At 51.9% G+C, this 72,089-nt stretch overlaps 3 protein-coding genes across 3 annotated transcripts; 2 read left to right on the forward strand and 1 right to left on the reverse strand.

Annotated features, from left to right (window-relative positions):
• Positions 1-7,566: 7,566 nt before the first annotated feature.
• Positions 7,567-45,395, reverse strand: LOC142916600 (TPR and ankyrin repeat-containing protein 1-like). The gene is made up of 21 exons (XM_076061735.1): positions 45,160-45,395; positions 39,828-39,976; positions 37,434-37,548; positions 36,163-36,319; positions 35,233-35,357; positions 34,661-34,762; positions 31,832-31,967; positions 28,536-31,168; positions 26,299-26,542; positions 25,404-25,603; positions 24,046-24,183; positions 23,619-23,780; positions 20,739-20,901; positions 19,361-19,449; positions 18,514-18,617; positions 17,268-17,397; positions 16,317-16,384; positions 13,370-15,218; positions 10,820-11,963; positions 8,520-8,609; positions 7,567-8,093 (listed from the first exon to the last, which is right to left on the reverse strand). Exons 1-21 carry the CDS (start codon positions 45,202-45,204, stop codon positions 7,960-7,962), a joined length of 7,977 nt encoding a protein of 2,658 aa, XP_075917850.1. The 5' UTR covers positions 45,205-45,395; the 3' UTR covers positions 7,567-7,959.
• A 773-nt stretch (positions 45,396-46,168) lies between these two features.
• On the forward strand, positions 46,169-57,516 carry LOC142916560 (3'-5' RNA helicase YTHDC2-like). The gene is made up of 8 exons (XM_076061681.1): positions 46,169-46,257; positions 51,628-51,778; positions 52,501-52,703; positions 52,911-53,077; positions 54,953-55,058; positions 56,027-56,183; positions 56,699-57,042; positions 57,460-57,516. The coding sequence occupies exons 2-8, from the start codon at positions 51,643-51,645 to the stop codon at positions 57,514-57,516; spliced, it is 1,170 nt and encodes a 389-aa protein (XP_075917796.1). The 5' UTR covers positions 46,169-46,257; positions 51,628-51,642.
• A 2,060-nt stretch (positions 57,517-59,576) lies between these two features.
• LOC142916561 (uncharacterized) lies at positions 59,577-66,835 on the forward strand. Its single transcript, XM_076061682.1, has 6 exons — positions 59,577-59,619; positions 62,380-63,336; positions 64,018-64,162; positions 64,437-64,662; positions 64,774-64,891; positions 66,794-66,835. Exons 2-6 carry the CDS (start codon positions 62,401-62,403, stop codon positions 66,833-66,835), a joined length of 1,467 nt encoding a protein of 488 aa, XP_075917797.1. The 5' UTR covers positions 59,577-59,619; positions 62,380-62,400.
• Positions 66,836-72,089: the final 5,254 nt, after the last annotated feature.

Raw genomic sequence — 72,089 nt, forward strand, 5'->3', positions numbered from 1 at the left:
TATATCGTCGTAGGAAGGAGATATCACTTGATTAAAAACATTGCTCACGTATGTCTGGTAAGAACGCTGACGATGTACGGTGGCAGTTCAGTACTATGTTCTTGTATATATGGCTTCTGGTTCATGTATATATGGCTTCTGGTTCATGTATATATGACACTTTTGTGAGGAGCAATGTGGATGAGGTTGGTCTAGTTAATTGTGTGAACGTAGCTCCTTGAATTTAAACGTGCCCCATTTGTTGCAAAGTGTAAATCTATACAATTAATTGTGCAACCGCCAAAGGTTTTTACAGTGGGGAAAATTACCGGTAAAAACGATGTTGCAGAGTTTCACCCTTACCAAACCCCAACTCCCTGGAATTTTGACAATGCAATAATCTATGTCGCATTTGCATTGTCTGCATTGAATTACATTTTGCCCAAGTACGCAAAATGTATCGGCGTAACATTTGCGCGCATTTCAATTCCCACTGGCGCAATTCTACGCGTGCATTTTACACGTTAGAACTGGTTACAGTAATAATAATAATAATTGCGTTACTTGCTCTCAGTATTGAAAATACAGCGACACGTTCGCCGGCGTTGTTGGCGCTTTCAGCACCAGCTCCACGCCGTGGTTCTCACGGTGAAGTCGCACGGTGGGTAGAAACACAATAATAGATCACGTGACGTTTCCATCGCAACACGAGCAAGCGTCTTGTTCTTACCTGCTGTGCGACGACGTTGCCGAAAGAACCAGACGGCATGGATTCCTGCAGTCACGAAAGCTTAAAATCAAGAGTCATTACACGCTCGTTATGGAGACGCGTGCAATGATACTATTTTGTTCAATGTTTACTTTTCTAAGGCCGCCTTTCAGAACAAATTAACTATATGGATGCCTCTAAATTAAGGGAATATATTTACGTGATCAATAACTTCCCCCCACCCCCCATAAAAAAACGGCGGCCCAAACGGATCCATAGAATGTGGCCAAATTCCCTTTCCAGTTTACTAGACGAACAAATCTTTAATTTTTCCCGGTAATGCCGACCGAGCTAAATGACCGCTTTTTCAGAAGTTGACCGGGCGATCACAAGCGACAGTCTCAGTTCTCATCCTCCTGCTTTACGGCGACTACATCCACCAGGAGGTCGCCACCTGGAGTCGAACCCTGACCTTCACGCTCCACCGTTATCTCCTCTTCACACTCCACCATCACTCCGGGCCACGTAGCGAAGTTGTTATTTTCTTCCGGTTCTTGTTTCATGAGAGATGGGCTCATGGCAGCGGCGCTGTGGCAATCGCTTTTTGTGTGTCAATGAGTGCCGTTCCGTCCACAGGACACCGACTGTTGGGGTACCTCGACACCAAATCGGGCCGCATCTACCGCTTGCCTGTAAATTCCCCGCTTATCTTTAACTAGAATTGTTTAAAAAGACCAGTGGATACCTTCTGCGAGCACAGGCAAAGGTTTGTTAGGTATTGTATTTACATGATGGATGTATTTGCAATGTTATAATGTGCGCCAGGTGTAAAAGTAATGCATGTTGGGCAATTATTTTTAAAAGTGCATAATTCCGGTGGCTTATCGGAAGTCAGAGCGTTCCAGACGGCCGCAAGGGCCCGCCAGAAGCCGCTGATGTGAGGATGACCACCGGAGTTTGCGTGACGGTGGTTTTTTGCTCTTTGACGAGACCAGCGAGGTTACTGCGGCTAATTCGTGGCAAAGCGCTTTGCGTGTTAAATGAGTGCCGTTCCGTCCACGGGATACCGACTGTCGGGGTAACTCGACACCAAATCGGGTAGCAACTACAGCCCGCGAAACACGGAGGGGATGCCACGGAACCCCCACGCGGAGAGGCGCGCCGGCCGAGCGCTTGGTCCGGGGCCGTGCGAGCGTGGCGTGGCTGGAATCTGGGGTGACCGCTTTGTACCCACGGATAACGCTACGGGTCTTCTCGGTTGACGCTCGCATTCCAACATCTATTTAACTCTTTACGCGCAATCTCTGTAAACTTATTATATATGCAGGGCTTGGTTTCTTTAGAGCGTATATGCTGTCAGTTTCCTGCCAAGTCAACTGCATTTTCATAAGTTTAGAACGGCCAGGTATAATTGTATTGGTATTAGTTTTTTTACAGGATCTGATTGGTTGTTTGTATGCACGTGGTGGATTGTAGAGAAACCTTTCCTAAACCCACTTGCTCACCCTGTGCTTGGTTGACATCTAAATTTACACCAATAAAATATACATGCAGTAAAACCTTGGATTGCGAGCATAATTCGTTCCGGAAACGTGTTTGTAATCCATCAATAAAATATACATATACTCGTATATCAAAGCACTCGTATATCAGTTGTGATCACGTGACGCTCCGCAGACAAAGCGTGTACTGTACGTACTGCTCGTATTGCAAGACCTCGCTCGTTTATCAAATTATTTACTTAAAATTTTTGCTCGTCTTGCAGACCAAGTTACTCGCAATCCAAGGTTTTACTCTGCTGTATGCAAAGGGGAGATAAAGGAGACAGTTTCTCCAACGTCAATCAGTGAAATGAACACGTGTTGCAGAGACAGCAATTCATTTGGTGGCAGATCTGGAGCAACTCTAAAGCAGTGTCTGTTGTGTCAATCAGTGGCCCCTCGCAGATAGAAAAAAAAACGAAATCCAGGCCCTCCATCGTTTCTCCAGGAATTGATCAGAGATCCCTCCAATCACAACTCAAAGCTTTTCATCACATAATAAACAAGGATCTATTTATATTCTTGGTTCTTTCGGTAAAGTCACGTATAAGGGAAACTTCTACGAGACTTTACCAAAAGACCAAGAATATGAATCCCTTCAGTCACGAAAGCTTTAAATCAAAATTTAAAGGCTCTATTTGACAATGTAAATCAAGTAGACGCCTTGTAGGTGCAATGGCCGAAGGGCTTTGTGAACCGATGTTTTTTCAGCAGCAAACTTTGGACCAATTTAGATTTTCGGATTCTCAACTGCAGGACGTGGCCCGTAAAAAAGGTCGCTGGGCTAATCAATGTTATGGGGTCAGCGGCATTCTCGAGCGAACCCCGCGGATGATCGCGGTCAGTGCTCGCTGCATGTCCTCGTGAAATGTTCTCAGGCACAAATCGCCTTGCTGCTCAATCCATCAGCGAGGCGGCGGCAGTAACAGGAGCACTTCACCCCCTACACTAACAAAGGCGGAACAAAGAAGTGGCGAGTAAACTTTGTTTAAATCAAGCCGACGCTTTATTTCTATCTCACCATCGTCGTCATCATCATCAAACAGCAGCAGCGGCCAACGCAAAGATCGTGATCGCAATCATCGCGATCATTTATCAGTCGCCGTATTTCACGTGCGACTGCGGCCTCTTCTGTCAACCCGTCTGTACCGATTTGAGCAACGCGATTTTTTTTGTTGCTCCGAAGTTTTCTGATGATTAAAAAAATGTCCCTGGCACCCCCACCCCCACCTGACAGCGTGAACCACCACCACCACGACAAGACTGCACGGGAGCAACTCCTCAGTGCCCAGGGGCACCGTAGCACTGCGCCCTTTCACCCCGGCCGCTGTGGGCCACCCTCAGTCTGCGGGAGTGAGTAGAGACACTGGAGTGTTCTAGATTTAAAGCTTTCGTGACTGCAAGGACCCACACTCTTTGGTTCTATTGGGTAAAGTCACGTAGGTAACAAAAATAAAATAACAAAAATCACGACGTTTCGGCCACAACACAAGCAGTCTCGTCCCTTCACCTGATGAAGGCCGCTTGTGTTGTGGCCGAAACGTCGTGATTTTTGTTATTTTATTTTTTACCTACGTGACTTTACCCAATAGAACCAAAGAGTTTAGAGACAGAGTGGTTCGATGTTCAATTGCAAATGCGGCCGTCATTCCTGTACAAAGTGGTGGAATGTTGACCACAATCGAAAATGAATTGGACCTTTTAATCGTCTGATTATCTTTTTAATGTAAAACAATTACAATTTTGGCATGACATCATTCACGTGTCTACATTGCTATTGTAAATAAAAGGCTACTCATCTTGTTTCAGAACAATACAGACAAGATGCAAAAAAGTGTTACCAAAACGGAATGCCGAATTTATATTCGTCGCGTTGACAGCTAACAAAATCCATTTAAGATGTTAGAGAAGTAAATTAACGTGTACAGCGGAAGAAATCTGGGATGCGAATCCCATGCGTGAAGATGAATTTCTAAATGATCTACCGTGTTCTTTCGTTGCTGTCATTCTGTCAATCGCAGGAAGCGCCTGCTACGTAAAATGAACGCGTTCGGTGGTTACACAAAACTAGTTAAACCCCACGTAAACTATTACAAACAAACTACATTCACGTCCATCACGCCGACTTTTGGTCAATGATGACCTGGACACAGGCCCAGGCACGGTCCACAAAACTACGATTCAGTTTAGCGGCAAGAGAAGCACGTGCGGGACGCGGCCTGCTCGGCATTCTGGGTAGCTGCGTGAAAAAACGAAGTTGTGCATGTCGCGCGGCGGTCTCTCCGGCACTGCGAGCTCGGCTCGTGATGGTGTCACTGTAGAGAGTGGAGCGTGATGGTGTCGCCGTGGAGGAGAGTGGAGCGTGATGGTGTCGCTGTAGAGAGTGGAGCGTGAGGGTGTCACTGTAGAGAGTGGAGCGTGATGGTGTCACTGTAGAGAGTGGAGCGTGATGGTGTCACTGTAGAGAGTGGAGCGTGAGGGTGTCACTGTAGAGAGTGGAGCGTGATGGTGTCACTGTAGAGAGTGGAGCGTGATGGTGTCACTGTAGAGAGTGGAGCGTGATGGTGTCGCTGTAGAGAGTGGAGCGTGATGGTGTCGCTGTAGGGAGTGGAGCGTGATGGTGTCACTGTAGAGAGTGGAGAGTGATGGTGTCACTGTAGAGAGTGGAGCGTGATGGTGTCGCTGTAGAGAGTGGAGCGTGAGGGTGTCGCTGTAGAGAGTGGAGCGTGATGGTGTCACTGTAGAGAGTGGAGCGTGATGGTGTCGCTGTAGAGAGTGGAGCGTGATGGTGTCACTGTAGAGAGTGGAGCGTGAGGGTGTCACTGTAGAGAGTGGAGCGTGATGGTGTCGCCGTGGAGGAGAGTGGAGCGTGATGGTGTCGCTGTAGAGAGTGGAGCGTGAGGGTGTCACTGTAGAGAGTGGAGCGTGATGGTGTCACTGTAGAGAGTGGAGCGTGATGGTGTCACTGTAGAGAGTGGAGCGTGAGGGTGTCACTGTAGAGAGTGGAGCGTGATGGTGTCACTGTAGAGAGTGGAGTGTGATGGTGTCACTGTAGAGAGTGGAGCGTGATGGTGTCGCTGTAGAGAGTGGAGCGTGATGGTGTCGCTGTAGGGAGTGGAGCGTGATGGTGTCACTGTAGAGAGTGGAGAGTGATGGTGTCACTGTAGAGAGTGGAGCGTGATGGTGTCGCTGTAGAGAGTGGAGCGTGAGGGTGTCGCTGTAGAGAGTGGAGCGTGATGGTGTCACTGTAGAGAGTGGAGCGTGATGGTGTCGCTGTAGAGAGTGGAGCGTGATGGTGTCACTGTAGAGAGTGGAGCGTGATGGTGTCGCTGTAGAGAGTGGAGCGTGATGGTGTCGCTGTAGAGAGTGGAGCGTGATGGTGTCGCTGTAGAGAGTGGAGCGTGGTGGTGTCGCTGTAGAGAGTGGAGCGTGAGGGTGTCACTGTAGAGAGTGGAGCGTGATGGTGTCACTGTAGAGAGTGGAGCGTGATGGTGTCGCCATGGAGGAGAGTGGAGCGTGATGGTGTCGCTGTAGAGAGTGGAGCGTGAGGGTGTCACTGTAGAGAGTGGAGCGTGATGGTGTCGCCGTGGAGGAGAGTGGAGCGCTCGTTGATCACTGCACCGCGACACGAAGGAGATGCACCGTGCACGTTTTTCTCCGTTAGCCTGAATAACAAAAGCCAAACGCATTGGTCCGTACCAACCGTGGCCTTGAAATGCAAAATGTTATAAAGAACAGCTTTAAATTGGCATAGGAACTAGTTGCCTGTTGGTAAATATTAAGGTAACAGACAAACCCTTCAAAACGTACTAACACAAACTAATTTGTATTCAAATGTGAAATGTTGCAGGCACGTGGAATCCACGCACATTGCCTGGTCCGGAAGATGGTGTGTGTGTGTGTTGCGCTGGGGATGGTGTGTGTGTGTAGCTGGGGATAGTGAATGTGTGTAGATCTGGGGATGGTGTGTGTGTGTAGCTGGGGTTAGTGAATGTGTGTAGATCTGGGGATGGTGTGTGTGTGTGTGTAGCTGGGGATAGTGAATGTGTGTAGATCTGGGGATGGTGTGTGTGTGTAGCAGGGGATAGTGAATGTGTGTAGATCTGGGGATTGTGTGTGTGTGTAGCTGGGGTTAGTGAATGTGTGTAGATCTGGGGATGGTGTGTGTGTGTGTGTGTAGCTGGGGATAGTGAATGTGTGTAGATCTGGGGATGGTGTGTGTGTGTGTGTAGCTGGGGATAGTGAATGTGTGTAGATCTGGGGATGGTGTTTGTGTGTGTGTAGCTGGGGCTAGTGAATGTGTGTAGATCTGGGGATGGTGTGTGTGTGTGTAGCTGGGGTTAGTGAATGTGTGTAGATCTGGGGATGGTGTGTGTGTGTAGCTGGGATTAGTGAATGTGTGTAGATCTGGGGATGGTGTGTGTGTAGCTGGGGTTAGTGAATGTGTGTAGATCTGGGGATGGTGTGTGTGTGTAGCAGGGGTTAGTGAATGTGTGTAGATCTGGGGATGGTGTGTGTGTGTGTGTAGCTGGGGTTAGTGAATGTGTGTAGATCTGGGGATGGTGTGTGTGTGTGTGTAGCTGGGGCTAGTGAATGTGTGTAGATCTGTGGGTGGTGTGTGTGTGTGTGTAGCTGGGGTTAGTGAATGTGTGTAGATCTGGGGATGGTGTGTGTGTGTGTAGCTGGGGATAGTGAATGTGTGTAGATCTGGGGATGGTGTGTGTGTGTGTGTGTAGCTGGGGTTAGTGAATGTGTGTAGATCTGGGGATGGTGTGTGTGTGTGTGTGTAGCAGGAGTTAGTGAATGTGTGTAGATCTGGGGATGGTGTGTGTGTGTGTGTGTAGCAGGGGTTAGTGAATGTGTGTAGATCTGGGGATGGTGTGTGTGTGTGTAGCTGGGGTTAGTGAATGTGTGTAGATCTGGGGATGGTGTGTGTGTGTAGCTGGGGCTAGTGAATGTGTGTAGATCTGGGGGTGGTGTGTGTGTGTGTGTAGCTGGGGTTAGTGAATGTGTGTAGATCTGGTGGTGTGTGTGTGTGTGTAGCAGGGGCGGAGTCCCCGTTCAAAGCCTGAGTGCCGGAGCTTGGGGATAGTGAATGTGTGTAGATCTGGGGATGGTGTGTGTGTAGCTGGGGTTAGTGAATGTGTGTAGATCTGGGAATGGTGTGTGTGTGTGTAGCTGGGGTTAGTGAATGTGTGTAGATCTGGGGATGTTGTGTGTGTGTAGCAGGGGTTAGTGAATGTGTGTAGATCTGGTGGTGTGTGTGTGTGTAGCTGGGGTTAGTGAATGTGTGTAGATCTGGGGATGGTGTGTGTGTAGCAGGGGTTAGTGAATGTGTGTAGATCTGGTGGTGTGTGTGTGTGTGTAGCTGGGGTTAGTGAATGTGTGTAGATCTGGTGGTGTGTGTGTGTGTAGCTGGGGTTAGTGAATGTGTGTAGATCTGGGGATGGTGTGTGTGTGTGTGTAGCAGGGGTTAGTGAATGTGTGTAGATCTGGTGGTGTGTGTGTAGCAGGGGTTAGTGAATGTGTGTAGATCTGGTGGTGTGTGTGTGTGTGTAGCTGGGGCTAGTGAATGTGTGTAGATCTGGTGGTGTGTGTGTGTGTGTAGCTGGGGCTAGTGAATGTGTGTAGATCTGGTGGTGTGTGTGTGTGTGTGTATAGCTGGGGTTAGTGAATGTGTGTAGATCTGGTGGTGTGTGTGTGTGTGTGTAGCAGGGGCGGAGTCCCCGTTCAAAGCCCGAGTGCCGGAGCCGGGACTCCTCGGCGTCGCCGCGGCCCCGGCCTGCGCTCCGTCTTGTGCAGCGGGTCGAGCTCCTTGAAGGTCGCCGCCCCCTCTGGCTCTCCTTCATCCTCATGCACCTCGTCTGATGAACACCACCAGGGCCCGGTCAACCGCCCGCAACGGGCAAAACCACAGAGCGCGTCCCGCCAACAACGCAGGGCCCGCCGATCGACGCGCCGCCGAGCACGGGGGGCCCCGCTCCTCCACCGGCCGCCTCCGCCGCGCACTCAAAATCCGACGCGGACGCCCCCGCGGGGCGGCCGAACACGAGACGGCGGAGCGAGGAATGTGGACTCAATGGGTCGTACACGGTCGCGCGTTGGCCATCTTTGTCCACGAGGGGTACGGGTGAAAGGAGAAACCCCCCCCCGTACGGCAAAACTGGTTCACGCGAGCTCACTTGGCCGACTCCAGCAGCAGACAGAGAGAGAGAGAGTTGACCGCCGTGAGCTCGTCACTCCGACCGGATGATTAAAAAACGACCTCGGGGTAAAATCGAGCGACAAACCTGCGTCGGCCGCTCCGCGGGCCACGATCGACTCCAGCTCCGTGGTGCACCTGTCCAAATGCTCCACCGCCGATCGCAGCTTCTCGCCGACTGCATGGTGAAATTCCCGACACGCACGCCAACACGCAAACACGCCCAGGCGGGGGATCATCAGGGATGCTCGTGGAATCGTCCTCCGCGGAGCCTGGAAGCCCGGAACGCCGTTTTCCCATCGCGACAAACCACCAATGCACCGGAACGAGACGAATTATTTGGCGATGCTGCGCAGAGCACAGCCTAACAAAGAAAAACCTCGCGTTAGTCACGGCCTCAAAACGTATCTACGTAACGCGACGTTTCAGGCAACGGCCCTCCTTCACAGCGCTGAGAAAGCGCCGGTAGAGGTCGCGTTAACAATTGCACGTCACCCTGCTGCGCACCGTGGCAAACCGGCCGTGTGGCTCAGTGTTGGAGAGAGGGGGGGGAGGCTCGCGATGGCTGCGAGTTCAAATCCTGGTTGGCGCTTCCTCTCCTCTCCCCGCGTGAACCGCCACCTCAAGGTGCTTGCGCCGACCTCTAAGGCCTCATCATTGCAAGCCTCCTCCGCGGAGGCAGAGCCGCGCGCGATGGCCCGCTCGGTCAATCCGAGGCCTCTAAGGTTGCGTTCGCATAAGCGGAGGGGATTGCCGAGAGGCGTCAGGGTCGGGATGTAACCCGCGACCTCCTGTATGCCGGGCGAGGTAGTTCACATCTCAAAGCCACCGAGGCGCCCCATCACGAGGCACCGCGACCGGGTCTGAGTGGCATCGCGGGTTTGGTGTTGCCCTGATGCGGTACTGGAGACCCGGCACCAAGGAGTCCGTGATCCGATGTGAAGATGCGGTGCTCTCACCATCTTCGGATTGACGACCACACGGATTAATTTGCTCTGTAAGGTTCCATCTGCCACAAGATGGGACCGCAAATCGCATTTATGTTAAGGGAGTTAATCAAGTAAACGGTGTTCAAAGTAATCTCTTTAAAAAGGAGTTAGGAGCCTTCACTCTGACAGGATACAGTTTTGATTACAAAGCGACGCTTCTCCAAGATCCATCATCAGCGGATGCGATTAATTAATAAACCGCATCCGCACAGAGCGGGGGCAGAAGCAGATACCTGATGCAGAAATGGAATATTAAAAACTCTCCTGGATGCGACTGTGGACACGTAACGACGCAATTCCCGATCATCCAACAAATACGCAGAAGACATCGTTACAGCGATACACCCGGTGTTCCTGACGCGATTGTCCGGCTTGACCCCCCATGCACGTCAAATTGTGCACGTTGCTCTGCATCCATATCGGCAGCCGTACGAATGGAAAATAAAAGATCGCCGTGATCAATCCACCGCCGAGTGAAGGCCTCCCGGGGCCACTGCCACCGCCCGCGCAATCCCGCGGTGCAACAATCTCGATCTCGTCGCTCCGGTGGACGCGACCTCTCTCTCTCTCTCTCGGACGCAATGTCCCTTCGCCGCTTGCTCCGTTATCGGCGTCGACCATCGGGTAACCGTCGTTCCTCCCGGTCCGTTGACGACGCGTCCTGCCCAAGCCCCCCAAGCTCGCTTCTCCTAGCAGCAGCACTTTGGATGTCTTTTGCTGGTGTTTTTTTAATACTTTGCCCAAGCTTTGATAAATACGAATACAAATCATCACTTTTGATTTAAAGCTTTCGTGATTGCAGGAATTCATATTCTTGGTTCTTTCGGTAAAGTCACCACGTAGAAGGGAAACAATAAAATAATAAAAATATAAAAAAAATATTCTCACGACGTTTCAACTGCAACACAAGCAATCATCGTCAGGTGTGAAAACCACAGCAAGAACATTTGAAAAAAAAAATTATTGCTGTGGTTTTCACACCTGATGATGATTGCTTCTTGTGTTGCAGTCGAAACGTCGGGAGAATTTTTAAAAAAAATATTTTTATTGTTTCCCTTCTATGTGGTGACTTTACCGAAAGAACCAATAATACAAATGATCACTTATTTATATTTAGTGAATTGCTTAACCATCTTCTCAGTGTTGCACTCCTATCGGTTTTTATTGCATTGATTGCTGTTGTAACTGGCTGACCCAGCCCCCCCCCCCCCCATTCTGGACATCCGCGGGAAAGAGCTTCACAGCTCACCGGATTCCTCCTTGCAGTCTAAATGAAGATTCCGATCGGACGCGGCGAGCAGGAAACCGAGGAGGACATCTTGGTAAAACAAATCAAGGCGAGCGGATATTTAAACCCCCGATAGCCGTGCACGCGACGAGGAGGAGCAGCGACCCTTACCATCCCAAAGCACGCCGGTGCGCTGCTCGCGCTCCAGCAGCTCCACGCGCTTCATCGCCTCCCTCAGCTCCTCCCGACGCATCTCCAACCGCGCGCCGGCGCGCCCCCGGCGGCGCGGCCCTTCCGACCGCCGGAGCCCCGCCGCCGCCTTCCGCGTCGCCGGATCTACCAGGCGACGGAACTCGACGACGTAGGCGTGATACCGCTCCGTCCCGGACGCGTGGCCCCGGGACCCGTAGTGGCCGCTCGCCGAGACGCCGGACGCGCCGGCGGCGGCGGCGGCGGCGGCGTCGGCGTCGGCGTCCCGCTCCTCGGCGAAGCTCACGCCGCACACGCCGCAGCGCCCCTGGGTCAGCCGCGCGGGTCTGAGGACCGTCTGTCCCGTGGCTTCCTCCCTCAGCCCGGCGCTCAGGGCCACGGCAAACTGCAGGGCCCGCCGTGCCGCTCTCCACCTGCGCCGAGCCTTCAGCCGCGTCCGCTCCTCCGTTTCCCGCCGCGCGGCCAGATGACGCAGCAAGAGCAGCTCGCTCCGCTCCTCGTCCTCGTCCTCCTCCTCCCCCCTCTCCTCGCCGCCGTCGCCGTTCGGGAACCGCCCCGGGCTCGAAGCGGAAATCCCCGGCTCCCCCGGGTCGCGCTCAAATCGCTCGGGGAATCGGGAGGCCGACGACCCGCGGCGGAGGAAGAAGCCGCGCCTCCGCGAGCTCCACACGCAGTCGTAGAGACGATCGCCATCCCTCTGCCGCAGAAGCGCGTCCAGGACAGCCGCCACGTCGCCGGGTCCTTTGGCCGCGTCGGCCGCTTCCAGGCAGCGCAGGAGACGCGGCGGCAGCCTGTCCCGCCTCTCGGGCGGGAGGCCCTCGCCGGCGTTCCTGACGGCCGCGCGGATGCGGGACTGGAGCTTCGCCCTCCTCAGGATGTGGACGTTAACGAGCATGACCAGGCACAGCACGACCAGGCGCTCCGCTGCCCCCGACTCCACGCAGGGGTCATCGCCGCAGGCGTCGAGCAGGAACTCGTTGCGCTCGCCGCACACCATGAGGGCCAAGTGGTCGACGTGCCTCAGCACTCTGTCGTGGCCGGAAGGTTGCTGCTGGCCTCTGCCGAACTCATTAATAGCCTCGAAGACGTCACGGTGATGTTTCGCCTGAAGGGGGGAACGATGAAACAATCTTGATTTTAAGCTTTCGTGGCTGCAGGAATCCACACTCCTTGATTCTTTCGGTAAAAGCCCACGTGGTAGGTAGAAAATAAGATGAAATAAAACGAATCGCGACAACAGGTGGGACAACCACAGCAAGAAAGAATTGCTGAAGTGGGCGAGAGGTCTGCCGTGACAAGAGGTCATATAGGTAAGAGAGGGGGGAGGAGAGAGAAGCGCTAGGGGAAGAGAGGACCTGAGACCGGGGGGGAAGTGGGCAGGGCTGGGAGTGGGAGGCTGGGGAAGCTGGAGATGCGGATATGAAGGCAACAACCATGAAGCAGTTAAGTTTTTTACCTGGTTAATAACATCCTTCCAATGATTGCTCAATTTGTATCCAAACCTTAACTGCTTTATGGTTGTTGCCTTCATATCCGCATCTCCAGCTTCGCCAGCCTCCCACTCCCAACTCCGCCCACTCACCCCCCCCCTCTCTCTCCCCCCTTGCTCCTCCCCCCTCTCTTACCTATATAACCTCTTGTCACGGCAGGCCTCTCGCCCACTTCAGCAATTATTTCTTGCTGTGGTTGTCCCACCTGCTGACGGACGCCTGTTGTTGTTGTTGCGCACGAAACGTCGTGATTTAATTTATTTTATTTTCTAACCACCACGTGGACTTTACCGAAAGAGCCACAGAGTGACAATTAAACGGCGTGAGAGAGCGAGCGTCCGGAGCATCGCGCTCACGTGCTCCGTCAGCGTGGGTCACGTTGCGAGAGCCGTACGATGATACAATCGCACCAAAACGCGTCGCCAACTCTGCGCCTGAGTTGCCGTGGCCAATCTCCTCGTTGAGTTTTGGGCTCGGAGGCGGTTGCTGAATTTGGTTGTTGCGGATTGTCCGTCAGCTTACCGGTGAGCCGCAACTTTAAAAGTTTGCGTGCCGCGCCCGACGTTCAATTTGTTTGGCCGTGTGCGGCGGGTGCGGTGTTTCTAATGACACGCAGTTGGCCAGATCAACAATCGATTACGATTCAATACACACCAAGACTCCGTCCACACACACACACATACACACACACACATACACACACACACACGTACACACATACACATACACACACATGCGCCTATCTGCTTGGTGCCGGCTGTTATAGCCACATCGTGGGCGCTTAAACTTTTCGATCAACGGGGACGGTTTTCTCACGATCAAATTCCGTTCGTGTCGGATCATTCTCAGCAGGAGAGAGCCACCGCAACCCCCGTGTTACAGAGAGACGGACGGACGGACGGCCGGACAGAGTTGACGCACGACTAACTTTCACCCTCCGTTGGAAAAGCCTCACGGAAAAACGTCCGGGAGGTAAATATCCGCGAGGCGCCACCCCCCGGTCCGCGCGTGGCGCACCCACCCGCGGGTTGGGCGGATGCATCCAGCTCCACAGGTTCAGCGTGGCGAGGTAGCCCTGCGGCAGGCAGACCGTGTTCACGTCGGGGCGCGCGCTCGCGTGGACCGCGCAGACCAGCACCAACTGCAGCTCCGCCATCGCCGCCGCGTTGGCCACGCTGGGCACGAGGCCGCCGCCGCCGCGACGCTGCCGCCGCGTCCCGATCAGCTTGCGGAAGCGGCAGAAGGCGTGGATCGAGCCCAGCACGTCTCCCCGCGCGAACGCCCTCTCCGCCGATTCCACGAAGAGGTTGAAAAAGCTGGCGAGGCGTCCGTTGGGCAGGTCGAGCACGCCGGCGGCGCCGCCCGGCCCCGGCCTCTTCCGCTCGACGCGCCGGCGAAACGCTTCTTCTTCTTCGGCGCGCAGGAGCCTGCCGGGCTCCGTCGGAGAATTGACGGCGCGCGCCGCGCGGTACGCCTCGAGCCAAAGGTCGGTCGATTCCCTCCGGCTCTCCTCGCCGCGGGAGGCGACTTCCCGCGCCACGAGCTCGCGCATCGCGGAGCCGACGTGAGGGTTGCTCCGTATCGGCGCCAGGATGTCCCCGCAGGACGCCGGGCTCTCCGACAGCCCTCGCGGGTGGAAACGGCTGGGGAACAGCAGGGCGAGGAGGTCCTCGCAATCAGCCAGCTCTGGCTTGGGAAGGAGCGCCTCCACAAATTTTGCCGCTTCGGGGCTCCGGGACTCCAGTTGCGGGATCGCTTCCAGGAGAATTCCGGACAGCGTCACCAGGTGAACTTTGCTCGCCACCAACTTTTTCAATTCCGCCCCGCCGGCCGCGCCGCCGTGCGCGCCGCGGCAATCTCGGAGCGGGCACGCCCCTCCCGTCGGGTGGCGCCCGCAGACCCCCGGCGTCTGGCGCGCGCGGGACTCCGCCGCCCGGGCGAGGCGCTCGCAGCGACCCAGCAGGTGCCGCGCGAGGACGCGGTCCGCCTCGGGCGTGGGCACGCGCGGCGGCTCGCCGTCGCCGTGCCTCGGGCCGCCGGGGACGTCGAGGAACCTGGAGCCCTCCTGCGTCAACACCCTGCAGGTCCCCTCGCTCCGGCTCAAGCCGTAAAACTCGTAGCTCTGCGCCAGCCACTGCTCCCGATGAGCCGCGGCCTCCCCCGATCTCGCGCCGCCGCCGCCGAGGAAGCTCGCCACGAGCCGCAGCAGGGGCTGCAGCACCTCGAGTGTGATGGGGACGACGTGCGGCGACCCCCCGCCCTCGACGTCCAGCAAAGCCGCGGTCGCTTCGGCAGCGCCCACGACCACGTCGGCCTCGAGGAAGAGCGTGATTGCTTCACGCAGGAGGTCTTCGTCGCTTTCCAACTTCCCAAGCATGTAGCAGGCTTCGGCCTTCCCGCTCACAAAGTTGTTATTCTCGCACGTTTCCCTCACGCTCTGGAGTTCTGCTTTTATTTCGCGCAAAGCTTCCTCCTCCTCCGCCTCGTCTCGTCGGCTGGCGCGTGCCCGCAACGCCCGCAACGCCCGCAACGCGGCACGGGCCTTCGCCAGGAGGCACTCGCCAGCGAATTGGCTCCCGGGCCTGGCGAGCCGCAACACGTCGGTAATCATCCCGTGTTCTCGAAGCATCTTCCCGGCTTCTTCGACCCTGCCCCTCTGCTCGAGGAGGGCGACGGCCTGGGCCAAAAAGTCGTTCATCCTGAGGAAGGCGAGCTGCTCCTCGAAGGCGACGCGGGACAGCGAGCTCATCATCGCGCCCTCGTCGCCCCGCTCCACGTGACGCCTGGCGGCCACGAAGCGGAGCTCGCGCCACTTCCACGGGAAGTCCACGGGGGCGAGGCCTCCGTCGGGGCTCTGCTCGGCCTCACACCTGGGCGCACCGCACCGTGGCACGGGGGGGGGGGGTCCAGAGTGACGGTGGCACCACGCCGTTCAACACTTTTAAACGTATGGCCGATCACGTTTTGATTCCATACAGCCCCTTCGCTAAGGTGCCCAATGGAGAATTGGCAATGATACATACAAGTGTTTTTTTGGGTTAGGTCGCTTAATTATAAACGTGTCCACGTTAAGCCGGCCACCACCTGACACAGCCAATTGGTAATGTTTGGCACGTGAACGGAACGTGGCAATTGGTTACTAGTACAGCACACCGGTGTGTTGGGAGAGTAAATCCAAAACAACATTCATTTACAATCTGACTACGATGTTTCGCCAGCAATTACAACTAGCATCATCAGGCGACAGCCAGATTTATGGAAAAATCCTGCTGTTTCGCCTGATGATGCTAGTTGTAATTAATGGCGAAACGTAATTTGGATTGTAAATGTGGATTTACTCTCCAACACACCACCGGTGTGCTGTACTAGTAACGAATTGGCGTGTTCTGTTTAACGACACATTTATATTTACGCGATTTAACCCCAAAAAACCCCTGTATTATGAACGATATTGGTCGTGAAAGCCTACGTGTTGGAAATCGAACGGTGCGATGAGTAGCCCGTGAATATGATGAGTGCAATAAACGATGATGAAAGTGACAATCAGTAGTTGATGATGAATGAGTGTGATGAATGGGTAGGGAAGTTGGGAAGAGAGATCGTGTAAAAGATGGGGAATGGATGGGGAAGGGGAGTTGAGGGTAAGCAAGGGGCCATTCGTGAGTTTTTAGAGAAGAGTGAAAAATAACGACGCTGATTGTTTGGCGATAATGCGCAAACCGTGGTTTCTCAATCATCCAGCTGTAAAAACACGCCAAACAATCTCTCAGAAACTTCACGAACTGTCTAACCGTTACAACAACTGATGCAGCGCCAAAATCGAAGCGTACCAGATCGCGCAGCGACACACGAGGACGACGACGACGGTGGGTTGTCGTACGACTTTAACATGCGAAGAGGGCAACCTGGTTGAGCGGATGAAAGTCGCGCGATTGAAATGCAACCCGGGGCACGGGCGGAGTACAAACCGTTCAATGAGCCTCGCGGCCTCGTCGTAGCACGAGCTCTTCATGTACCACCCGACTGCCTCTCGCACCTACTCGCACACCACGTGCAGCACGCAAGGTCAACACGAGATCAACACGAGGTCAACGCCGGGTCAACACGAGGCAGTCCGACAGCGCTGCTGCTGCTGCTGCTGTCCTCGCATCGCGACGTCATCGTTCGGTCACTGGGCGACCCATCGGCTCGCTAACACTTGAGAACCCGCATTATTCACAGGTGGCTGCAGCCCGGATTCGAATCCGGTTCTTCTCAGGGGTGGCCATCGCAGCGTTTGGGAACTCTTTGAGCCACCCGGCCACTTGGCCCCTAGCCCTGTATCATTAACGAGGCTCCAGCTCGTGCCAGGCAGCTCGGGATAGGCAACACTCGGTGAGCACGTGACACAAAGCCACGCCGTCCTTCAGGACGTGCCTCCTGCGTCGCTTGGCAATTGTCGCGATATCAATAATGGGGCAGGATCCAATGTCGTGGCTTATAATAACGGGCGACGTACTTAAGATGATGAATAACTTTTGATTTAAAGCTTTCATGACTGCAGGGATTCATATTCTTGGTTCTTTCGGTAAAGTCACCACGTAGAAGGGAAAAAATAAAATAGTAAAAATATAAAACAATAAAATTCTCACGACGTTTCGACTGCAACACAAGCAATCATCATCAGGTGTGAAAACCACAGCAATAATTTTTTTCCAAATTTTCTTGCTGTGGTTTTCACACCTGATGACGATTGCTTGCGTTGCAGTCGAAACGTCGTGAGAATTTTATTGTTTTATATTTTTATCATTTATTGTTTCCCTTCTACGTGGTGACTTTACCAAAAGAACCAAGAATATGATGAATAACGTTTACAGGCGTGGGATGAAAGATGGTAAGGGGGGGGGGGGGTGGTGGTGGTGATGATGCCGGAGGCTCACCTTGCCGAGACGCTCGCACAGCCTGCCGCAGAGGGGGTAGCTCTTTGCGTTCTGCAGGCACTTGAGCGCCATGTGGGGCAGGCCACACTCGAGGTACGTTTTGGCCAGGGCAAGGTAGTCCTGGGCCTTGCTGCTCGCAACACGCGGGCAGCAGCAACAGCAGCAGAGGGGGAGCGTCGTTGCATACCGAGAAGCGGCGACGTTCTGTGGTGCTCAAGCCTGGCTCGGTATCCTTTAAAGCAGACGTGGGAAAAGTACGGCCCCCGGGCCCTATACGGCCCGTTGGGCTTTTTAATCCGGCCCGCCGAACTTGTCCAAATATTATTATTAAATTAAATTTTACCTTTCTCCTGTAATGCCCCCAGTTTCCCCATTAGATGGCGCACTTTGACCGGGAGTGTGGTGTATAGGCCCTATGTTCGTGCAATTTGTTAAACTGCCTTGCAAATAAATGCTTTGCTACCTGTTAAAGGCCAAATCATTTCACGTAATGATTTTTAACACGTAATTTTTATTCAGTTCACACAAACACTCCATCCATCTGTTCCTGGCCCGGCCCCTCTGTCAAATTTTAGAAACCATCGTGGCCCGCGAGTCAAAAAATTTGCCCACGCCCTGCTTTAAAGTCATGGGCAGTGACAAAGGCTCGCGAGTTAGAGTTACAGTGTTAATGTGCATCCCATTGTTTAAACAAAACTAAATATCATCGCCGGCTGTGTTCTATCAACCGTTAAATGAAGGCCTCCCCGAGCCGCCGCCATTCCTCATTGTCTAACAATTCAGCAATTAAATCAGCTTCTAGCACAAAAAGCCGGTAATCGTGGCTCCGTCTCCCACGGCGGTCGCCCTTCACCGGCGTTGCGTTCTACCCGGGACAATTTACTCTTTTCCGGTCAACTTGACGTCTCTGATTTCTGTCTCTTCTCTGATCCATGCGTTTTACCTTTTAGTCTCTCAGTGTAATTCCCCCCCCCCCCACCCCCCACCCCCATGCACCTCTGCACACTTCTTTGCGCCTTTCGTAACAAAAAACATTCTCGGTCAGCGTCCTAACGACTTCCGATCCACATCACTGCCGCCGGCGATGCGGAGGATTGGGAAGCGTGGAACCGACTCGCGGGTGGCACGGAACCGGCTTTCCCGGGCGCTCTTCCCCCCCAGGCGCCGCCGACGCCGGCTTCCTCACTACCGAGCGCCGACCCCCCGCCCGGCCCTCCGCGAGGGAGCGGCGCAGGTGCGGCCGTACCCGGGGCTCCATCCGTTGCTCTGCACGCGCAGCGCCGCGTCGTGAGCCAGCGCCAGCTTCTCCTTCGCCGCAACCCCACCCTTGTGGTAGCACTTGGCTGCCACCTGGACACAAAGACAAAGATCTGTCGGGGCGAGCGCTGGTTGCGAGCGCGCTACGAAGCTCCGGCACGGCGCACGAGAGGCCGGTTGCCATCGCGCCGCCGTTTCCTTATCCTGGAGGAAACTTCCTTGCGTGGAAGCAAGCGCTTCTGTTTGTTTGCCTGCGTCATCACACGTGTGCGTGTGTGTGTGCGTGCGATTCCTCGCGTCTTATTTTGCGTTGCAAAATATGAACGCCTCCGGTATAATGCCAGCAAGGGTAAAACCTTTTTTTTTATCATCTCAAAACTGGCAAAAGGGTCGCCGTGGAAATGTTTTAGCTCTGCTATGTTCTGAGTGGGCCACCTCTGCCAAAGGCCTTGGGTTACAAGATGTTAAATACCTCGCCTGGGATACAGGAGGTTGTGGGTTCAATCGCGACCCTGATGCCTGGAGTTTGCATGTCTCCCTCCCTCTATCTCTCTCTCTTCGTGGACGCATGGAGGCACTCCGATTTTTCCCTCCACGTTGATCAATGTGCGTTAACAGGATTTGGCTGCTAGATTAGCCAGCGCATTGAGCTTTGATTTGTGGCCAGGTTGCTTCCAAAAAAGAGCTCTACAACTCAGTGGGCCTTGCCTGGTCAAATAAAAAAGCTCAGTTTAGTGAAATTGGTAACCGTGAATTCAATAACAAGCACTGGCAAGCGACGGCTGGACTGCCACGCTGAGGCCCAGGTGTCCAGACTGAGCTGTCTCGGCACTCACCTTCCAGCAACGATGCTTGAAAAAGAAATCTCCCTGAGCGTTCCACTCCTCCGGCGTGGAAGAGCGCACAAAGACACCATCATCCAGGCCTGCAGGGCATAAGACAAAGGTCTCCCGTATAGCCTTAACAGACTGTTGGGGAAAGTGCTGTTAAGCGAGCTAAATCTTACAATGAGAGGAGAGAGGCAGGAGAGAGCGTGGAGGGTGGTGGGGTGAGATGAGAGGGGAGAGGCGGGAGAGGACATGGAGGTGAGTATAGTGAGATGAGAGGGAGGAGAATGCATGGAGGTGAGTATGGTGAGATGAGAGGGGAGAGGCAGGAGAGGACATGGAGGTGAGTATGGTGAGATGAGAGGGAGAGGCAGGAGAGGACATGGAGGTGAGTATGGTGAGATGAGAGGGAGAGGCAGGAGAGGACATGGAGGTGAGTATGGTGAGATGAGAGGGAGAGGCAGGAGAGGACATGGAGGTGAGTATGGTGAGATGAGAGGGGAGAGGCAGGAGAGGACATGGAGATGATTATGGTGAGATGAGAGGGGAGAGGCAGGAGAGGACATGGAGGTGAGTATGGTGAGATGAGAGGGGAGAGGCAGGAGAGTGCCTGGAGGTGAGTGAGATGAGAGGGGAGAGGCAGGAGAGGACATGGAGGTGAGTATGGTGAGATGAGAGGGGAGAGGCAGGAGAGGACATGGAGGTGAGTATGGTGAGATGAGAGGGGAGAGGCAGGAGAGGACATGGAGGTGAGTATGGTAAGATGAGAGGCAGGAGAGGACATGGAGGTGAGTATGGTGAGATGAGAGGGGAGAGGCAGGAGAGGACATGGAGGTGAGTATGGTGAGATGAGAGGGGAGAGGCAGGAGAGGACATGGAGATGATTATGGTGAGATGAGAGGGAGAGGCAGGAGAGGACATGGAGGTGAGTATGGTGAGATGAGAGGGGAGAGGCAGGAGAGGACATGGAGATGATTATGGTGAGATGAGAGGGGAGAGGCAGGAGAGGACATGGAGGTGAGTATGGTGAGATGAGAGGGGAGAGGCAGGAGAGGACATGGAGATGATTATGGTGAGATGAGAGGGGAGAGGCAGGAGAGGACATGGAGGTGAGTATGGTGAGATGAGAGGGGAGAGGCAGGAGAGTGCCTGGAGGTGAGTGAGATGAGAGGGGAGAGGCAGGAGAGGACATGGAGGTGAGTATGGTGAGATGAGAGGGGAGAGGCAGGAGAATGGAGAGTGCCGTGGAGTGAGACGAGTGCTAGTCAGTGGCTGAATGGAGGCTCTTGGGACAAGCAGGATCGTGCGAGCGCAAGTTGGACGACCGATCGGCTCGGGAGCCGGCGGAGCGTTATCGCCGAAGCGGCGACGCGACTCCGCCACCCACCCTCCTCTTCGCCCGGGGTGGCACGGACGAGCGTGACGAGGTTCCTCCCGACGAGGTAGCGGAACATGGGCGTGCGCTTCTCCTCGTGGTCATCGAACACCCACAGGTTGACCCGGGCGCGCGTCACCGCCGTGTACAGGCGCTTGAGCTCGCCGACAAGCACCTGGGGGAATGGATACGGCGCGGTGAGCCGGCGCGCCGGCGTCGCCGCGTGACCTCGGTAAAACCCCCTTGGCAAGTGGAAACCCTGCCGCTCGGTGTAGCCGCCGCCCTCCGCAGCGTGTGTGTGTGTGTGTGCGTGTCTGTGTGTGTGTGTCTGTGTGTGTGTGTGTCTGTGTGTGTGTCTGTGCGTGTGTCTGTGTGTGTCTGTGTGTCTGTGTGTGTGTGTCTGTGTGTCTGTGTGTGTGTGTCTGTGTGTGTGTGTCTGTGTGTCTGTGTGTCTGTGTGTGTCTGTGTGTGTGTGTCTGTGTGTGTGTGTGTGTCTGTGTGTGTCTGTATGTGTGTGTCTGTGTGTCTGTGTGTGTGTGTCTGTGTGTGTGTGTGTCTGTGTGTGTGTCTGTGTGTGTGTGTCTGTGCGTGTCTGTGTCTGTCTGTGTGTGTCTGTGTGTGTGTGTCTGTGTGTGTGTGTCTGTGTGTGTGTGTCTGTGTGTGTGTCTGTGTGTCTGTGTGTGTGTGTGTCTGTGTTTGTGTGTCTGTGTGTGTGTGTGTGTCTGTGTGTCTGTGTGTGTGTGTCTGTGTGTGTGTGCGAGAGACGCGCCGAGTGTGCGGAGGCGCCCGGCGCGTAGCGTCGAACGTCTTTCACGCCGTACGTAGCCAACCGACCTTCGTAGGAGGCGCATGGGATGAAGAACAACGAAACTAAACAATGCGAGAAGCGGTCCTGAAGAAGGAGGGGCGTTTCAGAGAGCTGTGGAAGCGCACCCTGAAGGCGCGCGATGCGGCGGCCGTCTTTGTTCAACGGGCCAGCCAAAGGCCGCTGCAAGGGTGGGGCGGAGTTTGCGGCGATGGTTTGCGCTCGGTGACGAGATCAGCGATGGTTTTGACACAAACCGTTCCAGCTTGCCAATTTTCACGAGGGTACAAAAAAATGAAACCCCGCGCCAATTTTCACCCCGGGGGATTCTTCAAATGCCTTTTCATCGAACAATGTCGATGACGGCAACGGTTTGCGTTTGACAGAGTGCCACCTCCCTCCTGTACGCTGGGTCGTCCCAGAGTGCTGTACACCTTACATCTATCTATATTCTTGGTTCTTTCGGTAAAGTCACCACCACGTAGAAGGGAAACAATAAAATTATAAAAAAATAATTAAAATAAAATTCTCATGACGTTTCGACTGCAGCACAAGCAATCATCATCAGGTGTGAAAACCACAGCGAGAAAATTTGAAAAAAAGTGGTGCTAACGTTAAAAATAACCGCCACTTGTTTCAAATTTTCTTGCTGTGGTTTTCACACCTGATGGTGATTGCTTGTGTTGCAGTCGAAACGTCGTGAGAAATTTATTGTTTTATTTTTTTTATTGTTTCCCTTCTACGTGGTGACTTTACCGAAAGAACCAAGAATATGAATCCCTGCAGTCACGAAAGCTTTAAATAAAAAATCTTACATCTAATCTCAGATGAGGTCAAGCGCCAATTCACAAGGTGACTCGGCACTTGACCCGCCAACAGGCATGAGTCTGCCAGTCGCGGGCGATGATTACTGCCACGTGTAATCACCAACTGAGTAATCGCCTGGAATATTTGCTCAATATGCTCATCAGTTCTAAGAAGCTAAGCTGGTATTTGGGCCTGGCTAGTGCTTCCACGCGTGACCGCCATGCATAACACGTGCTGGAGGCCGCAGAGCTCCGTGATGAGCAGCAGTGGGAGAGGTGTAGCAACATCAAATTGTTATACTGCGCTTCCATGCTCACACGTCTAAGCTCCCCGACTTCGTCAACCGACGTTGACCGGCGTGGTGAAGTATGGTCAAATCACCCCCCCCCCCCCCACCACAGCCCGCCTGGCCAATGGGGAGGCCCTCATCCAGCAGCGGAGTGACGAGACGGCCGAATGTGCGCACGGGGTTCAAGCGCTGCTCCGAAGTCGACTCGGGTTTGTGAACGTCAGGTGGAGAGGCCCTGTGGGGGGGCGAGCGCTCGGCACGGTCAGCGGTGTCGGTGGAGCCGGCTTTGTGTGCGGCGGCAACGACGTCAATAACCGGACGACGCGTCCTGTTCAACCAGATCTGTTGCCGCCGTGTGAAAAATAAAGTCGCTTTTAAAAACTTCCTGTCTACCGCAAGGTACTCTGGGAATGCGCGATCTGAGAAGCGTTGCGTGACGAGGAATGTGAGAAGTGCTTTCACGTGGAGGACAGGGATGTGCGGGTGCCACAGTGGCGAGATGTTAACTATCTCGCGTGGTACAGAGAAGGTCACTGGTTCCATCCCCAAGCCTGGCACCTGTGTATTTGGAGTTTGCCTGTTTCTCCCCCGTGGGCACGTGGATTTCTCTCCGTTTCCACATTTAGAAACATGCATTTGGAGTATTTGGCTGAGGAAAAATGAAATCCACATCATAAGTTAATTCACTGAGCTATGATTTGTGGCCAGGCCACTTCTGAAAAAGAGCTGTGTAGCTCAGTGGGCCTTGCCTGGCATGATTTGCCACAAGTACTGTGTGTGGTGGTTAATGCAGACTTGATGCCTTGCAAAATGTTTCTATTTTTAAACCTCCTGTTTAATTTCCCAGAAAGGGTTAAAACCTTTTCTTATTTTTAATTATGTAAAAAAAACATCTTTAAAATATCAACGAAGGAGAGGTATCGTCCGCTTGCTTTGTGTTGTGCAGCGATAGCTGGCCAGACAAGCGAGCGACCGTTAGCGAGGAGCCGACCTTGTGGGCAATGGGGTCAAAGTTGAGAGGGCGGGAGCCGGGCAGCAGCACCTCCTCCTCCAGCAACGTCTCCTCCAGCGGCCGCGGCGAGGGCACGGTGCCGGCGTCGTCGCTGCGGGCAGGCGCCTCGTACGAGTTCACCACCCGCCACTCCTTGGTTGCCTGCGCACGGCCCCCCCCCGCGGGCGTAAAGAACGCGACCGGAGCGAGGAGGGTCGGCGGGGACGCGCGCACGCCAGACGCACGAGCGAGAGAACGAGACGAGCGGAAAGAGTTGAGCCGGCGTGACCAGAAGGAGGGCGAAGACGTGCCGCCAGGGCATGATGGCCGCACCGAGGAGTCCCCTGACAAGGAGGGAAAGGTGGCAATATCGGGGACACGTGCAACGGGCACCAAGCGGAGGCCGTGGGGGGGGGGGGAAGCTCGCCTCCGAGTCGGAGAAGAAGTTGTAGAGGAGAACGTCGTCAAACTCCAGCCCCTTGGCCTCGTAGACGGTGAGCACCAGGCCCAGGCTCAGCTCCTCTGGGAGCTGCTCCTTGGCTTTCTCATTACAAACCAGGATCACCTGTCGCGCGCAAGAGGCAAAGGTACCCCCTGTAGCGGCACCACGCAAGACTATTGGGGCGAGTGGCTCTGCTGAGCACGAGGGGGGTGGTGGTGGTGGCCAGCACCACGCCCGGCCGCCTTTGTTTCCCAAGCGCTGAAGTTTACATGCCGCACAAGATGGTCCTTTAAGGCTGAATCGACCAGTAATGGAACCCAGGTTTCCGGCTGATATCCACTACACCATGCGTGTTTACCTGTGTAATGACTCGCGTGTAAGGGGGCATACGTGCACACTCACAAGCAGGCGATAACAATGCGCTACGTGTAGACGAGCCCTAACCTGCACCGAGCACTCCTTACGCTCGAGTACGGGCTCGGCTTGGAACTGCGAGGCTACATCTGAACACTAGCACGGTTGGTTACGTACGGAGGCGAAAGAAGTTCAACGTACGTTACATCCAGAGGTATCTCGGTAACAAATCGTTCGGGCCCATTTCTCAAACGAGGGTGCCATGCGCTTCGTACGCGAGTGGAAAGCTAAGACACGTACAAACCGCTGTTGCTAACTGGTAACTGATCCGATAACCGGCTTGAGCAACGATTACCGGTTATGAAAGTCTAGGAAACGGCAACCGATTCCAGTGGAACTTTTAAGTAACGAATGCACCGATTGGCGCACACGCGGACGTACAAACCTCACGGCGGCCTAGATCACCCCTCGGTTACATTTGTCCTAGTTACTGGGTCGAAAAGAGATAGAGGGGCAAGCCCTGCAATTGATTTATTGCTCATGCCACTTCCGGAAGAAGGGCTTCCAATAGAGGGTATCTGGCATTGTCTCCTAAGCTAACGTCTTGGAAGGAGGAGGCGTACCCTCACTTGATCCCACCACGCGTAACCTGCCAGTCGACTGCGGTGCGCCCGTGTGTATTGCAGAGTGGATAGTGGGGGAGGGGAGGGATTTGAAAAACCTGCTCCATTGTTGCAGCTGCTGTGCCCCGGAATCAACGACCGCTGGATTGCAAGTCCAGCGTGCTGCCTATGACACCCACCGCGGCAGGCAGCTCCCTTCGTTCCCGAGTTTAAAAGGTTACGTTTACTGCTGCAGATATCTACACGTGCCGAAAACCGGTTCAGACCGCTTTATACCGGTTTCATACCGGTTTCCACCAGGTTGTACACGGATTACAGATGACAAAAAAAACAAAGCCGACCTCCGCCGCCCAATGGCAAACAAACCTGGTGCGCCCCGAACTCTATGGGCTGGGCGCGGCGCTGGTGGCCTCGCAGCAGGATGGCCAGGTCCTCGGAGCTGCACGAGTCGAGCAGGACGGGCAGCGGCCCCGCGAACAGCCCCTGGTCCCGTGGCAGCCAGTCCAGCGACTCGGGGAAGAAGTGCTGGAGCAGGTCCACGACGCTGGAGGCGAACGCCAGGATGCCTGGCGCGAAGGGACGCGGGGGGCACGTGGGAGAGGAAGGACCGGCGGTGGTTACGTGGTGGGGGGGGATCGTGCGGAGGCCGCGTGTTAACGGACCAAGTGTTTAAACTCGTGGTCCCGACCTGAGAAGAAGGCGCGGCTTGACTTTGCGCCGAGGTTGTCGCGTTTTTAATAGCATTACGAGAACCGGCGATACTCAGCAGCAGTAACTAATTGGCACGTTTTGATTACGTGACAAACCTTACCAATTTGCTGTGTTGGGTGGTGGTGGGTTTAATGACGCATTTTCACATTTACGCAATCTAATAATGGTTGCGAAAAGCCTCCATGTTAAACTATCTGCTGCAGGCTTCACCGTTCAATGAGCCCGACTAGTTTTGCTCCCGGCTGCATTCACGGAAGGGCGGCGGTGTACGGCAAAAAAGGGCCCTTCCCCAATAACCACAGCGGATTCATTAGATGCCGGTTCAGAGCCCGAGTCCAACCAGCTCGCTCAAGCCGACTCTGCCACACGGAGCCAAGGAGAGTCACCGAACACGGGCGGACGCCCCCCCCAACGCAAGGGCGCGTACCTCGCGCCGGGGACATCCGCAGACCCGGACCTCGGTGGCAGCGACGGCGGCTCGGCGTGCCACCCGCCTGCCCCCCCCCCCCCCCGCCCAGGCGCAGGCCTGCACGTGTTCGCAGGCGCTCACCCGAGTGCGAGCGGTAGTTCTGGCAGAGCTCGTACAGACGCTTGGGCTTGCGCACGTCGATGCGCGAGCGACGCGCCGCGCCGCCGCCGCCGCCGCCGCTTGGCGGGAGGCTGGCGAAGTGGAAGAGCGAACGCAGCTCGCTGAAACGGAACGCCACGCCGCGCACGATGCTCTGGGCCGTGTCCCCCGTGAGGAACATGGCGTTGGGGTCGGCGCAGCAGCGCATGAGCAACGCCAGCTCGGCCTGCGCACGGGACACGGTGGAGTGGTGGTGGGTGGAGGGGGCAAAGGGGGGGCGGCGGTCGCAGGTGACGGCGCTCGGTCAGTCGGCACCTACTTTGCCGTCGTCTCTCCACCGTCAACGTCCTCCCGCTGCTGGGCAAACGCCTCCCGGCGGTGTCGGCGGCTCTTCGCCGTCGCTTCTCCGAATCGCGTCGTCTGTCTACACCGCTTTCTCCTTCCTTGGAACCTCTACTCCGCCGTTAGTCTCGCCCGTCAGTCCCCCGACGTCCTAGCCGGATGTCCCGGCCCAGGGTCTATCTCAGCGTTTTTATTTTGTGGGAGACGTTTGTTCTGCTCTTTTTGATTCCCAAGTGTTGCTTCACACTTTGGCCCGTCGCTCCTGGTTATTTTCACCAATGGCGTGCTGTACACCTCCCTAACCTTGCTATTTAGTTATGGACCCGGTTAATGCTCTGTGGGTCACCGTGGTGAAATACAAGAATCCACACGTGCGCAATGCAGTTTAACACGTCACGTAGGCTTTCGCAACCAATATCATCCGTAATAGAGGTTTTTGGGTTAAATCGCGTAAATATATAAATGTGTCGTCAAAACAGCCAACTAGTAAGGATTGTCACGTAAACAGAACGTGGCCAATTCATCACTAGTACAGCACTAGTGTGTAGTGTCATGTATAGTAGTGTAGTGTATAATGTAGTGTATAGTGTAGTGTATAGTAGTGTATAGTGTAGTGTATAGTGTAGTGTATAGTAGTGTAGTGTATAGTGTTGTGTACTAGTACAGCACACCGGTTGTGCGTTGGAGAGCCAAGCCACAACATTTACAGTCTGAGTACCGTGACGTTTCGCCAGTAATTACAATTAGCTTCATCAGGCAACAGCCAGATATGTGGAAAAGTCTTACTGTTCCATTCCTTATATAGAGGCATAGATGTGTTGACCACGCAGCTGGGCTCTTGCACAATTGACGGGGGGGGGGGGGGGGATTACTGAGGCAACGTACATTATGCATGTGCATTATGCGAGGCCTTTGAACTTGTCCTTCCTCTTTATTATTCATTGTTTATTAAAATAGCCCTACCAATGGCAATCCCTATTGAAGTACGCTGCTCTTTGTAGGCACGCATTTAAATAACGTGTTATTTGATGATTCGCTAACCACGCAGCACTAAGGCAGTAGCGAATCATCAAGCTCGTCCCTTGGTGTGGACCAATCAGTTTCAAGGACAATGCCACATATATTATCATAGTGTGTGTTTTTTGTTTGCATTTTGACTGCAGGTATTGTGGTTAATGCAGTAACATTAATCCTTGTAAAAAGGTTTCAGTTTTGTTGCCAGAAAAAAAAGGGGAAAACCCTATTATTTTATTTTGGTACTGGCAAAGGAGGTCTAATGATGTAAATTCTGATCTCGTCCGAAATTCTTATCTAGGTACCAATTTTCATAATTTTTCAGATGCATCCAAAAATCAGGAACACATCTCCAAATGTGCCCTGAGATCTGGAGATCTGTAAAAAAAAGAGCTTTATAGTTCATATTCTTGGTTCTTTCGGTAAAGTCCTTTCATTTCGGGTCTTAATTGATTGTTCACGCTTACGGTGGCTTTCAGACCGCATCCATTATTTTCGTCTCCCCCCTCCTCTTTTCCAAACATAGATGGACTCGTCCATCTGAACAAACTTGTCAAATCGCTCTGCGTGGTGCTGACGTTAAGAAAAAAACGCCACTTTTTTCAAATTTTCTTGCTGTGGTTTTCACACCTGATGATGATTGCTTGTGTTGCAGTCGAAACGTTGTGATGGTTTTATTTTTATTATTTTATCGTTTCCCTTCAACGTGGTGACTTTATCGAAAGAACCAAGAATATGAATCCCTGCAGTCACGAAAGCTTTAAATCAAAATTTAGCTTCATAGCTCATCGGATTCCTCCAATGCAAATAAACGTTCCGATTCCGACGACTTAACGCGTGCACCGGCACGGTTGATTTTGCACCTGCGTGAAGTCCTGGATCTCGTCCCCGTAGAGCTCATGTATTGACCAAGGCGTGACCTCGAGCCGGCAGAGGCGAGAGTAGATGTGGAACACCAGGTCCTCCTCGTCAAAGAAGCACCTCTGGGACTTGACGTGCTGGTAGGCGCGGAACAGCCGATGCACCTCGCCACGGTCCCCGGTGAAGTTTGGCGCCCGCTTCCGGCCCAGCTCCTCGTAGTGCTCCAAACCGAGGACCCCGTTGGGGCTCTGGAGGGCCTCCACGGAGCCCTTTACGAAAGACTTGATCTCCATCCACACCGTGGCAGGGTTATACGGGCTCTTCCCCTTCACCATGGCGGGCCAGATGTCGCTCGTGAACACTTCGTACGTCACGAACTTCCTGGGGTCCTCTTTTTTGGATTCGTGAAGTTTGCCGATGTCCGCCCGGTGGTCTTCCTCGTCGTCAGGATCCTCTTCCATCGCGTCTTCTGTGTCGCCGAGGCCCAAAATGTCGTCGTCCATGGACCACCCGCGGACGGCTTCCTTTAAGCTCCCGTCTCCGTTCCTGGCAAAGAATGGGTTCGCGAGCGACGCGTCGAGCAGCAGGAGGAGTTGTCGCGAGTTCAAGAAGAGCGGAAAGTTCTCGTCTTTGACGTCCTGGAGCCTGTACACGCCGCTGATGTCAACGGGCGAGTAGTGCCGGGTGCCGGCGGTAGATTTGGACAGTTCCACAAAGTTCCTTTGCGCCTCTCGAGACAGCACGTGGTTCTTGGTGACAAACAGCTGATGAAGATGTTCACAAATTGGAGCGGCGCCTCCCTCGGGCTGGTGACTTGCGAGCCGTGCGGCACCGAGCTCGGCCGCAGGTTCCAAGAAATCATTTCCTCGGTCGACGTCGAAAAGCTCTGAAGCATGGAGGCAAGCTTCTCGTTCCGGCTCGCGCGTTCCCTTTCGGCCGGTATCACCCACACAGCCGTTCTTCACGGGGCAGTCAAACGCAACGTCCTCCCCGACTCCCGCGTCGTCCGGCAACGGAGGCGGCGGAAGCGCGGCCTTCGGGATCCACGGCTCTCCCCGGAGCGCGGTCGTCTGCCAATACCTGTCGAACGTGTTCCACAGCCGGTACATCAGGCACGTGGTCTTGCCGGTGCCCGAGCGGCCAACGAGGATGATGGCTTCCGAGGGCATGGGGTTCAGGTTGATGACCGCGTGCTCCAGCTCTCCCACGCGGAACGGGTATTCGATCGTCTGCTCGGGGCAGCGCAGGACGTTGAGCGCCACGGTCGTGCCGAAGGTGTGGAACTTCTCGATGTTGTACTCGTTCTCCGTCGTGCTCGCCGGAGGAAAGTAATCCCGGGCTTCCGCCGACACGGGCCGGGCACCGGCGGAGCCGCCCGCCTTGACGAAGAGCAGCGGGTACCTCCGCCGCACGTTCTGCTGCGAGGGGAACGATGCTCGCTCGATGCCCTTCAGCTTGCGGCGGAGCGAGCAGGACGTCCCACGGTCGCAGGAGGAAATGATCCTCTTTATTCTGTGGTCGAGTTGCTTGTGATCAAGGACAATGTCCCAAATGCGGATGATCTCGCTGTAGACTTCTCCAGTCGTCTCTCCTCCCGAAGCAGACTCTTCGGAGCCGGTGATTTTCTCGGGCTTGGCACTGCAACGTGGCGAAAAGTCGATCGCCAATTCCCAAAGCAGCCTGGCGGCCCTGTCTACCCTGGCCTCAAACAGCCTGATCTCGCTGGACTCGGCGACGCCTTTCACTTTCTTGATGCGGTGAAGGTGCCAGTCACCGTTGCCCAGCGAGTAAATCACCCTCACGATATTCCTCCTCGCGGCGCGCGGGAGGCTCTTGTCGTTGAGGGTTCTGAGGGCGTCGCGAGTGCACTCGATTTCCCAGGTCAGCGATTCAAAGTCAGGGCCCGCCGTGCCGTCGTCACCGTCGTCGTCGCCGTCCCCGACACCGTCCTCGTCGCGGGCGTCTTCGCCGTCGGACAAACCGTCCGCTTCGTCGGGCGCGTCCGGAGGGCCGCCGCCGCCGCCGCCGCCGGCTTGGCGTTCGGCGACGCTCGGGGGCGGCTCGGCGGCCGTCGGCGCGGGAGACGCCGGCTCCGCGGATCTCGCCGCCCGCGTCTCCGCGGGGTCGTACTCCTCGATGAGCCCTTCGATTTCTCGGGCCAAGGCGTCTCGGGCCAAACTGACCGCATCCTCCTTCGCGGCGTCCACTTTTTCCACGTCGCCGTCGTCGCCGTCGTCGTCCTCCCCCGCCTCCTCGACCGTTTCGCCCACGGGATCGGAGGCGAGCGCCTCGGGCCCGGCCGCCCTCCTGCGCTCCGGCGGGCGCCTGCGTCTCCCGCCGTCGCGTCCGCTCCCGCCGCCGCCGCCGCCGCCGCCTTTCTGCTCGCGGGCGAGGCTGTTCCACGTCCGCACGCGGGGGTCTTTCGGCCCGACGCCCCAGAACGCGCGCCTCCCCGCCTTGTTGCGGCACGCGCCGTCGACGCGGCACGCGGCGAGCAGGCGCAGTATCTCGTCGTGGCGCTTCGAGGGCGGCGAAGAGAAGACGAGGTGCAGCAGGGAGTTGCCGCCCGCGTCCCTCGCGTTGACGTTCGGGGCTTTCTCCAAGAGCAGCTTCAGGACGCGCAGCCCCTCTTCGTCTGGCGACAGATAAAAAAACACGGCGCAAAGCGATAAGCAGCTCCAGAGAAACGCGGCTCTCTGCGCCAATCGCCCGGAGGCGCGCCTCCCGACCCTGTCGGTTCTCGCGAGCTAAGCAGGCGCCGAGCCCGCGACGTGGCCCGGGTGGCGAACCGACGTGCCGGCCAGTTTGCCCGTAGACGGCCGCTCACCGCCACGTGGCGGAGTTAGACTGATGGCCTTAATCTTAGTTGTCTTGTGGTTGTTGTTGTTGTTATTTGACTTGCATCCCACTGGGATTTTTGCACACAGCGTTGGTGTACGGTGCTATTTCAGGAATATTTTGATATTTTTGTTCCTGAATTTTCTGTTTGCACAGTCAACACAAAGTCACTTTAAGATGTTTTCTTGTTCATGTTTTTTGTTTGTTGCGGTTGCACCCGATTCAAGAGCCGAATGGCTCACAGGGCTATACCAAATAAATGAACTATGAACTAACTATGAACTATGTACTGTAATAAAGAAGTTGCCTATCCAAAGTGTCTCCAGAACCCACCACACATAACGGCGCAAAATTAATTAAACATACGTGCAATACAATAGCACCCCTGGGTTAACACACACTCTTACGCGTTTCCCACTTGCGCACCTCGAAGAATCACCGCGCACTTCTTGCTACTTACCATCAATGCCCTTGTGAAGGATGAGGATCATCGCGGCGTGCAAGGGGTTGGCGCCGATGGAGGCGGGCTTCGCGCCGTGGCTGAGGAGCCACGTGACCATAACGGCGATCCACTTCTCTTGACCCGGGGCCAGCAGCTGTGGCAAGATGACACTGGTCAAAAAGTACACAGGAGGGCCCTCCACACGCCAGTTCACCACGGGTCTCCTCCCTTGAAACCGTTCTTGCTTAGGTTAAGTCAAAAGTGATTTGCCTACCCCAAATTAGTTGAAGCGGTGCTCATCTGCTGTTTCACGGCCCTAGCCAGCGGTGTAAACTCTGCGTTTCTACGGTGGGAGGGCGAGTCGATCCACACGCCAACTGCCGCTGACATCCTCACAAAGTGGTTGCTCATTTTAAAGTTTTGATTTAAAGCTTTCGTGACTGCAGAGAGAGATTCATATTCTTGGTTCTTTCGGTAAAGTCACCACCACGTAGAAGGGAAACAATAAAATACGTGACTTTACCGAAAGAACCAAAGAAGATGAATCATTGCAGTCACGAAAGCTTTAAATCGAAATAAAATTCTCACGACGTTTCGACTGCAACACAAGAAGCAATCATCATCAGGTGTGAAAACCACAGCAAGAATTTTTTTTTTCAAATTTTCTTGCTGTGGTTTTCACAGCTGATGATGATTGCTTTGTTATCAAACGGTTGAGGGGTGATGATGATGATGGGTGAAGTGAACTCCCAACCAGGATTAGAACTCACAGCCCTCTAACTGGGAGCCGTTTGCTCTGCCACTGAGCCACCCGGCAGGTTGCTTAGATCACAATCACCGCCTAATAAGACACGGATGAGAAACGCAGAGAGCCGCTGGGAAAACACCGGAAAATAAAAGCTGGAAATTACGCAAAAAATCACGGCGAGACATCCGTTGGAATGCACCGAGAGACAGGGAGAGGGAACAACGTCGATTAGAGAATAATCACGCGTTAGAGGCTGCTGTATATTTGACTTTTCCAAAAAAGAATTTAAAAAATGCGATCTTGTCTGTCCCTTGTAGACATTTGTGTGTTATCTTTGAGTTCCAAGAGTTAAAAAAAACAGATGCAGAAAAAAATAAATTAGCACAGTAGTTGGAAATCGAACAGGCTTGGTGGCTTGGAATGATAACAAGTTCACGTGAACCTGGGAAACTCCTTCCTCGAGCACAGGCATCACCAGAGAGGCCATACCCTGCTGTTTGAACTGTGCCCAAGACAGGGAACTGGCCACACTCAGTATCTGAACATTAATTTAGAATACATCCTGGTGATTGGAGTCGAAACGTTGATAATGACAGCCACCGCATATGAATATTCTTGATCATGGTATTAAACTTAACTTTGACGAGGACATACGACTACTATTTTGCATGACCTTATGAACAATCACCGACAGGTTGAGTCAGCCTACAGTGCGAATGCACTAGTGGCCACGGAAGGTAATGACAAGGGTATCAGTTATGAGTGTGAAGGGACTGGTGGCTACAGGAGGTAATGACAGGGGTATCAGTTGTGAGTGTGAAGGGACTGGTGGCTACGGGAGGTAATGACAGGGGTATCAGTTGTGAGTGTGAAGGGACTGGTGGCTACAGGAGGTAATGACAGGGGTATCAGTTGTGAGTGTGAAGGGACTGGTGGCTACGGGAGGTAATGACAGGGGTATCAGTTGTGAGTGTGAAGGGACTGGTGGCTACGGGAGGTAATGGCAGGGGTATCAGTTGTGAGTGTGAAGGGACTGGTGGCTACAGGAGGTAAGGACAGTGGTATCAGTTGTGAGTGTGAAGGGACTGGTGGCTACAGGAGATAATGACAGGGGTATCAGTTATGAGTGTGAAGGGACTGGTGGCTACGGGAGGTAATGACAGGGGTATCAGTTGTGAGTGTGAAGGGACTGGTGGCTACGGGAGGTAACGACAGTAGTATCAGTTGTGAGTGTGAAGGGACTGGTGGCTACAGGAGATAATGACAGGGGTATCAGTTATGAGTGTGAAGGGACTGGTGGCTACGGGAGGTAACGACAGGGGTATCAGTTGTGAGTGTGAAGGGACTGGTGGCTACGGGAGGTAACGACAGGGGGAGTCAGCTGTGAGTGTGAAGGGACTGGTGGCTACGGGAGGTAATGACAGGGGTATCCGTTGTGAGTGTGAAGGGACTGGTGGCTACGGGAGGTAACGACAGGGGTATCAGTTGTGAGTGTGAAGGGACTGGTGGCTACAGGAGGTAACGACAGTGGTATCAGTTGTGAGTGTGAAGGGACTGGTGGCTACAGGAGATAATGACAGGGGTATCAGTTATGAGTGTGAAGGGACTGGTGGCTACGGGAGATAATGACAGGGGTATCAGTTGTGAGTGTGAAGGGACTGGTGGCTACGGGAGGTAACGACAGGGGTATCAGTTGTGAGTGTGAAGGGACTGGTGGCTACGGGAGGTAACGACAGGGGGAGTCAGCTGTGAGTGTGAAGGGACTGGTGGCTACGGGAGGTAATGACAGGGGTATCCGTTGTGAGTGTGAAGGGACTGGTGGCTACGGGAGGTAACGACAGGGGTATCAGTTGTGAGTGTGAAGGGACTGGTGGCTACAGGAGGTAACGACAGTGGTATCAGTTGTGAGTGTGAAAGGACTGGTGGCTACAGGAGATAATGACAGGGGTATCAGTTATGAGTGTGAAGGGACTGGTGGCTACAGGAGATAATGACAGGGGTATCAGTTATGAGTGTGAAGGGACTGGTGGCTACGGGAGGTAATGACAGGGGTATGACCAGAAACATTCTACGGCCACATCGCAAACTCATCGACCCACCTGAAAGAGGGAGTAGAGACTCACTAATGACGCCGGCTCCACTCCCACCACAGAATTTAGGGGTCGGAGGTCATCGGGCGTACACGCCACTATGTACATCTCCTGTTATTTGCACACCGGACACAAATAAAAACCAACATCACCCACACACGTTCCACGACATGAGGGCTATCCCCCCCCCCCCCCCAAGCATTAACGTCAGCCAGGTTAAAACCAGCACGAGTCGTTGGAAAACACCGCCGTTAATTCGAACAGGGCACGATCACTACGGGAACTGCGCGTGCATCGAACGGATCGCGCAACATTAAAACGCCGCTCGTTGAGCATTCGCGCGCGTCCAAGACGGCGCGAACGCTGCGCGTGCCAATTCACACGCGCCAAGCTGACGGCAGAACGGAGCGCCGTAAAACCCCCGTCGTTGTGCCGTACGATGCTCCAGGGTGCCCGCAAACGTCGCCTTGCTCTCAGCAGACGCGTGACACGATCCCACGAGGCCGAGCGGGAGATGCCGCCGCGCCCGTAGGGGCATCAGACACGACTGGCGTGCGCGACTCGCGGTCGGCCGCACGTGCCTTCCAGAGGCCCTGCTCTGCCATCTCGCGCAGCAGCTGTTGCCACACTTTCTCCGTGTGCAGCAGCGGTTCTTCTTGAAGCATGCGGAGAACCCCTACGAACAGGCTCTTGTTGTCGGTCTTGCCTGCGGCCAACACAGACAGAAAGGCCACCAAGTCAAGCGTGGGAGCATACGTAAAAGACAAAAACGTAGCAATGTCACACCGTAGGGTGTAAAAACGAAGGGAACATTTACGTGAAAAAAACTTACCATTTGTGTGTGCGCGTGTGTGCGCGTGTGTAAACGTGCATCAGCTGCTGGTGAGAAAAGTGGCGTTCGTGTGCGTGTTGATCATACGTCCATGTGTGTGTCAGCTTCGAGTGAGGAATGCGGTGTTCGTGTGTGTGCGTTCCCAATGTGTACAAAATAACAACGCGCACCGTCCACTTACAGAACCTTGAGATGAAATCACATTTAGATGCACGCTACACAGATCCACATTATCTAGGAGGTGACCTCTGTGTCTAAAACCACACGTGCCTAAGAGATCAAATCACATTTAGATGCACGCTACAGAGATCCACATTATTTAGGAGGTGACCTCTGTATCTAAAACCACACGTGCCTAAGAGATCAAATCACATTTAGATGCACGCTACACAGATCCACATTATCTAGGAGGTGACCTCTCTGTGTCTAAAACCACACGTGCCTAAGAGATCAAATCACATTTAGATGCACGCTACACAGATCCACATTATCTAGAAGGTGACCTCTGTATATAAAACCACACGTGCCTAAGAGATCAAATCACATTTAGATGCACGCTACACAAATCCACATCATCTAGGAGGTGACCTCTGTATCTAAAACCACACGTGCCTGTGTTGCGGTAAGTGTGCCCACAAACCGTATGACATTGCGCCTAATGATCCCAAGGCATACTAACGGTTCATGGCCTTGAACATTTCCATGAGGAATTCAACGGTGAGGTTGACGGTGTGGCCAGAGGAGACAAGCAGGACAGCCAGGCCATGTTGCAGCGCAGCGACTGCTTCCTTTGCCTCGCCCAGCCCAGCGAGCGCCGTGCCCAGCTGATAGTAACCCTGCACACAAAGACAAAGATCCCCCCTTGGAGCCTCAACAGACTTTTGGGGAAAGTGCTGTTTTGCAAACCACCTATGAAGACCAGCGTGGCACACGAGGGGGTGGGTGGCCAGCACCATGCTGGGCTGCCCGTGTCTCCCTAAGTTGCGATTATTTACACAATGCACCAGGTACTCATTTGAGGTCGAATCGAACTCGGCGGAAGCCCAGGAACGGTTCGGATAATGGTCACTGGTGTTGGCAATGAGTGTGGGATTGTTTCCTGAAAAAAACTTTCTATGAAATTGCAGTTCATGTGGGTAGGCAAAGAATTTACCTTGTTTTTTACTTTTAATTTTACTGTGCAACACAGTATAGTAATTAATAAATACATACACTATATAGTTTATACAGTACGGTACTGTAAATTGCTCTGTTATGCTAAATTATCACCATTTCTTGAGACTCTTGGGTAGGGCTAGGCCATTTTTCGACTTACGATGGGGGGGTCGTCGTAACGCATCTCCGTCGTGAGTCGGGGACTACCCTGTACACCGGGGCAAGGGCCCAGGACAAGTGTGGATATCTCTCACGACAGTTTTAACTGTGGGTGGACGTTGAACACAGGTGGTGGGGTCGTTAAGAGCAACGCGCTAAACCGCTGAGACGCTTACTCCACACGTAACACGATCGCCTTCGCCGGGGCTGTGCCAGCCTTAGAGAAGGTGCTTGGTCGGAGCACGTGCACCAACAGCATATGCAGGTTATCTAGGAAATATTTGATACGTGTCTAGATTTTTGTCTGTCTCTGTGTGTCCCTCCCGTCTCTCTCTCTCTGTGTGTGTGTGTGTGGCTGTGTTTCCCTCAACTCCCCGTCTGCGTGACATCCCACATTGCTGTTGAGTGGGCCTATCTCTCCCTGGGGGCTGTAAAACAAATTCCGTTGGGGGGGGGCACATGATGGCACAACTTCCAAATGCATTTGAAAAGCAGTTGGCAATGCCAAAAGGATTATACCAAATATGAATTAACGTAGCATCTGACCAGCGTACATATTTACACAGACGACAATTCGCGTTGTTGACTATGATGATGACTCGTGCAAAGGTGTGGCTTGCCGCCTGCAATGAATACCTTGCACCATTGCCGGTCAGCGTCGATGGACTTGCACGACATGGTCACAGCATCTTCGAATCTCCCCAACTTGACGTAAGTCATGGCCATGTTGCAGAAGAGCAGGGAAACAACTCTGCCAGGAGTCACACGTCAGCTGTCGCTTAATGCCACGACTCGGGGTTTGTTTCACTGAAATCCACTCGCAGCGATTAATGAATGAATGTCATGATTTACAGCAAAGGTCTCTAGTTTTTTTTTTTAAAGGGCATTTACTGCCAATGCAACAGTTCATCCCACGAAAGCACAAACACCTCCTGGCATAGGCCTGGCCTACAAGGGGAAGCATTATCACCCGTTATTACATCTCGGACCCAGCTGATGCCTGTCTCTATGTGTAGTGGTTGGTGGCACTGTGCCATGAACTCAGTTACCCGGGTTCGATTCCCAGTCACGGCCACCACCAGTGACGATTATCTGAACCGGTCCTGGGCCTCTCCTAGGTCGACTCAGCCTCAAATGAGTACCTGGTGTGGTGTGTAGTAAACATCGCCACTGGGGAGACAAAGGCGGTCGGGCGTGGTGCTGGCCACCCACCCCCTCTTGTGCGGTGCCGGCTTCGTAGGTGCTCGCTAACAGCACTTGCCACTACAGTCTGCTAAGGCTACACGGGGGATCTTTGCCTTTGTATTTTGTCTTGCTGTCTCTCCTGTATCTCTGTATTCCTTTGTCTACCCTCGGTGCCTGTCTCTATTGGTAGTTCTCTTCACTTTAAGTTAATTTCACGAGTTATTTACTGTGGGTACTTTATTTAATGCAATTACACTTTGATTGTTTTTGGTCTCAGCCAAGAATGATCGGTACAAGTCTAGGCCTAGCCTAATGCATGGTAAATAAACAGTCAAAAGTGACTACTTTCTGTTAAAACAATTACTATTAAAATGTTTCGTGGTATTCATAAACAAGACGGAAGCTTGTGTTGCCTCCGAAACGTCGCGATTTCATTTTTAGTCGTTTTCATTATTTTACTTTTTTACCTAACGTGGGACTTTACCGCAAAAAAACAAAGAGCACGAATCCTTGCAGTCACGGAAAGCTTCAAATCAAATTCTAGATTTGAAGCTTTCGTGACTGCAAGGATTCATAACTCTTTTGGTTTCATTCGGTAAAGTCGCGTAGATAAAACGAAATAAGACAAAACAATTAAATCACGGACGTTTCGGAGGCAACACGAGCTTCCGTCTTCGGGTGTAAAAGTCAACGCAGAATATCTGTGTCGGGAGCACAGTTTAGAGACGACCTGGATTATATATACACAGGTTAAGGGAGGGGCTGGGATAAGTTACCCCTTTGATAGCGATCAAAGGAGCACTTGCCCTGAAACGTGAAGCAGGCGTCTTCTTTGGTTCTTTCGGTAAAGTCACGTAGAATGAGAATAAAATAATAAATTGATAAAATAAAATAACACAATAAAATTCTCACGACGTTTCGGCCACAACACAAGCGGCCTTCATCAGGTGAAGGGACGAGACTGTCTGGTAGGACAGCGCTGGAGTGAAAGAGCCACGTTCAGATCACGACTTTTAAGCTGTGTGAGAGGAAACAAAGCGCCCTCAACTTTAGCACCACGGATAGCTACGGGCCCCGTTCAGACGGACGAGTTCATCCATGGTCGGAACAGAGGAGGGGGAGAGAGACAGCTTAGAGTCGCGGCATCTCTTCAGAAAGGTGAGAGACTCGATTAGTTGAGCCTTCTTATCCCAGGCGGTTGAGGGAAGGGGGGGGTGAGGAGTCAGCAAATCAAAGTTCAAATAAAATCCCGACTCGGGATGGTTGCGCAACAAGCGCCGAGTCTCCATCGCACAACGCACAGCAGCTGCTACCTCGCGACCGCGTTCCTTGACCCTGTAACAATCTCACGTTGTGACCTCCAGCCGATCAGCGCCACCACATTGATTATTCTTCTTTGGTTCTTTCGGTAAAGTCACCACCGTCACCACGTAGAATGAGAATGAAATAATAAATTGATAAAATAAAATAACACAATAATAATATTCTAACACGACGTTTCGGCCACAACACAAGCGGCCTTCATCAGGCGAAGGGGACGAGACTGTGTCTGGTAGGACAGCGCTGTAGTGAGAATATTATTATTGTGTTATTTTATTTTATCAATTTATTATTTTATTCTCATTCTACGTGGTGGTGGTGGTGACTTTACCGAAAGAACCAAAGAAGATGAATCCTTGCAGTCACGAAAGCTTCAAATCGAAATTTAACCACGTTGATTATTATTATTGTCAACGCCGGGGCAATCCCGTGACGACGTACGCGTGTGACCAAGCTGAGATGTCACAAATTCCATTTGGAACCTGCCCGTTAGATGTCACGATATGCGTCTGCATTTGACGATACCTGCCGACAGAGGCGGAGTGGCAGAGTTGCAGGGACAGAGCCTCCTCGTAGATTTTGAGGGCTTCAAGGTAGTAGCCCATGTGAAATAAATCCTTCCCCATCCGATTCATTACGATGGAGAGCGCATCCACTTCTTCTACAAATTCAGCCTGCACACATCACCCAACACAACATCAACACATCACCTGCACACATCACCCAACACTACATCAACACATCACCTGCACACAACATCAGCACATCACCGACAAACATCACCCAACACAACATCAACACATCACCTACACACATCACCTGCACACAACATCAGTACATCACCTGCACACATCACCCAACACTACATCCGCACATCACCTGCACACAACATCAACACATCACCTACACACATCACCTGCACACATCAGTACATCACCTGCACACATCACCTGCACACATCAGTACATCACCTGCACACAACATCAACACATCACCTGCACACAACATCAGCACATCACCTACACACATCACCCAACACAACATCAACACATCACCTACACACATCACCTGCACACAACATCAGTACATCACCTGCACACATCACCCAACACTACATCAGTACATCACCTACACACATCACCTGCACACAACATCAACACATCACCTGCACACAACATCAGCACATCACCTACACACATCACCCAACACAACATCAACACATCACCTACACACATCACCTGCACACAACATCAGTACATCACCTGCACACATCACCCAACACTACATCAGTACATCACCTACACACATCACCTGCACACAACATCAACACATCACCTACACACATCACCTGCACACAACATCAGTACATCACCTACACACATCACCCAACACTACATCAGTACATCACCTACACACATCACCTGCACACAACATCAGCACATCACCTACACACATCACCTGCACACAACATCAACACATCACCTACACACATCATCCGCACACATCAGTACATCACCTACACACATCACCTGCACACAACATCAGCACATCACCTGCACACATCACCTGCACACATCAGTACATCACCTACACACATCACCAAACACTACATCACCTGCACACATCACCTGCACACATCACCCAACACAACATCACCTGAACACATCACCTACACACATCACCCAACACAACATCAGCACATCACTTGCACACAACAACATCAGCACATCACCTACACACATCAGCACATCACCTGCACACAACATCAACACATCACCTGCACACATCACCTGCACACAACAACACCAGCACACTACATCACCTACACACATCACCTACACACATCACCTACACACATCACCTACACAAATCACCTGCACACTACATCACCTGCACACTACATCACCTGCACACAACATCACCTGCACACTACATCACCTACACACTACATCACCTACACACTACATCACCTACACACTACATCACCTACACACAACATCACCTACACACAACATCACCTACACTACATCACCTGCACACAACATCACCTGCACACAACATCACCTACACACTACATCACCTACACACAACATCACCTACACACATCACCTACACACTACATCACCTACACACAACATCACCTACACTACATCACCTACACACTACATCACCTACACACATCATCACCTGCACACTACATCACCTACACACTACATCACCTACACACTACATCACCTACACACATCACCTACACACTACATCACCTGCACACTACATCACCTACACAATACATCACCTACACACTACATCACCTACACACTACATCACCTGCACACAACATCACCTGCACACTACATCACCTACACACTACATCACCTACACACAACATCACCTGCACACATCACCTGCACACTACATCACCTACACACTACATCACCTGCACACTACATCACCTGCACACTACATCACCTACACACTACATCACCTGCACACAACATCACCTACACACTACATCACCTGCACACAACATCACCTACACACTACATCACCTACACACTACATCACTACACACAACAACATCAGCACATCACCTACACACTACATCACCTACACACTACATCACCTACACACATCACCTGCACACAACACCTGCACACAACATCAACACATCACCTACACACATCACCTACACACATCACCTGCACACAACATCAACACATCACCTGCACACAACATCATCAGCACACATCACCTGCACTACATCACCTACACACATCACCTACACACTACATCACCTACACACAACATCACCTACACACTACATCACCTACACACTACATCACCTACACACATCACCTGCACACAACATCACCTACACACTACATCACCTACACACAACATCACCTACACACTACATCACCTACACACTACATCACCTACACACTACATCGCCTACACACTACATCACCTACACACAACATCACCTACACAACAACATCACCTACACACTACATCACCTACACACTACATCACCTACACACAACAACATCACCTGCACACTACATCACCTACACACTACATCACCTACACACATCACCTACACACAACATCACCTACACACTACATCACCTACACACTACATCACCTACACACATCACCTGCACACAACATCACCTACACACTACATCACCTACACACTACATCACCTACACACTACATCGCCTACACAGTACATCACCTACACACAACATCACCTACATAACAACATCACCTACACACTACATCACCTACACACTACATCACCTACACACATCACCTGCACACTACATCACCTGCACACTACATCACCTACACTACATCACCTGCACACAACATCACCTACACACTACATCACCTGCACACAACATCACCTACACACTACATCACCTACACACTACATCACTACACACAACAACATCAGCACATCACCTACACACTACATCACCTACACACTACATCACCTACACACATCACCTGCACACAACACCTGCACACAACATCAACACATCACCTACACACATCACCTACACACATCACCTGCACACAACATCAACACATCACCTGCACACAACATCATCAGCACACATCACCTGCACTACATCACCTACACACATCACCTACACACTACATCACCTACACACAACATCACCTACACACTACATCACCTACACACTACATCACCTACACACATCACCTGCACACAACATCACCTACACACTACATCACCTACACACAACATCACCTACACACTACATCACCTACACACTACATCACCTACACACTACATCGCCTACACACTACATCACCTACACACAACATCACCTACACAACAACATCACCTACACACTACATCACCTACACACTACATCACCTACACACAACAACATCACCTGCACACTACATCACCTACACACTACATCACCTACACACATCACCTACACACAACATCACCTACACACTACATCACCTACACACTACATCACCTACACACATCACCTGCACACAACATCACCTACACACTACATCACCTACACACTACATCACCTACACACTACATCGCCTACACAGTGCATCACCTACACACAACATCACCTACATAACAACATCACCTACACACTACATCACCTACACACTACATCACCTACACACATCACCTGCACACTACATCACCTACACACATCACCTACACACAACATCACCTACACACAACATCACCTACACAACAACATCACCTACACACTACATCACCTACACACAACATCACCTACACACTACATCACCTACACACTACATCACCTACACACTACATCACCTACACACTACATCACCTACACTACATCACCTACACACTACATCGCCTACACACAACATCACCTACACACAACATCACCTACACACAACATCACCTACACACTACATCACCTACACACTACATCACCTACACACTACATCACCTACACACAACATCACCTACACACAACATCACCTACACACTACATCACCTACACACTACATCACCTACACACTACATTACCTACACACTACATCACCTACACTACATCACCTACACACTACATCGCCTACACACAACATCACCTACACACAACATCACCTACACACAACATCACCTACACACTACATCACCTACACACTACATCACCTACACACAACAACATCACCTGCACACTACATCACCTACACACTACACCTACACACTACATCACCTACACACCACATCACCTGCACACAACATCACCTGCACACTACATCACCTACACACTACATCACCTGCACACTACATCACCTGCACACTACATCACCTACACACTACATCACCTACACACATCACCTGCACACAACATCACCTGCACACTACATCACCTACACACTACATCACCTGCACACTACATCACCTGCACACTACATCACCTACACACTACATCACCTGCACACAACATCACCTACACACTACATCACCTGCACACAACATCACCTACACACTACATCACCTACACACTACATCACTACACCAAACAACATCAGCACATCACCTACACACTACATCACCTACACACTACATCACCTACACACATCACCTGCACACAACACCTGCACACAACATCAACACATCACCTACACACATCACCTGCACACAACATCAACACATCACCTGCACACAACATCATCAGCACACATCACCTGCACACTACATCACCTACACACATCACCTACACACATCACCTGCACACTACATCACCTACACACATTACCTACACACATCAACTACACACTACATCACCTACACACTACATCACCTGCACAATACATCACCTACACAATACATCACCTGCACACTACATCACCTACACACTACATCACCTACACACAACATCACCTACACACAACATCACCTACACTACATCACCTACACAACAACATCACCTACACAACAACATCACCTACACACAACATCACCTACACTACATCACCTACACTACATCACCTACACAACAACATCACCTACACACATCACCTACACTACATCACCTACACACTACATCACCTACACACTACATCACCTACACTACATCACCTACACAACAACATCACCTACACAACAACATCACCTACACACAACATCACCTACACTACATCACCTACACAACAACATCACCTACACAACAACATCACCTACACACAACATCACCTACACTACATCACCCACACAACAACATCACCCACACACCACACCACCGTGTGAACCACGTGGTGCACCACCACCACCCCCTCTCCTCTCTCCCCGTGTGCGCCCTCCTACCTGGCTCATCGTTGCCTGCTGACGGGTTCCGCCGATGCCAGCCATTGGCGAGGTTACACGCGAAAAACTATTCCCTCGCGTGGCGGTGCCGGCGGGCTGATAGGAGGGGGAGGTCCGACGTTTCGCGCCGCCGGGCCCGGGGTGACGCGACCCCCACGCTCGTTTGCGACCACGTGCGAGGCCTTAGCAGGGCACGTTTAGAAAACGTAGCGCGGATAAGGCGACCACGTGACAGCGAGGCTAGAATTCCGTAGAACTGATAAGCGCTGCCCCTCCCCCCGTAGACTCCTGTTAATACGCACTGTACTTTAACACGCGCAAGAGTACTGTACCTGCCCCCCTGTTACAGTCGTCCACAAACCCCCCCCAGCTTATAACCAATTTGGTTTCGCCCTCCCCCCCAGCTTGTAACCAATTTGGTTTCGCCCACCCCCCCGGCTTGAAACCAATTTGGTTTCGCCCACCCCTTAGCTAGTAACCAATTTGGTTTCGCCCACCCCCTTAGCTAGTAACCAATTTGGTTTCGCCCACCCCCTTAGCTTGTAATCAATTTGGTTTCGCCCACCCCCTCAGCTTGTAACCAATTTGGTTTCGCCCACCCCCCCTCAGCTTGTAACCAATTTGGTTTCGTCCACCCCCTCAGCTAGTAACCAATTTGGTTTCGCCCACCCCCTCAGCTAGTAACCAATTTGGTTTCGCCCACCCCCCCAGCTAGTAACCAATTTGGTTTCGCCCACACCCCTCAACTTGTCACCAAGTTGGTTTCGCCCACCCCCCCAGCTTGTAACCAATTTGGTTTCGCCCACCCCCCCAGCTTGTAACCAATTTGGTTTCGCCCACACCCCTCAACTTGTAACCAATTTGGTTTCGCCCTCCCCCCCAGCTTGTAACCAATTTGGTTTCGCCCACACCCCTCAGCTTGACACCAATTTGGTTTCGCCCACACCCCTCAGCTTGACACCAATTTGGTTTCGCCCTCCCCCCCTCAGCTTGACACCAATTTGGTTTCGCCCGTCAGCGTCACGATTTTGGTTCCACTTCACTTTGTAAGATCTCGGCTGGCCTTGGGAGTTTGCGGCTGAGGGAGTTTGCGACTGAGTGAGTTTTTTTTTAAACTTCCATCTTAATCCACCCGCACTTTTAAACATTTAAAACAAACAAAATACAAAATGTACCGACCGAGATTAATCGATTAACCCCTCGTTTTAAAAAGCGATCGAAACTAAAAAAAAAGCCGGCTTCGGGGCCTGCAAGTCTGGGGGCCTTTCGCCGATTTCTTCCCTTCAATCGATCGAATGATCGATCGATCGAACTCGTGGTGGTGGTGGTGTTTAACGTCGTTCGCGTGGACATCGTGAAACAACACGCCACGTGAACACAAAGACAAAGATCCCCCGTGTAGCCTTAGCAGGCTGTAGGGGGCAAGTGGTGTTAGTGACCCCCTTTCACATTCTAAAGATAAACACGTGTATACACACACAGTGTACACACACACACAGTGTACACACACACGTGTACACACACACAGTACACACACACGTGTACACACACACGTGTACACACACACACACGTGTATACACACAGTGTACACACACAGTGTACACACACGTGTACACACACACACGTGTACACACACACGTGTACACACACACACGTGTACACACACACGTGTACACACACACAGTACACACACACACGTGTACACACACACGTGTACACACACACGTGTACACACACACGTGTACACACACGTCTACACACACACAGTGTACACACGTGTACACACACAGTGTACACACACACAGTGTACACACACACACACGTGTACACACACGTGTACACACACACATGTGTACACACACACACAGTGTACACACACACACAGGTGTACACACACACACACGTGTACACACACAGTGTACACACACACAGTGTACACACACACACACGTGTACACACACACGTGTACACACACGTGTACACACACACAGTGTACACACACAGTGTACACACACACGTGTACACACACAGTGTACACACACACACGTGTACACACACACAGTGTACACACACACATGTGTACACACACGTGTATACACACACGTGTACACACACACAGTGTACACACAGTGTACACACACACGTGTACACACACACGTGTACACACACACGTGTACACACACGTGTACACACACACGTGGCAAGAATAACAACAACACTTATTTGCCCTTGCTCGTCTCGTTGTGATTGTGCATGTGTCCGGTTTGCTTGTGTTCACCGCTTTTGTATTCCTCAACTGTGTTGCTTAATTTTATTTTACGGGAAGCATATTAAGATATATTCTTAGTTCTTTCGGTAAAGTCACCACGTTGAAGGGAAACAATAAAATAATAAAATATATAACAATAAAAAGAATATGAATTACTGCAGTCACGAAAGCTTTAAATCAAAATTTAAGCATATTAAGAGTTTACATTTTAACGTAAAGTAACAAGAAAATGTTGACACTCGTGAGAATTTTCAACGAGAAACGTGGCTCTGGGGAAGGATTCCAGAGGCACGCGCTGACCAACGAAGGCGGACAAGTGGGGAGGAGAGATAATCTTTTTGACTTTGTGAAGATATTAACATCACGTTTGTTATCATGTTGCAAGTGTGTTAACCGTTCATTTATTTGGGTTGATAGTATTTCATTAAAAAGCATACTTAATTTTTTTTTGCTGTGAATCACATTTTAAATATATGTATACACAATGTTGGGCACGTTATTGTTAGAATGTTTAATAATTGCACCACACAGTGGAATTAAAACCTTTAATTTGTCAGTACGTAAAAAAATATTTGTTACAAGTTTAAACGGAATGCATTTAAGAAAAACACACGAATGTAGTTTGCTTGGAAATAATTAATGAATATTGATATATTTTTTATTTAAAGCTTTCGTGACTGCAGGGATTCATATTGTTGGTAATTCGGTAAAGTCACCTGCACGTAGAAGGGAAACAATAAAATAATAAAAATATAAAACAATAAAATTATTGTAAAACAATAAAGTTATTATTCTTGGTTCTTTCGGTAAAGTCACCACCACGTAGAAGGGAAACAATAAAATAATAAAAATATAAAACAATAAAATTATTGTAAAACAATAAAATTATTATTCTTGGTTCTTTCGGTAAAGTCACCACCACGTAGAAGGGAAACAATAAAATAATAAAAATAATAAAACAATAAAATTATTGTAAAACAAAATTATTATTCTTGGTTCTTTCGGTAAAGTCACCACCACGTAGAAGGGAAACAATAAAATAATAAAAAATATAAAACAATAAAATTATTGTAAAACAATACAATTATTATTCTTGGTTCTTTTTGTAAAGTCACCTGCACGTAGAAGGGAACCAATAAAATAATACAAAATATAAAACAATAAAATTATTGTAAAACAATAAAATTATTATTCTTGGTTCTTTTTGTAAAGTCACCTGCACGTAGAAGGGAACCAATAAAATAATACAAAATATAAAACAATAAAATTCTCAAGACGTTTCGACCGCAACACAAGCAATCATCATCAGATGATTTTATTGTTATTGTGTTATATTTTTATTATTTCATTGTTTCCCTTCTAACGTGGTGGTGACTTTACCAAAAGAACCAAGAATATGAATCCCTGCAGTCACGGAAGCTTTAAATCAAAATTCGTTCTTTTTTTTCTATTAAAAGCGACAGCCCCGTAATGTGTTAACATTTTTGTTGAAGCCCTCTATTGTATATTGTGTGCCGTTGTATTGATATGGGCAAGGATAACTTAGGCGACTATCTCTGCGAGTCTCGGTGAAATCCCCTAACCCCCTTCATCTCGTGAAACGTCGTGGGAATTGTATCGCGTGATTTTATTATTTTATTCTCATTCTCTCACGTGGTGGTGGTGACTTTACCGAGAGAAGCAAAGAAGACGAATCCTGTATCATTATCACTTAGGGGCCGCCCATAAATGACGTCACGCACCTATGGAGGGCGTCAGACGTTTGTGACGATGTGTGACGTAGGGGGGGAGGAGGGGTTGAGAAATGTGACGTCACATCAAAATGCGCAACTTTAAATATCTATATTCTTAGCTCTTTCGGTAAAGTCACGTTGAAGGGAAACAATAAAATAATAAAAATATATAAAACAATAAAAATTCTCACGACGTTTCGACCATAACACAAACGGTCGTCATCAGGCGTTATGGTCGAAACGTCGTGAGAATTTTTATTGTTTTATATATATTGTTATTTTATTGTTTCCCTTCAACGTGACTTTACCGAAAGAGCTAAGAATATGAATTACTGCAGTCACGAAAGCTTTAAATCAAAATTTAAATATCTACTTAATTAAATAGAATTGTTATAACGGCACTAATTTTGAATAATTTTCATTATTAACTATTTGATGTTTTAAATTTACTAAGGTCACCTTTTATTTATTCCATGAAGGAGCATTTCGCTTCTCCGTGGGAGAATGGTGATGCATACATTTAGTAAAAAACATTTTGAATGATTGTTATTAAACATTTTGATTTTAATGATTCTACCAGGGCTTTTCATTCTGTGGAATGAATATGTAATTGATATTATTGTACTCTCCATTTTGCTTCGTTCTACTGCAAAGTTTCAAGTATTTTTTTAATAGAATTACTTTTAATATTTTATAATTCTACAAATGTTTTCTCCTACAACATCAGAGTGCAGCGCCACATTAAATACGCACTACAATGACAATAGTGTAAAGCGATTTGAAGCGTGTTTCATTTTAAAAATGGAAATATGGTTTGGGAGGTGTGGGGGGCAGAACTTTGTGACGTCATATTTCAGGGGCGTCTGACTTTGTGACGCTGTGTGACGAGGGGGGCAGGGGGGGGGGGTCAAAAATCGGCCAAACTCGTGTGACGTCATTTATGGACGGCCCCTTATGGGAACATTGCTTTTGACATACACGATTTTGAGATAGGCGTGCTTTTCGCGTATGCCAAGGAGTGCCTGTGGGGAGCGGTTAGTGTAGCGGTTAGTGCGCCGAGCTACAAACCTGGCGACCCGGGTTCGATTCCCACTCACGGCCAACACCAGTGACGATTGTCTGAACTGCTCCCGGGCCTCCCCTAGGTCGACTCAGCCTCAAATGAGTACCTGGTGCGATGCGGAAACATTGCCACGAAGGAGACAAAGGGTGGCCGGGCGTGGTGTTGGCCACCCACCCCCCTTGTTTGCTGTGCCGGCCTTCATAGGTGCTTCCCTAACAGCACTTGCCCCGACAGTCTGTTACAGGCTACACGGGGAGGGGGTCTTTGTAATGGAACAAATTCTGAATTAAACTCTAAGAGACAGGGACAGGAGCGTGTGTATGTTGAGCGTCTTTCGCACCGTACGTAGCCAAACCGTGCTGACCAGAGGCGTGGGGGAAGGGCAACGAACTTCAACGCAAAATCAGCTTCAAAGAAGTTTGTTTTCGGCATAGAGAAAGCACATTGATTAGAGAACGTACGAAAAGGTAAGAGACACATTGTCAAGAGAGAGGCGAGCGGGATTGTGCGGGGCGTTGGCGTTCTAAGGCACGGCCAAGGGCAGTGTCAGAGAATGTAAGTGTGTGGGCACGTCTAGTAGAACCTCTTTTGCACTGCACGTAGCCACCCGTGCTAATCGGGACAGCGGCCCAGCCAAGAGGAGAAAACGTGCCTGAGACCATCCCACTGCCGAGTTGGGAGCGATGAAAATCGGCTCATTCATTGGTTACGTTTTTTTGAAGCCAGCTGGCCAGGCGTTAGGGCAAAACGGAGCCCAACCTTTCACCCAGGCAACTGGCGAGCACGGACTAAGCTTGTGATTCGCATGCACTAACCTACGTACCCGCTCACCTACCCACCCAACCTATACAAGACAAAGATCCCCCGTGTAGTCTTAACAGGCTGTTGGAGGAGGTGCCGTTAGCGAGCACCTATGAGGGCCGGCACGGGTGGGTGGCCGGCACCACGCCTGATCGCCTTCGTCTCCCGAGTGGCGATGTTTACATACTACATTCGGTAATCATTTGAGGCTGAGTCGACCTAGGAGAGGCATATGATCGGTTCAGATAATTGTCACTGGTGTTGGCCGTCAGCGGGAATCGGGTTCGTAGCGCAGCAGCGTGCTAACCGCTACAGTACCGGTCCCCATATCTACCTGTGCACCTGCCTGCCCACATGCATGTCCACCTACATGCCTACCTACCTGCCTGCCTGCCTCGTCACGCACTCGCAAACCCACTCATATACTTGCCCACCTACACGCCTACCCGTGCGCCTGCATGCACACCTATCCGTCTACCCGCTCGCCCACCCACCCACCCACACACCCACACGCCCACACACCCACCCACCCACCCACCTAACCCGCCCACCCACCGGTAAATTAACGCTGCCCCCCACGTTCCTCGCTGCGTTTCGGTAGCAAGGGGGGGGGCCGATGCAGCGCCTCACCGTGCGCAAGAAGGAGACAGCGGAGGTGGCGGGCGCCGAGATGTCATTTGCGCTGTCGCAACGGGCGCGCCACGCCGCCCGTGTGCTTCTGCAGCGCTTCCCCGACACTGGCTCTGACCCAGGTTCGTTCCCGCTTTGGAGTTGCCGGCGACGTTTTTTTTTTCCGTGGTGCTCCATTGGTGCCCTCTATCAACTAATCTATTCAGGCATTATTTTACCGGGTAAGGCTGCGCTGAGCTGCGTAGCCATTTATCAGCAGCGACCTGGCCACAAAATGATTGCTCGAATGAAGTGGCTTATCACGTGGACGTTCGCAGCAGCCAAATACGCTCAACGCACGTCGATTCGAGAGAGACACCGCAAACTCCAAATATACAGCAGCAGATGTCGTGGTTGGGATCGAACCCACGACCTCCTGTATACCAGGCGAGGGAGTTAACATCTCCTAGCCACCATGATGATGATGAGGGAGAGAGACACAGACTCCAAATATACAGCAGCAGATATCGGGGTTGGGATCGAACCCACGACCTCCTGTATACCAGGTGAGGGAGTTAACATCTAGCCACCATGATGATGACGAGGGAGAGAGACACAGACTCCAAATATACAGCAGATGTCGGGGTTGGGATCGAACCCACGACATCCTGTATACCAGGCGAGGGAGTTAACATCTAGCCACCATGATGATGATGAGGGAGAGAGACACAGACTCCAAATATACAGCAGCATATGTCGGGGTTGGGATCGAACCCACGACCTCCTGTACACCAGGCGAGGGAGTCAACATCTAGCCACCGTGGCACCCGTGACGCTGATGCAATTCGACGCGTGTCACTCACAGGGGCGAGACGCGAGGCGAGCAGGCCGAGCGGACGGCTCAACGACGGGATCGCTCAGGTCCCGCCACCGCGGGGGCGATCGGAGCTGGAGGCGTTCCGCCAGACCCTCCCCGTGGCCGCGTTCCGGGAGCAGTTGCTGGGCACCATCGCCAAGTCCAACATCCTGCTGGTGCTGGGCGAGACCGGCTCCGGCAAAACCACGCAGGTGCTCGCAGCACAGTCCTAGAACTCGGCGCTCCTTCATTCAGCATGTCGGGCTCATTTCCCCAGGACCACCACCACGACGAGCGGGGTGAACGTGGATTATTATTTTATTTTTTACCCCCGAATTGCGATCTTGAGGACTGCCTCCGATCACCGCTTAACACTCGGCGCGCGCCGCCGCCCGTGTCGTCCCCCACCCCCCCGGCAGATCCCTCAGTACATCCTGGACGAGGGCAGCCGCCTGGGGTCGCCGTGCCGCGTGATTTGCGCGCAGCCGCGCCGAATCTCTGCCGTCGCCGCGGCCGAGAGGGTGGCGGAGGAGCGAGGGGAGGGCGTCGGCCAGACCGTCGGCTACCAGATCCGGTTGGAGAGCAAGTGCGTGTACGCGTGTTGGCGCTTCCGTTGTGCGCGCGTGCGCGTGTGTGTGTGTTCTGTTGTTTTTGTTGTTGTTGTTGTGTTTTCCCTCTGGGCCGTGTGCTATTGTAATTTTTCTCGTCGTTTCATTCCAACTGTGCTAGTCGCGCCCCCACGATTAGCGCGGTCGGCTGCGTACGGTGTGAAAGACGTTCAACGTACACACGCGCACATGCACACATACGTTTGTTATTGTGTACTTTTACCGCTGTGTCCTGTCGTGTTTCTCCCTGCCCTGCGCCGTGTCCTTTCGTTGAGTTGTGTGATTTTTAGGGTTGTGTTCGGTTTGCGTTTCTCCGTCCTGTCTGAGCTCTGCAGTGACACAACTCTACGAAAACCGAGCCGGTGCAACAATATTTACGGCACATTTATTTTTGGTTAGGCAACGAAGAAATTATCTTGACAAAAACAGCTGTCGTGAAATCCTTCCTCTGCACGATGCAAGCCAAACAACAATTTGCCATGGGTATGGGTGGGGGTGCAGAACAATTGTCACAAGGAAATTTAGCATATCGCTTTATAGGCATTGTATACGATTGCTGAATTTGTGTTGATGGAATTGTTCTTCAACTCAACTGTCGGTGGTGAGCTGAAACAATCTTGTTGGGCGCACAGTGAAACACTTTTACCACCATGTGGTAATTTAATTGGTTTGGCTGTGTCGGCTGGTGGGGGGAGGACTTCACACACGTTGGACCATTGAGCACGGTTGGCTACGTACGGTGGTGCGAAAGAAGTTCAACTTGCATACCTACGTTAAATTTACGAATCGTAATATTGACTGACAACCTAGATGTTAGGTTAACAGGAAAACACCATGTATGTATTTGAGATCCCTTATACCTCAGCTTATCACTCAGCTATTTCAATGCTAAATTCTATGCTAATTCCTTTGTCAAGGGGTGCCTCTGCGGATGTGTATACTTTAACTTAGCTATTTCAATGAGCCATTTCAATGCTAAATTCTATGCTAATTCCTTTGTCAAGGGGTGCCTCTGCGGATGTGTATACTTTAACTTAGCTATTTCAATGAGCCATTTCAATGCTAAATTCTATGCTAATTCCTTTGTCAAGGGGTGCCTCTGCGGATGTGTATACTTTAACTTAGCTATTTCAATGAGCCATTTCAATGCTAAATTATATGCTAATTCCTTTGTCAAGGGGTACCTCTGCGGATGTGTATACTTTAACTTAGCTATTTCAATGAGCCATTTCAATGCTAAATTCTATGCTAATTCCTTTGTCAAGGGGTGCCTCTGCGGATGTGTACACTTTAACTTAGCTATTTCAATGAGCCATTTCAATGCTAAATTCTATGCTAATTCCTTTGTCAAGGGGTGCCTCTGCAGATGTGTATACTTTAACTTAGCTATTTCAATGAGCCATTTCAATGCTAAATTATATGATAATTCCTTTGTCAAGGCGCTTAGTGTTTTTCTTCTCACACAGCTTAAAGGTCGTGATCTGAGCGTGGCTTTTTTCACTCCAGCGCTGTCCTACCAGACAGTCTCGTCCCTTCACCTGATGAAGGCCGCTTGTGTTGTGGCCGAAACGTCGTGATTTTTGTTATTTTATTTTTTACCTACGTGGTGACTTTACCCAATAGAACCAAAGAGTATCCCTCATTAAAGGTCGTGATCTCAGCGTGGCTTCTCTCACTCCAGCGCTGTCCTCCAGACAGTCTCGTCCCTTCACCTGATGAAGGCCGCTTGTGTTGTGGCCGAAACGTCGTGATTTTTGTTATTTTATTTTTAACCTGCTACGTGGTGACTTTACCCAATAGAACCAAAGAGTATCCCTCATACCGTCGCGTTCCGCACGCGGCGTTGCGCGCAGGGTCTCGCCAAAGACGCTCCTCACGTTCTGCACCAACGACGTGCTGCTGAGGACCCTCATGGCCGGAGACAGCGCCACGTCTACCGTCGTGACGCACATCATCGTGGTACGTGCCGAGCTACAGTCGATCCACCACACACCGGTGCTCAAAAGTTTTCTTTTCAGTCTAATCTAGATTTGAAGTTTTCGTGACTGCAGGGGTCCACGCCCCTGGGTTCTCTCGGTAAAGTCACCGTGGTAGGTAGAAAATGAAATGAATTAAATCACGGCGTTTCGGGCGCGCGCACACGCAAGCGTCAGTCAGCAGGTGGAACAACCACAGCAAGAAAGAATTGCTGAAGTGGGCAAAAGGGCTGCTGCTGCTGTCACAAGAGGCTATCGAGGCCTGTAGATGTGGTTGTCCCACCTGCTGACGGACCCTTGTGTGTGCGCTCGCTCGAAACGTCGTGATTTTAATTTATTTTATTTTATTCGGTCTAACCCAAGATGTGGCCAGTTCCGGTTTCTGAGTTTTTGTTCGGTTTTAGTGTCTCAATCATTGGATTGACAACGGACTGTATGTACATGGTGAAGTTTAATTATTGTTATGAAGCTGGTGCTGATGCTGTTGCTACTGGTTGGTTAAAGGTGATGATGGTGGTGATGCTGGTAGTGTTGTTGCTGCTGCTAAGGGTGGTGGTTATTGATGGTTCTGCTGGTGGTGGTGATGGTTAAGGGTGGTGATGATGGTAGTGATAATTGTGGTGGTGGTGGTGATTACGGGTGGTGATGATGATGGTGGTAGTGCTGGTGTTGGTTCTGGTGGTGGTATTGGTGGTGGTTCTTAAAGAGTGGTGCTTGCCACCCACCCCCTTGTGTACCGTGCCTGCCTTCATAGGAGCTACTCGCTTACAGCACTTGCCCCAACGAGTCTGTTAAGGCTATACGGGGGATCTTTGTCTTGTCAGTTGGTCATGATAGATTTTTGTTAACTGGTGGTGGCGAAATTGGCAATGGTGATGATGGCGGTGGTGGTGGTGGTTACATTGACGATGATGATGATGATGGCAGCGTTGGCGGTGATGTATCCACTAGGACGAGATCCATGAACGCGACCGCTTCTGCGACATCCTGCTCATCAAGCTGCGCGACATTCTGGAGCGGCAGTGCAACCTCCGCGTCGTGCTGATGAGCGCCCCCCTCAACGTCTCACTCTTTTCAGAGTACTTCGGCGGCTGCCCCGTCGTCAGACGTGAGAGACGGCTAAATCCATCCGTCGGTTGAACACGTAGCGGTAGGCTTTCGCGACCAATATTATCGATAATGTATTAGAGGTTTTTTTGGGTTTGATCGCGTCAATGTAAATGTGTTGTTAAACCCGACGGCCAATTTGTAAGATTTTGTCACGTAAAACAAAATATCGTTACTAGCACGGCGCACCGTTGTGTTGGAGGAGTAAACCCACAACATTTACCATTGGAGTGCGACATTTGCCGGTTGTAATTACCGAACGGTAAATGTTGTGGGTTTACTCCTCCAGCACACCGGTGTGTGCCGAATTAGCAACTCGTTGGCCACGTTTTGTTTACTTGACAAACCTCGCTAACCGGCTGCTGCGTCGGGTGGTGGCAGGTTTAACGACACAACATTTATATTCACTCGATCTAACCGTGCGTCGGCGGCGGCGGTGGCGGCGGCGGGCCAAACGCAACGGCGATGTTGGACGTGGCGGTGTGCACGCCGTGTTGCCTCTCGTCCGTGGGCCAGTGCCTGGGAGGCTTTTCGAGGTGAAGCGGTTCTTTCTGGAGGACATCCTGCCCACCACTGGTTACAAGTCTAAGGAGATGGAGAGACGCCAGAAGGAGAAAGATCAACGTACGTACAGCCGGCAAAAACCACCCCCCCCCACCACCCACCCGCCCCCCGCATTGCTTGAGAGAGCCTCCCATTGTGTTGAGGCGGCGATCTCCAACTGTATCGGAATCAGGAGAATATTGATAGCGGTAGGAACCTCCTGGTTACACCACCAGCCCACACGGGGATTATTGTTGTTGTGTCCGTCCGTCGTGCATCCAAAAATGGGAGAGGTGGGGCTGGGTGGAGAGGGGAGGGTGGGGAGGGGCTGGGTAGGGAGGGAGGGGCTGGGTAGGGAGGGGAGGGTGGGGAGGGGCTGGGTGGGGAGGAAGGGGCTGGGTGGGGAGGGTGGGGAGGGTGGGGAGGGTGGGGCTGGGTGGGGAGGGGAGGGTGGGGCTGGGTGGGGAGGGGAGGGTGGGGAGGGGCTGGGTGGGGAGGGTGGGGCTGGGGGTGGGGGTGGGAGGGGTGGGGCCGGGGGGGCAGGGGCTGGTCACCCCGTGGTGCCCTTATAAAACTCAACGTTTAACCTACTCACGCCGGCTTGTGCCCGCCCTCACAGTCGGGCATATTTGCGGAATACACCACGGAGCCGCCGTTGACCCTGGTCGTTGACCAAGCAACCCAACGTTCCTACCGGCTCCCTCCGCAGGAGAATGTGTTTGTTCATATTGGAGGAATCCAATCAGCCAATGTCAACTGGGCTCTTCCGTCGCTCTTCTTCTTCATCATGATTGTGCAATCGCATCGCCACAGTAGCCGTGTTGTTATTATTAACACTGTGAATGTTGTCGTTATTGTTGTGTGTTGTTGTTGTTTTATAAACTGTCGTCCGTGTCGTTATTATTATTATTATTAACACTGTGAATGTTGTCGTTATTGTTGTGTGTTGTTGTTGTTGTATAAACTGTCGTCCGTGTCGTTATTATTATTAACACTGTGAATGTTGTCGTTATTGTTGTGTGTTGTTGTTGTTTTATAAACTGTCGTCCGTGTCGTTATTATTATTAACACTGTGAATGTTGTCGTTATTGTTGTGTGTTGTTGTTTTATAAACTGTCGTCCGTGTTGTTATTATTATTAACACTGTGAATGTTGTCGTTATTGTTGTGTGTTGTTGTTTTATAAACTGTCGTCCGTGTTGTTATTATTATTAACACTGTGAATGTTATCGTTATTGTTGTGTGTTGTTGTTTTATAAACTGTCGTCCGTGTTGTTGTTATTATTATTAACACTGTGAATGTTGTCGTTATTGTTGTGGGTTGTTGTTGTTTTATAAACTGTCGTCCGTGTTGTTGTTATTATTATTAACACTGTGAATGTTGTCGTTATTGTTGTGTGTTGTTGTTTTATAAACTGTCGTCCGTGTTGTTGTTATTATTATTAACACTGTGAATGTTATCGTTATTGTAGTATGTTGTTGTTGTTTTATAAACTGTCGTCCGTGTTGTTGTTATTATTATTAACACTGTGAATGTTGTCGTTATTGTTGTGTGTTGTTGTTTTATAAACTGTCGTCCGTGTTGTTATTATTATTAACACTGTGAATGTTGTCGTTATTGTTGTGTGTTGTTGTTTTATAAACTGTCGTCCGTGTTGTTGTTATTATTATTAACACTGTGAATGTTGTCGTTATTGTTGTGTGTTGTTGTTGTTTTATAAACTGTCGTCCGTGTTGTTGTTATTATTATTAACACTGTGAATGTTGTCGTTATTGTTGTGTGTTGTTTTATAAACTGTCGTCCGTGTTGTTGTTATTATTATTAACACTGTGAATGTTATAGTTATTGTTGTGTGTTGTTGTTTTATAAACTGTCGTCCGTGTTGTGCATCCACAAGTACAGGTGTGTGTGTCACAGACTTAGTGCATCCACAAGTACAGGTGTGTGTGTGTGTCGGACTTAGTGCATCCACAAGTACAGGTGGGTCGGTGTGTGTGTGTGTCGGACTTAGTGCATCCACCAGTACAGATGGGTCGGTGTGTGTGTGTCGGACTTCACGCATCCACAAGTACAGGTGTGTGTGTGTGTCGGACTTAGTGCATCCACAAGTACAGGTGGGTGTGTGTGTGTTGGCTTAGTGCATCCACAAGTACAGGTGTGTGTGTGTGTCGGCTTAGTGCATCCACAAGTACAGGTGTGTGTGTGTGTGTCGGACTTAGTGCATTCACAAGTACAGGTGTGTGTGTGTGTGTCGGACTTAGTGCATCCACAAGTACAGGTGGGTGTGTGTGTTGGCTTAGTGCATCCACAAGTACAGGTGTGTGTGTGTGTCGGCTTAGTGCATCCACAAATACACGTGGGTGTGTGTGTGTCGGCGGTGGGTGGCTTACTGCAGCTACCATATCATGCGTCCTGTGCTGGAAGAAATAAAGCCTCCAGTTAAATTTTTGACTTGTTACACTGGTCTACAGCCAAAATGCTTTCGAGAAATAAACATGTAGTCCAACTTTACTAATTCTGTGTCACTGAGCTGTCCACTTGACACTGATGTTCCGCTGTGTCTGTTCCACCTGAAGAAGGAGACTTGTGTTGCCTCCGAAACGTCGTGATTTAATTGTTTTCTTTTGTTTTATTTTATTTTACCTCCGTGACTCCACCGTACAAATTGATTCTCATTCTTTCGTGAGGAGTCGACTCCTTTTTAATCGCATTAAGAATCGACTCCCATTGACTTGCACGGGGAATCGGATTGTAGAGTTGTATTAGAAATCGATTGCTCATTGAATTGCATGAGCAATCGACTTAGCGTCTGAATCAATACCTTGTCGACTTGTGTTTGGAACCGGTTCGTCGTGTGGAGTTGGATCCGGGTCTGGGGGGTTCAGCATCGCCTGGTGAGTTTACACTCAACACTCACCACTACTCACCACTCACCACTAGTACACTCACCACTAGTACACTCACCACTCACCACTACTCACCACTAGTACACTCACCACTAGTACACTCACCACTCACCACTAGTACACTCACCCCTAGCACACTTACCACTCACCACTAGTACACTCACCACTACTCAACACTCACCACTAGCACACTCACCACTACTCACCACCACTCACCACTAGTACACTCACCACTACTCACCACTAGTACACTCACCACTAGTACACTCACCACTCACCACTAGTACACTCACCACTAGTACACTCACCACTACTCACCACTCACCACTACTCACCACTCGCCACTAGTACACTCACCACTACTCACCACTACTCACCACTAGTACACTCACCACTCACCACTAGTACACTCACCACTAGTACACTCACCACTACTCACCACTACTCAACACTCACCACTAGTACACTCACCACTAGTACACTCACCACTAGTACACCCACCACTAGTACACTCACCACTACTCACCACTAGTACACTCACCACTAGTACACTCACCACTAGTACACCTACCACTCACCACTACTCACCACTAGTACACTCACCACTAGTACACTCACCACTAGTACACTCACTACTCACCACTACTCACCACTAGTACACTCACCACTAGTACACTCACCACTAGTACACTCACCACTCACCACTACTCACCACTCACCACTACTCACCACTAGTACACTCACCACTAGTACACTCACCACTACTCACCACTCACCACTACTCACCACTAGTACACTCACCACTAGTACACTCACCACTCACCACTACTCACCACTCACCACTACTCACCACTAGTACACTCACCACTAGTACACTCACCACTCACCACTACTCACCACTCACCACTAGTACACTCACCACTAGTACACTCACCACTACTCACCACTAGTACACTCACCACTAGTACACTCACCACTAGTACACCCACCACTCACCACTACTCACCACTAGTACACTCACCACTCACCACTACTCACCACTCACCACTACTCACCACTACTCACCACTAGTACACTCACCACTAGTACACTCACCACTAGTACACTCACCACTAGTACACTCACCACTCACCACTACTCACCACTACTCACCACTCACCACTAGTACACCGCTGTGTCTGTTCCACCTGAAGAAGGAGACTTGTGTTGCCTCCGAAACGTCGTGATTTAATTGTTTATTTTATTTTGTTTTATTTTACCTCCGTGACGCCACCGTATAAATTGATTCTCAACATTGTTTCGTGAGGAGTCGACTCCTTTTTAAACGCATTAAGAATCGACTCCTATTGACTTGCACGGGGAATCGGATTGAAGAGTTGTATTAGAATTCGATTGCTCATTGAATTGCATGAGAAATCGACTTAGAGTCTGAATCAATACCTTGTCGACTTGTGTTTGGAACCGGTTCGTCGTGTGGAGTTGGATCCGGGTTTGGGGGGTTCAGCATCGCCTGGTGAGTTTACACTCAACACTCACCACTACTTACCACTAGTACACTCACCACTAGTACACTCACCACTAGTACACTCACCACTACTCACCACTAGTACACTCACCACTACTCACCACTAGTACACTCACCACTAGTACACTCACCACTCACCACTAGTACACTCACCACTCACCACTACTCACCACTCACCACTACTCACCACTAGTACACTCACCACTAGTACACTCACCACTAGTACACTCACCACTAGTACACTCACCACTCTCCACTAGTACACTCACCACTACTCACCACTAGTACACTCACCACTCACCACTAGTACACTCACCACTACTCACCACTAGTACACTCACCACTACTCACCACTCACCACTAGTACACTCACCACTAGTACACTCACCACTACTCTCCACTCACCACTACCCACCACTAGTACACTCACCACTAGTACACTCAACACTCACCACTACTCACCACTCACCACTAGTACACTCACCACTACTCACCACTACTCACCACTCACCACTAGTACACTCACCACTAATACATTCACCACTACTCACCACTAGTACACTCACCACTAGTACACTCACCACTAGTACACTCACCACTACTCACCACTCACCACTACTCACCACTCACCACTACTCACCACTAGTACACTCACCACTACTCACCACTAGTACACTCACCACTAGTACACTCACCACTACTCAACACTCACCACTACTCACCACTCACCACTAGTACACTCACCACTACTCACCACTAGTACACTCACCACTCACCATTACTCACCACTAGTACACTCACCACTAGTATACTCACCACTAGTACACCCACCACTCACCACTACTCACCACTCACCACTAGTACACTCACCACTAGTACACTCACCACTCACCACTACTCACCACTAGTACACTCACCACTAGTACTCTCACCACTCACCACTACTCACCACTAGTACACTTACCACTAGTACACTCACCACTAGTACACTCACCACTAGTACACTCACCACTCACCACTAGCACACTCACCACTAGTACACTCACCACTAGTACACTCACCACTCACCACTACTCACCACTAGTACACTCACCACTCACCACTAGTACACTCACCACTAGTACACTCACCACTACTCACCACTAGTACACTCACCACTCACCACTAGTACACTCACCACTAGTACACTCACCACTCCCCCACTCCCCCTCCCTCCCCCCCAGGACGAGGACTTTGTCACCACCATGGCCAACGCGGCCTTCCTGTCTCACGCTCTGCGCCCTGACCCTTCTGCTGTCCCTGCTGCTGTTGCTGCCCCTGCTGTCCCTGCTGCTGCTGCCCCTGCTGTCCCTGCTGCCCCCGCTGTCCCTGCTGCCCCTGTTGCTGCCCCTGCTGTCCCTGCTGCTGCTGCCCCTGCTGCTGCTGTCCCTGCTGTCCCTGCTGCCCCTGCTGCTGTCCCTGCTGCTGCTGCTGCCCCTGCTGCCCCCGCTGTCCCTGCTGTTGCTGTCCCTGCTGCTGCTGTCCCTGCTGTCCCTGCTGCTGTCCCTGCTGCTGCTGCCCCTGCTGTTGCTGCCCCTGCTGCTGCTGTCCCTGCTGCTGCTGCCCCTGCCGCCGCTGCCCCTGCTGCCCCTGCCGCCGCTGCCCCTGCTGTCCCTGCTGCTGCTCCTGCTGCTGTCCCTGCTGCTACTGCCGCACTGCCGCTTAGCTCCCCGCTGTGCCGCTGGTGGCTCGGCTTCCTGGGCGCTCTCAGACGCTGCTGCTGCTGCTGCACCACCACCAACACCACCGCCGCTGGCTGTGGTGTTGGTGGTGTTGGTGGTGGTGGGGGTGGTGGTGTTGGTGGCGGTGGTGGCGGTGGTGTTGGTGGTGTTGGTGGTGTTGGTGGGGGTGGTGGCGGTGGTGGTGTTGGTGGTGGTGTTATTGGTGGTGGTGTTGGTGGCGGTGGTGTTGGTGGTGGTGGTGTTGTCGGTGGTGGTGTTGGTGGCGGTGGTGGTGTTGGTGGTGGTGGGGGTGGTGGTGTTGGTGGTGGTGGCGGTGGTGGTGGTGTTGGTGGGGGTGGTGGCCGTGGTGGCAGTGGTGGTTGCGAGCAACCCGAGGAGTGGGCGGTGGCAGTGGTGAGGGCGGCTGGGACGCCGCGCTCACTCCTCACGCTGCTCACTGACCGTGAGGACGACGACCAGGTGAGACCACGGGTGGGGCGCACAAGGATATGTGTCTGTGTGTGTGTAGGTCGACTCAGCCTCAAATGAGTACCTGGAGGGATGTGTAAACATCGCCGCTAGGGAGACAAAGGCGGCCGGGCATGGTGCTGGCCACCCACCCCCTCGTGTGCTGTGCCGGCCTTTAAAGGCGCTCGCTAACAGCACTTGCCCCTACAGTCTGTTAAGGCTATACGGGGTATCTTTGTCTGTGCGCGGCACGGGCTAGAGAAGAGATGGAGTGACGTGGTACAAGAGGATGTGGAGCTGAGTCGACTTCCCGATGACTGGTACCAGCGGTGTAAAAATCGGCCTCTGTGGAGGAGGCTCGTGAAGGACGCTACTGGGCAGTTGGAGGCAGTCGCCCTCCAACAACAACGGAGGGCGGAGGAGCGACGCTCAGAACAACGAGCGGAGCGCCGGGTGGCTAAAGCACAGCAGGTTGGCACAGGAGGGGGCACAGGCGGTGCATCAGCCAGTCATCTCAGTCAGTCGACCCGTGGCACCTGGGTCTGTCCCTTGACCTGCCAGCGGGCGTTCGACACTTCACGTGGCCTCAAGGTGCACATAGCCTGGCACAAGCGTCGTGGTGACATCACCGCCACTTGGTGGCGTATGGCGGTTGTTGTTTGTGCATCTCCTCATCTCCCCGTGCCCCCACAGGTGCGTGCATATGCATGTGAGGTGTTGCAAGTCCTCAGCTCCAACCATGTTGGCGCATTGGCCCTCTGCAACAATGGAGGCATCGCGGCCTTCGCCAGCCTGCTGGGACGCACTCACAACCCTCACACCCTGGAGAAGATCACCGGTAGCAACCCACCCACACTCACCACCCACTCTCGCCACCCACACTCACCACTCACCACCCACTCTCGCCACCCACACTCACCACCCACGCTCACCACCCACACTCACCACCCACACTCACCACCCATGCTCGCCACGCTCGTCACGCTCACCACTCTCACCACGCTCACTACTCTCACCAGGCTCACCACTCTCACCAGGCTCACCACTCTCGCCATGCTCACCACCCACACTCACCACTCACACTCACCACCCACCCACCCTCGCCACCCCAGGCACGCTGTGGAACCTGTCGTGCCACGAGCCTCTGAGGGCTGCGCTGGTGGAGCTCTGCCTCCCGGCGCTGGTGGAGCTTGTGCTGGTGCCAGAGAGCGGCTGGAGGAGCAACGTTGGAGACAAACCCTCCTCACCGTCCTCACCTAGCTCGCCCGTCTCACCCTCCTCACTCAGCTCGCCCGCCTCGCCTTCCGCGGCGTTCTGCAACGCCTTGGCGTGCCTGCGGTAAGGCGCGCCGAGACAGACGTGACGGGGACGTTGCGGTGGACGCGACGGGAATGTCGTGGTTGACGTGACGGGGACGTCAGGGTTCACGTCACGGCGGTGACGTTGCAGGGAGTTGAGCTTGGCAGACCCGGACAGGCGGCTGAGCATGCGGCAGTGCGAGGGGCTGGTGGACTGCGTGCTGCACTTCATCCGCTCGGCACTCAAAGGGCACAACATCGAGACTCAGGTGACCCCCACACCAAGATGGGTAGTGGTAAAGTAGTGGTTAGCGCTACGAACCCGGCGACCCGGGTTCAATTCCCGCTCGTGGCCAACACCGGTGAAGATTATCTGAAATGGTCCTGGGCCTCCCCTAGGTGTACTCAGCCTCAATTGAGTACCTGGTGTGGTGTGTAAACATCGCCACTGAGCAGACAAAGGTGGTCGGGCGTTGTGCTTGCCACCAACCCCCTCGTGTGCCGTTCCGGTCTCTTCATAGGTGCTCGCTAACAGCACTTGCCCCTACAGTCTGTTGAGGCTATATGGAGGGTCTTTGTTTATGTATGTGTATGTATGTACACGTGTGTGGATGTATGTGTATGTGTATGTATGTCCGTGTGTGTATTGTCCGGCAAAAACAACCCCCTACCTCCTTGAGGTGCCGGACGGCAAAATTGTGGTGGGCAGTGCCGTGGGGGGAGGGCCAATTTAGATTGGCCTTTCCCTTCATGGCATTTGTTACCACCACAATGGCCAAAAGGGGGCTTTGGACCGGTGCGAGGGACTGGTAACCCCTCCACTTTCAATTAAATACCACTAAAATACGAGGTAATGCATTTATTAAGTTTGTGCCGGAGGCACCAGGGGTACGGGCGTCTATGACGTCTCCTGGCCAAACCCCATTTGGCGGAGCGAGGAGATTGAATCTTTATCCTCGGGGCTTCTTCAGAAACAACAAAAAGCCTCTACGGATGGCCACGTGGAATGTTCGAACGCTCATTGCGGAGGAGAGGCTTCCATTCTTTTGTTGGGAGCTGGACCGGTACCGCCTGCATCTCTATGGTATTCAGGAGGTCCAGGGGACCGGCTCTGGCTCCTGCCACCATGAGGGGTGGACAGTCCTTTACTCGGGGCAGGAGACTGCCAAACAACAGGGAGTGGCTCTTCTTCTGAACAAAAGAATGAAGGGGGCGTGGGAGTGTGGCGGTCAGGTGTGGGATGCTGTAATCCCCAGGATACTTTGGGCTCGCCTTCCCATCAACCAGAGGCAAGGAGTGGTGGTCGTGGTTATGTATGCCCCCACTGAAGACGAACATCTGGAAGGATGCAGGCAAGGCCGATGAGTCAGATGGCTTCTATGACCTCCTGTCAAAGATACTGGCTAAAGTGGCCCCTCGGGATAGAGTCATCTTGTTGGGTGACTTCAATGCCCGAGTTGGTCATGATGCTAGCACCTGGTCTGAAGTGATTGGAGGGCATGGGCCAGATCAGCTCAATAACAACGGTAAGAGGCTGATAGATTTTTGTGCAGCCCATGGGCTTGTAATTACCAACACGCTGTTCCGGCATCGGCACATCCACACAACATCATGGATGCATGCCAGGTCCAAGTGTAACGAGTTCAACTGAGTCGCAGACGTTGTCTTGGGAGCAACACTTTATTCAGAAACTCAACGTAACATAACACAACCTACACTTGGGTGTTGAATGCTCATCTAGCCACGCTACGGCAGAACTAGACACGGTTCGCTATCCCGGCCCAGACCACAAGCTGGGTCCCGGACCACGTGGCTAGAGGCTTCTTCAACCCGACGTGGATCTTCATCACCAGTAACACGAAGAACCCCGAGCCCCTCCTGGGGCCCCCATTATATCGGCCTGGGCTGGGGTTGGCTCCGCCCCTCGCCCCGCCCACCTTCCAGATCTCTCCGGCTCTTTCCCGAAGGCTCCCCGAGAGCTCTGCTATACCACGTGACCGCCCAGCGGCCCCCGTCCACCGGAGGCCCCCCTCCAATATCATCCGGTTACGTGTCGGCAGGCCAACCAGCGTATCATGCCCCAACGTAACCCTGGCTGGCTGACACTCCCTCTCGCTCCCTCACCGGGAGCCCGCACCGCACACCGCACATGGTGCCTCCACGCTGCACAGCGCTCACCCAAGCCCCGTGAGGGCTGGTACTTCGCCCAGTAAGCGGACTACACATAATGCCAAGACATTATCCGCTGTGGTTTCGTAAGCCCGGCACCACACAGTGACAATCACAGTCACTACACAAGCAAGACCATCTGCTGGACTACATTGTGATGGAACAGTGGATGCGGGCCCATGTCCTTGACACCAGGAGCTGATCTGCCCACTGACCATCGACTTGGCATCTTTAAGATGTGCCTGCCATTCTTCCACTCCGGTGGTGGGTGTACACCCAGGACCCCATTCAAACCCATAGTGGCATGGTCTCAGCTAGCTGATTAAAATTTCAAGCGAGAATTTAATCATCGCTTGCAGCTGGGGTTGGCATCATCCCAAACCTCCTCATGTCGAGGGGAAATGGGCGAGGTTTAGGACTGTGGCTTATGCAGCTGCAATGGCTTCTTTGGGTACACGGTCCAGACCTCCTCAGAGACCCTGGCTGACAAAGGAGGTGTTCAGGCTGGCTGAGAAAAAGCGACAGGCCCACTCTCATCATCTACAACATCCCATGTCAGAGAATGAGGAGGCTTACCGAAGCCTTCGCTCGGAGGTTCGTAGAGCCGTGAGGCGCCTTAAGGATGGTTGGTGGTTGCAGGTTGCTGAGGAGATGGAGTCTGCCCCAATGGCCTGTGATCACAAATTCCTATTTAACTCCATCAAAAAAGTAACCTGCAGCGCCACACCTATTACCATCATTAGGAGAAAGAACGGTGATCCAATCTCCGACCCCCAGGAACAGGTTTGCAGATTTGCTGAGCATTTTTGGGAGGTCCTGGGGGAGGGGAAATCCCCCAACCTGGAAAACATCGTGGCACAAAGTGAGGATGACCCTGTTGAGGCTGCGGTGCCTCATAGAAGAGGAAGTCACCCCCTGTGAGTGGCTGGCTGAGGTGCCATCTGTTGAAGAAGTACTGAAGGCGATCCGGAGTCTGAGACCAGGAAAGGCACTGGGTAGAGATGATCTCCCAAGCAAAATGCTGAGGGAGGGTGGCGTTTGTGCACAGACTGCCCTATATGACATCATAACAGCAGTCTGGACCACTGGACGGGTTCCGCAGGATTGGAAGGATGCCCTGGTGGTCCCCCTCTTTAAGAAGGGGGAACGCACAGACTGTAACAACTACAGGGGCATCTCATGCCTCAGTGTGCCGGGAAAGGTCCTGGCAAGGATTATTCAACATCGCCTTGCCAGGCACGCTGAGGCGAGGCTTGCAGAGCCCCATTGCGGTTTCAGGAAAGGGCGGTCCTGCAAAGATGCCATATTTTCTATCGGTCTGCTACAGCAGAAGTGTAGGAAATTCCACATCTCCGCTTTTTTGACCTGCTCAAGGCCTATGATACCATCAGTAGGCCTGGGCTCTGGGTTGTTCTTAGTGCTTTCAGAGTCCCTAACGCTCTGCTTATGATCATTAAGGACCTTCATGATGGTGAGCGGGCCCGGGTAGAACTTCGTGGCCGGGGTGCGACAGTGATGTCCTCTGGCTCCCACATTATTTAACATCTATTTTGACCACGTAGTTCGTGAAGCCTTCAATAGCTGTACTGGGGGAATCTCCATTTGGTACAGATATAAGGGAGGCTGATCGATGCCCAGGTGCAGTCAAGGGATGGCTCTCTATTGCTCAACCACGTTATGTATGCCGATGATTTGGTAATTGCTGCTCATTCAGAGGAGGAATTGGAGATGCTGGCTGCTGAGACTGGAGCGTGCCACTAAGAGATGGCGCCTTACCATCACCCCCACCAAAACTAAGCACCTGCCTGGGTATTTTGTACCATCGGACACTCCACCCCCACAACTCCCAATCGGTGATGGGGCAGTTGTGGAGAGAGTGGAGAGATTCCCATATTTATTTTTTACCTACGTGACTTTACCGAATAGAACCAAAGAGTATGAGTTTCCCATACCTGGGCAGTGTGCTTATGACCGGCTCCATTTTAACAGCAGAGGTCTCACTCCGAATCAGTCGAGCAGCAAAATCTTTTCATCGGTTGCGTGACGCTGTGTGGAAGCTACCTGGTCTATCGCTCCGCACTAAGCTTCAGGTCTTCTCGGCCACGGTCATTCCCTCCCTTCTCTACGCTTGCGAAACGTGGACCCCCCTAATGGAACATCTTCACCGGTTAGAAACAGTTAGGCTGGCCTGCGTACGATCCATCCTGGGTTTAACCAGACTAGATTGTGTGAGGAGCTCACAAATCCTTGAAAGATCTGGGCAAGGTCCCATCGGTGAGCTCCTCCCGCGGGCAAGGCTGCGATGGCTGGGTCATGTAGCCCGCATGCCCAGCCACCGCATGCCGAAACAGCTTTTGTTCGGCCGGATCGAGGGGACTAAACGGGCGCGGCACGGGCTAGAGAAGAGATGGAGTGATGTGGTACAGAAGGACGTGGAGCTGAGTGGACTTGTCGATGACTGGTACCAGCGGTGTCAAGGTTGGTATCTGTGGAGGAGGCTCGTGAAGGACGCTACTGGGCAGTTGGAGGTAGTCGCCCTCCAACAACAACGGAGGGCGGAGGAGCGACGCTCAGAACAACGAGCGGAGCGCCGGGTGGCTAAAGCACAGTAGGTTGGCACAGTAGGGGGCACAGGTGGTGCATCAGCCAGTCATCTCAGTCAGTCGACCCGTGGCACCTGGGTCTGCCCCGTGACCTCCTGCCAGCGGGCGTTCGACACTTCACGTGGCCTCAGGGTGCACATAGCCTGGCACAAGTGTCGTGGTGATGTCACCGCCACTTAGTGGCTAATGGCGGTTGTTGTTGTTGTTGTTGTCTGTGTGTGTGTCTGTGTGTGTGTGTGTCTGTGTGTGTGCCTGTGTGTGTGTCTGTGTGTGTCTGTGTGTGTCTGTGTGTCTGTGTGTGTCTGTGTGTGTCTGTGTGTGTGTCTGTGTGTGTCTGTGTGTGTGTGTCATGATACTGGAACCTGGTCTGGAGTGATTGGAGGGCATGGGCCAGATCAGCTCAATAACAACGGTAGGAGGCTGCTAGATTTTTGTGCAGCCCATGGGCTTGTAATTACCAACACGCTGTTCCGGCATCGGCGCATCCACACAACATCATGGATGCATGCCGGGTCCAAGCAAGAACATCTGCTGGACTACATAGTGACGGACCAGCGGATGCGAGCCTATGTCCTTGACACCAGGACCTACCGTGGAGCTGATCTGCCCTCTGACCATCGACTAGTCATCTGTAAGATGCGCCTGCCATTCTTCCACTCCGGTGGTGGGTGTACACCCAGGACCCCATTCCGACCTAAAGTGGCCTGGTCTCAGTTATCGAATGAAAGTTGCAAGCGAGAATTTCATCATCGCTTGCGGCTGGGATTGGCATCGTCCCCGACTCCTCCTGATGTCGAGGGTAAATGGGCGAGGTTTAGGACTGTGCCTCATGCAGCTGCAATGGCTGCTTTGGGTACGCGGTCCAGACCTCCACAGAGACCCTGGCTGACAGAGGAGGTGTTCAGGATGGTTGAGAAAAAGTGACAGGCCCACTGTCATCGGCTACAGAATCCCACGTCAGAGAATGAGGAGGCTTACCGCAGCCTTCGCTCGGAGGTTCGGAGAGCCGTGAGGCGCTGCAAGGATGGGTGGTGGTCGCGGGTTGCTGAGGAGATGGAGTCTGCCTCAGTGGCCCGTGATCACAAATCTCTATTTAACTCCATAAAAAAAGTAACCTGCAGCGCCACACCTATTGCCATCATTAGGGGAAAAAACGGTGATCCAATCTCCGACCCCCAGGAACAGGTTTGCAGATTTGCTGAGCATTTCTGTGAGGTCCTGGGGAAGGGAAAATCCCTCAGCCAGGAAAACATCGTGGCACAAAGTGAGGATGACCCTGCTGAGGCTGTGGTGCCTCAAATATTGGAAGAAGTCACCCCCCGTGAGTGGCTGGCTGAGGTGCCATCTGTTGAGGAAGTACTGAAGGCGATCCGAAGTCTGAGACCAGGAAAGGCAGCGGGCAGAGATGATCTCCCAAGCGAAATGCTGAGGGAGGGTGGCGTTTGTGCACAGACTGCCCTATATGACATCATAACAACGGTCTGGGCCGCTGGACGGGTTCTACAGGATTGGAAGGATGCCCTGGTCGTCCCCCTCTTTAAGAAGGGGGACCGCACAGACTGTAACAACTACAGGGGCATCTCACTCCTCAGTGTGCCGGGAAAGGTCCTGGCAAGGATTATTCAGCATCGCCTTGCCAGGCATGCTGAGGAGAGGCTTGTGGAGCCCCAATGCGGTTTCAGGAAAGGGCGGTCCTGCACAGATGCCATATTTTCTGTCCGTCTGCTACAGCAGAGGTGTAGGGAATTCCAACAAGACCTACATCTCTGCTTTATTGACCTGGTCAAGGCCTATGATACCATCAGTAGGCCTGGGCTCTGGGTTGTTCTTCGTGCTTTTGGAGTACCTGACCGTCTGCTCACGATCATTAAGGACCTTCATGATGGTGAGCGGGCCCGGGTAAAACTACGTGGCCGGGAGTCAGAGCCATTCCCTGTACACCTTGGGGTGCGACAGGGATGTCCTCTGGCTCCCACATTATATAACATCTATTTTGACCACGTAGTTCGTGAAGCCTTCAATAGCTGTACTGGGGGAATCTCCATATGGTACAGATATAATGGGAGGCTGATCGATGCCCGGGTGCGGTCAAGGGATGGCTCCTACAGACACTTACATACAGACACTTACATACAGACACTGAGACACTTACATACAGACACTTACATACAGACACTTACATACAGATACTGAGATATTCACATACAGACATTTACATACAAACACTTAACATACAGACACTTACATACAGACACTTACATACAGACACTTAGACATTTACTTACAGACACTGAGACACGTAAATACAAACACTTACATACAGAAGCTTACATACAGACACTTACATACAGACACTGAGACACTTACATACAGACATTTACATACAGACACTGAGACACTTACATACAGACACTTACATAAAGACATTTACATACAGATACTGAGACACTTACATACAGACACTTACATAAAGACATTTACATACAGATACTGAGACACTTACATACAGACACTTACATACAGACACTTACATACACACACTTACATACACACACTTACATACAGGCACTTACATACAGACACTTACATAGACACTTACATACAGACACTTACATACTGACACAAACAGACACTGAGACACTTACATACAGACACTTACATACAAACACTTACATACACACACTTACATACAGAC

This window comes from Petromyzon marinus, unplaced genomic scaffold, assembly GCF_048934315.1.
Source record: "Petromyzon marinus isolate PM22_M1 ecotype Great Lakes invasive population unplaced genomic scaffold, UKy_Petmar_22M1.pri1.0 PM_G_Scaffold_4, whole genome shotgun sequence".
Lineage (NCBI taxonomy): Eukaryota > Metazoa > Chordata > Hyperoartia > Petromyzontiformes > Petromyzontidae > Petromyzon > Petromyzon marinus.

Bases quoted from the DNA above. Each gene is read 5' to 3' on its own strand.
- LOC142916600 (XM_076061735.1), bottom strand. From the start codon at position 45,204: ATGGCTGGCATCGGCGGAACCCGTCAGCAGGCAACGATGAGCCAG. The intron at 23,781-24,045 runs GCGAGCTTCCCC...GGCCGTGCGCAG, and splicing joins ACTTCTTCTCCGACTCGGAG to GCAACCAAGGAGTGGCGGGT. The intron at 8,094-8,519 runs GTTTGTCGCTCG...GGTGTTCATCAG, and splicing joins CCGCGGAGCGGCCGACGCAG to ACGAGGTGCATGAGGATGAA.
- LOC142916561 (XM_076061682.1), top strand. From the start codon at position 62,401: ATGGCCAACGCGGCCTTCCTGTCTCACGCTCTGCGCCCTGACCCTTCT. The intron at 63,337-64,017 runs GTGAGACCACGG...GTGCCCCCACAG, and splicing joins ACCGTGAGGACGACGACCAG to GTGCGTGCATATGCATGTGA. The intron at 64,663-64,773 runs GTAAGGCGCGCC...GTGACGTTGCAG, and splicing joins AACGCCTTGGCGTGCCTGCG to GGAGTTGAGCTTGGCAGACC.
- LOC142916560 (XM_076061681.1), top strand. From the start codon at position 51,643: ATGCAGCGCCTCACCGTGCGCAAGAAGGAGACAGCGGAGGTGGCGGGC. The intron at 55,059-56,026 runs GTACGTGCCGAG...TGTATCCACTAG, and splicing joins TCGTGACGCACATCATCGTG to GACGAGATCCATGAACGCGA. The intron at 57,043-57,459 runs GTGGGGAGGGGC...TTCATATTGGAG, and splicing joins GGCTGGGTGGAGAGGGGAGG to GAATCCAATCAGCCAATGTC.